At 47.2% G+C, this 60,948-nt stretch overlaps 2 protein-coding genes across 2 annotated transcripts in view; one reads left to right on the forward strand and one right to left on the reverse strand.

The window, feature by feature from the left end:
* Positions 1-12,772, reverse strand: part of LOC142255382 (embryonic protein UVS.2-like) — a 22,316-nt gene extending 9,544 nt beyond the window's left edge. Inside the window, exons 1-6 of the mRNA XM_075326963.1 lie at positions 12,694-12,772; positions 12,176-12,197; positions 9,726-9,803; positions 9,138-9,278; positions 7,197-7,314; positions 6,947-7,122 (exon numbers count right to left, since the gene is read on the reverse strand). Of these exons, the coding sequence (XP_075183078.1) occupies positions 6,947-7,122; positions 7,197-7,314; positions 9,138-9,278; positions 9,726-9,803; positions 12,176-12,197; positions 12,694-12,726 (568 nt within the window). The 5' untranslated portion in view covers positions 12,727-12,772. The remainder of the gene's footprint in view (positions 1-6,946; positions 7,123-7,196; positions 7,315-9,137; positions 9,279-9,725; positions 9,804-12,175; positions 12,198-12,693) is intronic.
* Positions 12,773-23,950: 11,178 nt separating this feature from the next.
* On the forward strand, positions 23,951-60,748 carry NADSYN1 (NAD synthetase 1). Its single transcript, XM_075325236.1, has 21 exons — positions 23,951-24,111; positions 28,653-28,713; positions 43,160-43,276; positions 43,687-43,740; positions 45,413-45,502; positions 45,896-45,947; positions 46,814-46,902; positions 48,317-48,434; positions 48,613-48,744; positions 52,709-52,783; positions 52,954-53,078; positions 53,157-53,205; positions 54,362-54,464; positions 54,550-54,718; positions 55,028-55,163; positions 55,246-55,352; positions 56,196-56,327; positions 56,408-56,477; positions 56,979-57,104; positions 58,661-58,837; positions 60,567-60,748. The coding sequence occupies exons 1-21, from the start codon at positions 24,027-24,029 to the stop codon at positions 60,618-60,620; spliced, it is 2,121 nt and encodes a 706-aa protein (XP_075181351.1). The 5' UTR covers positions 23,951-24,026; the 3' UTR covers positions 60,621-60,748.
* The last annotated feature ends 200 nt before the right edge of the window (positions 60,749-60,948 follow it).

The following is a 60,948-nucleotide window of genomic DNA, read 5'->3' on the forward strand; positions in this document are numbered from 1 at the left end:
CAAGTAACCAGCCAGTGAGCTGGGATCTGTTGCCCTCTGCAGGGATAAGCAGAGAGCAGGGTGCTGCAGGGGGAGGACCATTGTGTGGGGTGGGGGCTACCACAGCAAATGTGGGGTCCCCAGAGATTTCACAGCGGGGTTCTGTTGCTGCAGGAGGGGAACAGGCAGGTGAGATTGGGGCCGGTCCAGGAGCGGAAGTGCTCCCAGGTAAGATCTCGGTGCATGGTTCCCCCACAACCGGGGTGTCAGGAAGCCAGGTAGGTCTGCCTGAACCGGCGACTTGGTCAGGAACGGAGGAGGAGCAGGCACGACCCACGGTCGCAGCGGCTGTGGCCGCTGTCACCCGCAGTGGGAGTGCTGGAAGCCAAGGGGCCTCCCGGAGGTCCGATAGCTCTTCCCCTTCTGACCAAGTGGCAGCCGAGTCAGGTGGAGGCCAGGACACAGGTCCCGGGGTACTGACTGAAGATGTGACAGTCTCGTCGATTCTGGCCACATCTAGTCAGGGGTTTCAGGCAGCGTTAGAAGCTGACGACAGCCTGAAAGCTCTTAAGGAGCAGGCGGCACAGCCTCCCTCGGACTCGGACCCGGAGCGAGTGGTCTGGGACCAAGGACGGCTGTACCGGGCCACGGTCCAGCAGGGTTCACCGGAGGCGTGGCCCAGGGACCGACAGTTGGTGGTACCCTATCCGTTCCGGACGGAGTTGTTGCGGATCGCACATGAGATTCCGATGGCCGGACACCTAGGGATCGCTAAGACCAAGGCCAGGTTAAACCAGCATTTCTACTGGCCAAAAATGGGGGCTGATGTGGCTGCCTACTGCCGTTCGTGTGAAACCTGTCAGAGAGTGGGGAAGGCGGGGCCACACCCCAAAGCCCCACTGGTATCTCTGCCCATCATCGATGAGCCTTTCAGGAGGGTGGCTGTGGATCTGGTCGGCCCGCTGGCCATCCCCAGTAGCTCCGGGAAACGCTTCATACTGACGGTAGTGGACTATGCCACCCGGTACCCAGAAGCAGTGGCCTTGTCGTCCATTCGGGCTGACAAGGTGGCCACCGCATTGCTGGAGATTTTCTCCCGAGTGGGTTTTCCCCAGGAAATGCTCACTGACCGGGGGACCCAATTCATGTCCCAGCTGATGGAGGCCCTCTGTAAGCAAGTCCAGGTGCGACATCTGGTGGCCAGCCCGTACCATCCACAGACTAATGGCCTGTGCGAGCGGTTTAATGGCACCTTAAAGCAGATGCTTAAGATGTTGGTCGACTCCCATGGGCGTGACTGGGAGCGGTATCTCCCACACCTGTTATTTGCTTACCGGGAGGTTCCACAGGCCTCAACAGGATTCTCACCGTTTGAGCTCCTGTACGGGCGACGTGTGCGGGGCCCCCTGGCTCTGGTGAAAGAGGCTTGGGAAGGGGATTTGGCCACCCCTGGAGTGTCGGTTATCGAGTATGTCATGCGCTTCCGGGACAAAATGCAGGCCTTGACGCAACTGGTACACGACAATATGGCTCAAGCCCAGGCCGATCAGAAGCGTTGGTACGACCAGAACGCTTGTGAGAGGACCTACCAAGTGGGTCAAAAGGTGTGGGTACTGGTCCCCGTACCACAGGACAAGCTTCAGGCAGCCTGGGAAGGCCCATACCTCGTGTACCAGCAGCTCAACCCTGTGACGTACCTGGTCACCCTGGACCCTGCCCGTGGAAGGCAGAAGCCCTTCCATGTGAACATGATGAAGGCACATCATGAGCGGGAGGCATGTGCGCTCCCCGTGTGCAACCTGCCCGAGGAGGGAGAAGCGGAAACCCTCTTGGATATGCTAGCCCAGGTTAGGGCAGGCGGATCCATTGAGGATGTGGAGGTTGGCCACCAGCTCTTGGAGGACCAACGGTCCCAGCTGTGGGCCACCCTACACCCCTTCCGGGGGTTGTTTACCAACCAGCCCGGAAGGACTAACTTGGCTGTCCATCACGTGGACACTGGGGATCATCCCCCGATCCGGCGTTCAGCATATCGGGTCTCCCTGGAGGTGCAGCAACACATGCGCCAGGAGATTGACGAGATGCTGAAGCTGGGGGTGATCCAGGCATCCAACAGCGCTTGGGCCTCGCCTGTAGTCCTCGTCCCTAAGAAGGACCGAACCACTCGGTTCTGCGTGGACTACAGGGGGCTCAATGCTGTCACGGTCGCCGATGCGTACCCAATGCCACGCATCGATGACCTGCTCGATCAGTTGGCCGGGGCTCAGTACCTGACCATCATGGATCTGAGCCGGGGATATTGGCAGATCCCCCTGACTCGCAAGGCCAGGGAACGCTCTGCCTTTATTACCCCATTTGGACTGTACGAGTCCACGGTGATGCCATTCGGGATGAGGAATGCCCCTGCCACTTTCCAGCGGATGGTCAACACCCTGCTCAAGGGACTTGAAGGGTACGCGGCCGCGTACCTGGATGACATTGCCGTCTTCAGTCCCACCTGGGAGGACCACCTAGAGCATCTAGCACAGGTGCTCAGGCGGATCCACCAGGCAGGTTTGACCATCAAGCCGGGAAAGTGTCAGCTGGCCATGAGCGAGGTCCAGTACCTCGGTCACCGGGTAGGCGGGAGAACACTGAAGCCCGAGCCTGAGAAAGTGGAAGCCATCGCATCCTGGCCCACCCCCAGGACCAAGAAGCAGGTGATGTCCTTCTTGGGGACCGCTGGGTACTATAGGAGGTTTGTTCCATGCTATAGTAGCCTGGCAAAGCCCTTGACGGACCTCACCAAGAAGAAGCTGCCCTCTGCAGTCGATTGGACAATGGACTGCGAGACAGCCTTCCGGGCCCTAAAGGACGCCCTGTCCAGCCCGCCCGTGCTACAGGCAGCCGACTTCACGCGGCCGTTTGTAGTACAGACCGACGCCAGTGACTTCGGCCTCGGTGCGGTGCTCAGCCAGGTGGACTCTGCGAGCCAAGAGCACCCAGTCTTGTACCTGAGCAGGAAGCTGTTACCACGGGAAGTGGCCTATTCCACGATGGAAAAGGAGTGCCTGGCCATAGTGTGGGCCCTGCAGCATCTGCAACCCTATCTATACGGGCGCCACTTCATCGTGGAGACGGACCACAATCCCCTCAGCTGGTTACACACTGTCTCTGGGACGAATGGGCGATTGTTGCGATGGAGCCTTGCGCTCCAGCAATACAACTTCACCATTCGCCACAAAAGGGGCCGGGACCACGGTAACGCAGACGGGCTGTCCCGACAAGGAGAGGTCGCGGACGGGCGCACGGGGGAACACCGGAGTGTGCTGCCCCCTAGCGCCCTCAAAAGGGGGGAGGTGTGAGGCAAACCCTGGGATATGAAGATGAATTATGACTTCCAGTCATAATCGCTCTCATCACTCCATGGCAGTGCCCCCTCCCTTCTTGTTCTCAGATGTCCAGCATCTGTGAAGGTGTCACATCCCAGCAACACATCCCATGGCCATCTCCTGTGATATGGAGATTAGGTGATGTGGGAACAATGGACACAGGATGACTCCCTGCCGTGACCCTGTAGTAGGGGCTGCTATCTAGTTAGCAAGCTTGGAAGTATCCAGACAGGACGACTCCAGTAAAAAAATGGTTCATATCTCGCAAGCCATATTTCCGATAAATATGGCAACCATAAAAATGGTGTCTCCGCATGCGGACGATGCTGGCACACCCTTTTTATGGGAGCAGGACCTGGGGAAATACCCCAGGCGTGATATCAGCCAATGGGGATCTAGTAGACAAGTCATGAGTCCTCTCGTTCTGTAGCTAAATTCATAGCTGTCACAATGAGAGCGTCGGCGTCTGCCTACGACGCTCCCAGGCCAAGTTATGGCCATATTCCATGTTGTGGATTTTGTCCATAACTCCAGCCAGGGGTGGAGCAGTGCTCCCTCTGAGGTCACTAAGGTAGGAGGGGACCTGGATTTGCCCAGGTTGATAACCCTACTTCGGCCATTTTCCAGTGTTCTTTTGCTCGGGGGCCTGGTTGGGAAAGACCTGTGAGGGAGTTCCTGGAAATCTGGTCTACAGCGCCCCCCTGTGGCCAGACGCACAAGGTAACTGCTGGAACTGTGTATGCCTGTTTGTAACCCATGCTTTGATTGTAACTGTACTCTGACCTATGTATATATTCTGTAGATTCCATATTGTATATATTGTAGTTTCTAGTGTGCTTTAGGCTGATTAAATTATATAATTAATCTTGGGCTGTTCTGTTATCTCGATCTTGAATCCCACGTCTGTGTGTTCGGCTAATAGTTACCGTGAAGCGGTTGGTGGCAGCGAGTTGTGCCAAGGATTATTGTGGGGAGGCCAGTGAGATTCGGGGAGGTTTTATATATTCCGCCCGCGGAGGTCGGGGGAATATATACCCTACTCTCACCGGGGACCCTTCAATAATCGGCATAAGTAGTATAGCGGCCTCCTTGCTTATTGTCGGGCAATTCCATAATTGGCCTGACTATAAGAGGGGCGCTAGAGAGCGCGTCACGTGCTCTGTCTGTCGGTCGGGAGGTATAAAGGAGGGGTGACCCCCACTTGTTACCCCCCGATTGTGACGTACTGGTAGCCAGCGCGGGGGATTTCTGAGTGACCCCTCCCGGTGGTTCGTGACAACGACCATATATGGCATTACATGACCTAGTGATGTCACCAGATGACATCACAGCCCCTTCAGCATCACGAGTCACGACCATATACAGTTAGGTCCAGAAATATTTGGACAGTGACACAAGTTTTGTTATTTTAGCTGTTTACAAAAACATGTTCAGAAATTATATATTTAATATGGGCTGAAAGTGCACACTCCCAGCTGCAATATGAGAGTTTTCACATCCAAATTGGAGAAAGGGTTTAGGAATCATAGCTCTGTAATGCATAGCCTCCTCTTTTTCAAGGGACCAAAAGTAATTGGACAAGGGACTCTAAGGGCTGCAATTAACTCTGAAGGCGTCTCCCTCGTTAACCTGTAATCAATGAAGTAGTTAAAAGGTCTGGGGTTGATTACAGGTGTGTGGTTTTGCATTTGGAAGCTGTTGCTGTGACCAGACAACATGCGGTCTAAGGAACTCTCAATTGAGGTGAAGCAGAACATCCTGAGGCTGAAAAAAAAGAAAAAATCCATCAGAGAGATAGCAGACATGCTTGGAGTAGCAAAATCAACAGTCGGGTACATTCTGAGAAAAAAGGAATTGACTGGTGAGCTTGGGAACTCAAAAAGGCCTGGGCGTCCACGGATGACAACAGTGGTGGATGATCGCCGCATACTTTCTTTGGTGAAGAAGAACCCGTTCACAACATCAACTGAAGTCCAGAACACTCTCAGTGAAGTAGGTGTATCTGTCTCTAAGTCAACAGTAAAGAGAAGACTCCATGAAAGTAAATACAAAGGGTTCACATCTAGATGAAAACCATTCATCAATTCCAAAAATAGACAGGCCAGAGTTACATTTGCTGAAAAACACCTCATGAAGCCAGCTCAGTTCTGGAAAAGTATTCTATGGACAGATGAGACCAAGATCAACCTGTACCAGAATGATGGGAAGAAAAAAGTTTGGAGAAGAAAGGGAACGGCACATGATCCAAGGCACACCACATCCTCTGTAAAACATGGTGGAGGCAACGTGATGGCATGGGCATGCATGGCTTTCAATGGCACTGGGTCACTTGTGTTTATTGATAACATAACAGCAGACAAGAGTAGCCGGATGAATTCTGAAGTGTACCGGGATATACTTTCAGCCCAGATTCAGCCAAATGCCGCAAAGTTGATCGGACGGCGCTTCATAGTACAGATGGACAATGACCCCAAGCATATAGCCAAAGCTACCCAGGAGTTCATGAGTGCAAAAAAGTGGAACATTCTGCAATGGCCAAGTCAATCACCAGATCTTAACCCAATTGAGCATGCATTTCACTTGCTCAAATCCAGACTTAAGACGGAAAGACCCACAAACAAGCAAGACCTAAGGCTGCGGCTGTAAAGGCCTGGCAAAGCAGTAAGAAGGAGGAAACCCAGCGTTTGGTGATGTCCATGGGTTCCAGACTTAAGGCAGTGATTGCCTCCAAAGGATTCGCAACAAAATATTGAAAATAGAAATATTTTGTTTGGGTTTGGTTTATTTGTCCAATTACTTTTGACCTCCTAAAATGTGGAGTGTTTGTAAAGAAATGTGACAATTCCTACAATTTCTATCAGATATTTTTGTTCAAACCTTCAAATTAAACGTTACAATCTGCACTTGAATTCTGTTGTAGAGGTTTCATTTCAAATCCAATGTGGTGGCATGCAGAGCCCAACTCGCCAAAATTGTGTCACTGGCCAAAGATTTCTGGACCTAACTGTATGGCATTACATGACCTAGTGATGTCACCACATGACATCACAGCCCCTTCAGCATCACGAGTCACGACCCTATATGGCATTACATGACCTAGTGATGTCACCAGATGACATCACAGCCCCTTCAGCATCACGAGTCACAACCATATATGGCATTACATGACCTAGTGATGTCACCAGATGACATCACAGCCTCTTCAGCATCACGAGTCACGACCATATATGGCATTACATGACCTTGTGATGTCACCAGATGACATCACAGCCCCTTCAGCATCACGAGTCACAACCATATATGGCATTACATGACCTAGTGATGTCACCAGATGACATCACAGCCTCTTCAGCATCACGAGTCACGACCATATATGGCATTACATGACCTAGTGATGTCACCAGATGACATCACAGCCCCGACCATATATGGCATTACATGACCTAGTAATGTCACCAGATGACATCACAGCCCCTTCAGCATCACGAGTCACGACCCTATATGGCATTACATGACCTAGTGATGTCACCAGATGACATCACCGCCCCTTCAGCATGACTGTGCTCCATAGAAGCTATGGCCCTGCTGTCTGTTACCTGGAAAGGTGTTCTCCAGTAATATATCCACATAGTCGTCGCGGTCACTTCTGCTGTGCTCATGAACAAACCCAAGGACGTGGTTCAGCTCGTGCTGGATGGTCCCGTGTCCCATACAGTCAATATCCAAAGACACCGGCTGACCCCCTCCTCTCCTCCCCATGTAGGACCAACACCTAGGAGAAAGCTCCATTAGTCATTATCTGACCCAGAGGATGACACATGTACAGCACACACATTGTCTACGTACCCGCCACTTACTACTATCTGCAAATAATCAGATTCTGTTGTCCTATCCACGAATCGCACACAGGTGAGGGTCTCGAATTCCTGCATGGCCACTTTTATGAGCGACACTGACGAGGCACCTGAGCATAAATCAGCAAGAAATTGGAAAATACACATATGGCAGGTAATATGCAGCTGAATAAATTGTAAAGATCTGCATGCAGTACTACATATTACCACCAGGGGTTACTGCGAGCAGCACAAGAGTGGTAAGAAGTTATATATCGCCACCTTGTGGTGGAAATATTTATTGCAGTAATTTACTTTTCTTTTACACAAATATGTTCACACTTTATAGTAAAGTCCAATGTGTATTTCTGCGACAGAAAACTGAGGCTGCACTGTCTGATTTCACATTTATAGAGCTGAGAGGCAATACCAGCCACAGCCCATAGCCAGGTGAGGCCAAACTTTAGGAACAAAGCCACCCTGTTTTTCTAATTCTGGACAAAGCAGAAAATCTGCAAAAACCACTCCTTTTGATTGGAGAGGGTAAGTGCGCACGCTGAGTTATTAAGAGTTATTGGTGCAGAAATATTCTGAACCAAAATCTGCACCTTGTGCCAAAAAAAGCACCAAAAAACGCATGCACTTTTTGGTGTGGTTTTGCGCATGCATCTTTTATGTGGTTTTGGTGCATTTTTGGTGCGTTTTTGTGCATGTGTTTTTTGGTGCGTTTTCCTGCAAGTGTTTTTGGTGCGGTTTTGGTGCACTTTTTGGCGTTTTTGTGCATGCGGATTTTGGTGCATTTTTTTGGTGTGTATTTGTACGTGTGGATTTTGGTGCATTTTTTTGGTGTGTATTTGTACGTGTGGATTTTGGTGCATTTTTTGTGTGTTTTTGTGCATGCATGTTTGGTGCATTTTTTGGAGCGTTTTTGATGCATTTTTTGGTGCTTTTTTTCGTGCATTTTTGTACATGCGTTTTTTTGGTGCGTTTGTGGTGCACTTTTTGGTGTATTTTTGTGCCATGCATATTTTTAGTGAAATCATTGGCTGGAAGGGCTACAAAACACAGGAAAACTGCACTAACAATTCACACGCTGCTTCTTTTTTCTACACCCAAAACTGAAAGGACAAAAAAAGCAATGTGCGCACAATACTTCCGAATTCTCATAGACTTTGCTGGGCGAGACCTGCAGATTTGGGTCATATTCTGCACCAAAAAATGCAGTATGCGTACAAGGCTCAAAGCAGTTTCTGCTCCAAAAATTCAGGAAAAAAAAATCTCACCTTAAAAGAAAGTGAAGATGGAGTTTTTGGAGCGTGTGCACCACAAAAATGCCTTAAAAATTGTTTAAAAACTACTTAAAAAACACCTACTTCTATTACAAGTAAAATATATCTTTGTACCGTGTTAGCCGGTAGAGATAAAAAAATTGTTTAAAAGAACTGAGAGTCCTCAGTGGTTGATACCTTTTAATGGCTAACTGAAAAGATGGTAATAATTGCAAGCTTTCGAGACTACTCAGGTCTCTTCATCAGGCTCAGTATAACACAAAATCTGAAGAGTCACATATTTATACACAACAGGACTTAGAATAGTGCAGTAAAAAAAAACAAAAAAAAAACGAACAAGTTATAAAACTTCTATTAATAATCCACTTTGCTCTTTTCTTTATTTTGTTTAGGCTTTTTTTACGCTTCAAATTTTGAAAACCGTCTGGTGAGTATAAAGGAAAGTGCAAGTGTTTTTTTTGGCTCCAAACTAGTCCCTGTCCAATCAGAAGGCTGCAAAAAAAAAAATCAGAAAAAACTTTTCAAAAACTCTTCAAAAGCGCATCAGGAAACAAAAAAAAATCCTCCAAGACTCTCCAGAGACGGATTATGTCCTAAAGAGGTGTCCACCTGAAAACGCCTCGTTTTTGGCTGCCTACGACTATGGGCGCTACTATAATACTCACTGATATCGGGTGAGATGGTGTACGGCACATTGACGATTCCAGCGCTGTCCTTACTCCATCTACACGAATCATCATCACACTTTATGGCGCTGCGATGGCTATCCAGGACAATGTCCCCTTCATACAGGGGGATTTTGCTACCTGGAGACAGATATATTTCAATATGTATAAATTTTATATACACATACGGCACCCATATCCCAAAACATAGAACATTTTAAAGGATATGAACAACTTCGAGGACATTTAAAAAAAACAAAAACAAAAAAAAAAATACATGTATTTTGGGCTTAATTTTTTTTTTTGCTGTAGGCTTTCATTAAATATTTTGCACTGTTTGGCTGTTTTTTTCTCTGCACATTGCTGGCTGCAGAATGAGTTAACTGAGAATCCATCAGTGAGCTCGTTTTATAAAAGAAAAGAAAAAGAAACAGATAAAACCAAGTAAAGTTCTCCGCGAGCTCACTGACCACGAGAGCCTCCTTGTAAGTGGGGTCTTCATTCTCCATCATGACCCTTTTTGACTGGGGGGGGTATAGACAATTCTCCGTTTACCCCGGGGGTAACCTGTCACATTTACATCTCTACCTTTATTGGCAGCTGTGATAATGCTGAAAACATCTGGGGGCTCCACTGCTGGAACATCCTCCATATCCTCTGCTGAGACTGAAAAGAAATGAAAGACAATGAGTCCATGTCCAGTGTCCAACAGCCGCGATGATAGGAGGAGTCGTTATAATAGATGTCATTTACAAATGCAAAAAAAATAAGGTAAGAAAGGTCAACAATTCCTGATCTGAAGGCGGAGGGCGACGTCTGTACCGCGCGCTCATCATTCTGAGTCCTCCGGATGTTCCTTCTCCTTTCTCCAGAGAATCTGCCTCTGTACTCCTCTGTACTCCCCCGTCCTCCCCTGCACCTGCACACCCCACCCCTGTGCATGCTCCACAGATGATATGTGTTTTCTTTCTACAGCTACACACCCCATCCCTCCCCATCATCCCATGTCCTATATTAGGCGGCTTTCACACTACGTCTTTTTAACATGCGTCCTGAACGTTTTTTTAACGCAGAAACGGATCCAGTGCAAATGCGTTTTCATTTCAATGCATTTGCAATGGACTCGCGTTAACATGCGTTCACCTGCGTTTGCGTGCGTTATAGTGAGGATCCAGCGACTTGCAGTTTTTTAACATCTTTCAAAAACACTACTTGTAGCGTTTTTGAGCTGCGTCCAACTTCTGCAAATTGCTGGATCCTGACTAAACAGCAAACGCATGAGAACGCTGGCATGCTGATAGGCAGGATCCTGCTTGCTCTACTGAGCATGCTCAGAAACCAGCCTCGCGTGCTCAGTCTATCTCTCTCCTCCCTCTGTCTCTCTCCACCTCTCTCTCCTCCCTCCCTCTCCCCCACCTGAGAGCTGCGGACACTCGTAACCAAGGTAAATATCGGGTAACCACTTATCTTAGTTACCCGATGTTTACGTTGGTTACGTGTGCAGGCAGCCCGGCTCCTAGCAGCTGCAGACGCTCGTAACCAAAGTAAATATAAGGTATCCAAGCAAGTATACCCGATGTTTACCTTGGTTACGAGCGTCTGCAGCTGTCAGATGCCGGCTCCCAGTCTGACACGTTTAGTTCCCATCACTCCCGATCACATGACTCCAATGCCCGCCCCTATACATCCAGTGACAGGATCCTGCAAAATAAGACATGCGTTTGCATGCATTTTTTGCTGTAAAAGCAGGATCCGCTTTTGCAGCAAATAAACGTTCAGGACGCATGTTAAAAAGACGTAGTGTGAAAGCAGCCTTATTCCTCCCTGTATCTATATTTCCGCCTCCTCCTCTTACTTCCTTCCTGTCTCCAATTTACTTCTTCCCTGCAGCTGCACCCTCCCCACCTCCTCTGTCTCCCTGTCTAATTACTTCCTCCCTGCACACTCAACCACTCTCCTTCCATTATGTCAGCTATTTAATACTTCCTCCGTCTGCTATTTACTCTTTCCCTGCAGCTGCACCCTCCACTCCTCCTCTTCCTCCCTGTCTGCTATTTACTTCTTCCCTGCACTTGCACACCCCACATCACTCTTTCCATTCAGTCTGCTATTTACTTCTTCCCTGCAGCTGCACACTCCACACTTTCTCTTCCTCCCTGTCTATTTATTTCCTCCCTGCACATCCGAGCATTCTGTCTGCTATTTACTCTTTCCCTGCAGCTGCACACCCCAATTCTCCTCTTCCTCCCTGTCTGCTATTCACTCTTTCCCTGCAGCAGAACACCCAACTGTTCCTCTTCTTCCCTCTCTATTAATTTCCTACCTGCACACCCGACTTCTCTCTTTACATTCTGTGTTATACTTACTCTTTCCCTGCAGCTGCACACCCCACCCCTCCCTGCCTGCTATTTACTCTTTCCATGCACCTGCATAGCACATTCCTCCCTTTCCTTTCTATCTGCTATTTACTCTTTCCCTGCAGCTGCACAACCACCCCTCCTCTTCCTCCCTGTCTGCTATCTACTCTTTTTCTGCAGCTCCACACCCCACCCCTCCTCTTCCTCCGTCTGCTATTTACTCTTTCCCTGCAGCTGCACAACCACCCCTCCTCTTCCTCCCTGTCTGCTATTTACTCTTTCCTTGCAGCTCCACACCCCACCCCTCCTCTTCCTCCATCTGCTATTTACTCTTTCCCTGCAGCTCCACACTCCACCCATCCTCTTCCTCCGTCTGCTATTTACTCTTTCCCTGCAGCTGCACACCCCACCTCTTCCTCCGTCTGCTTCTTTCCCTGCAGCTGCACACCCCACCTCTTCCTCCGTCTGCTATTTACTCTTTCCCTGCAGCTGCACACCCCATCTCTTCCTCCGTCTGCTATTTACTCTTTCCCTGCAGCTGCACACCCCATTCCTCCTCTTCCTCCCTCTTCACTATTTTCACATTACAATTCACTTGAGATTGTGGGGGTTTTTTTACATTTGCAGGGAGGAACTACAATACATTGCACGATTTTATAAATTCACAAAATAAGTACTGACCTTCCTTCTCCATTGCATTGATCTGGAATGGAAATTTGAGCAGGAATTGATTAGATGTATATAATTCTGATTATTTACAGACAGTGGCAATGTATACAGTATATACATGGTGGAAACACTTTCGTAAAGGGTTATTCACAAAAAAACAAGTTGATAGGGGATTACTTACTCATTGATGTGAGTCCAATAACTGACATTCTTGAGATTGGGGCTCTGGATCCTTAGAATGGGACTTTGTAGCTTCATCCTGAATGTAACAGATGCACTTGCTCGTCCTCCGCCCCATTCATTGTCTATGGGACTGTCAGGAAAAGCCAAGTTAGCGGTCCAATAGACAATGAGTGGAGTGGAGGTCGAGCATGTGCATCTGTTACATTCAGGACTGGGAGCAAAGCCCCATTCTAAGGATCCAGAGCTCCACTCTTGGTTCTAGCAGCCGGCAAGTGTTTCCTTATCCATTGCTTGTCTATTTGGGAACAATCCTTTAATGCAGTCGTCCTATCTTGCAGTCTACTTACCTGCAGCGGCCATCCGGAGCACGCCTGGACCATGCAAGCCAGGAGAAGGATGGACACTCTTCTGTTGGATCTTCTGGGATCCATCCTGCGGAGAAGATGATGACTTCTTAGTACTTCAGTATTGCGGGATACAGGATCTACTTTCCTCCAGCCTCCAGCCATCACCTTTATAGACCCATCCTGAGATGTGACCAATCAATCAGTTCTCAGGATGAGGATCACCTGCTGCAACGTTTACTGACCCCTGGCCATCAATGAGCAGCCTCACCGGATAGAGATGCTGAGACGATGGCTGAGGTAGTAATTATGTCTGGGTCCATTCATTTCCAGACTGCAGAACAAATTGCAATTTTGCAAATTGTTGATAACCTTTAACCTGGAGGCGAGGACCATGCACGGGTTTTATTAAGGAATCTGCATTGTGCCGCAATACCCATGTAAAATCGTCTGCACAAAATGGGGATATATGGATCTACCCCACGGCCCTTATAAAAATCAGAGGCTGCTGAGTTATAGCTCAGAGGTTGTATGAATAATGAATTCATGAGCCTAAAGGTCAATGTCCCCATACTGCATCTTACTCCAAGAAAGGTCCATGTAGATATCATGGTGTGATGAGTGACCACTAAGGGTCACCAGAAGCAACGAGTTACGGGGAAGTAAACAAAATTGGAGGTCAGGAGCCAGGAGGTCATGTATGGAACACAGGGATGGACAAAGCTACTAAATACTCAAGGGCAGAGCACAAGCCGGAGGTCAGAAGCCAGGAAGCCACGTAAGGTACACAGGTAGAAAGTGGAGCCAAGGTCAGGGTACAAGCAGGAGGTCAGAAGCCAAGAAGTCACGTAAGGTACACTGAGGGGAATCGGAGCTAAGGTCAGAGTACAAGCCGGAAGTCAGAAGCCAGGAAGTCACGTAAGGTATACAGGGAGAAAGCGGAGCTGTAGTCAGGGTATAAGCTGGAGGTCAGAAGCCAAGAAGTCACGTAAGGTATATTGGGGGAAAAGCGGAGCCAAGATTAGGGTGAGGTTGCTCCCTAATGAAGCAGAGCAATCACCCGGAATGAGGCGCCTGGAGAGAGGCCCCTACCAACACCAGCGCAGGAACCGAGGACAGAAAACCACCCATCCACCGACGCAAAATACAAAACATAACACCCGCTCTGCTGGAGAGCAGAGCACCATGGTTCAGAACTATGACACATGGCTTTTTTGCACCAATTTTATTACTGTTATTTATCTGTCCAGGTGCCAGCACCAGATCCCAGTCCATTCACCCTTAACCATTTCCCTTTTGCTGTAGACCACGTCAGGTTTCTTAGATAATCCTCTGCCTCCATCACCCAAGGCATTTTATGGCCATCTTAGGCAGAGCTAAGATGTCATGGTTCGCCTCCCTGTCCACATGGCTAGGGGGCGGAGCCTTCTCTCGAGCCTCACTTCCAGACCCTGGATGCCTTAAAAGCTGGCATTTCCAGTGAACCAGTGCCGGCTATAAGCTTAGCACCGTGCCTGTGATTGCTGGTCCTGTGAGTGATATCCTGATCTGTCTGTTCCTGTGCCCCCGTGCCCTTGTCTGTGTTCCATCCCCTGGTCGTCCCTCCTGTCCTGTGTCCCCCCTCCTATTTCCCCACTTGGTTGCTTCCTCGGTACTGACCTTGGCCTGATTTTGACTCCGCTTTTGCTCGTCCCTCCGGTCCTGCTTCTGCCCGTACGGTGTTTGACCCAGCCTGCCTGACTATTCCTTGCATGCTCTGCAGCTCTGCTTCTCAGCTGTGCTTTGAGGTAATGCATGAGAACGCTGTGAATTCACTTCCTGGTTCTCATTGCTCTGTGTAGTATATTATGCTACAGAGCTCTGGCTCCCCCTGGTGGCAGCATTACATAAGGTGCTTGAGTATTTAGTAGCTTTGTCCTCTGTTGCCCTCTTTCACTTGGCTGAGCTCCTGCCAGGCACCTGTCATCACCTCATCTTCTCCAGACTTTCATGCTTCAACCAGCATTATATCCAAGCTCAGGACAACCTACTAGGTTTTATCCACAGTACGTCTACCTCTCAGCACAGAAGATACCAGGTCCTCGCAACTCTTCTCAGTCCTGTTCACACCTGGCCTCTCCAATCTGGGTAATATATCTCTTCAAAGTGTCTCTAATCTGCATTTACTATTCTGTTACATCACTGCTATTAAACATTGCCCTGCTGGACGATAACATTCTGAATTTGATTTTATGTCACTTTGCTGCTGTTCACCATTGCCCTTCTGGAAAATTTTAGACAGAAATTTTGTGATTAACAGCTTCACTGCCTGAAAATACCAGTTATCTGTATCCACACACCTAGCTCTGCTTAATCTGTGCTACCTACTTTGCTTGTTCGTCTACCGTCCTGCATACACTGCTATCCTGGCCCTCGCTAATCCACCTGCTGTCTGTCAAGACGGGATCCACTGCACCGATGCCTATGGTACGGGCTGTTCACCCAAACTTACAACTTAGAAAACTTACCTTACCAGGTGAGCCTATAACTGTTTATTAACTTTTTTTTATCACATGTTACATATTGTTGCATTTTATATTGGAAACAGTGTAGCTCCTTAGGTGTTTAGTTTTGTGTCTTTCACATTTTTAAAGGCAAACAAAAACAGCCGTATGAAAAAGTTTGTGCACCCCTATTAATGTTAACGTTTTTTCTTTATAACAATTTGGGTTTTTGCTATTTCAGGTTCATATATCTAATAACTGATGGACTCAGTAATATTTCTGGATTGAAATGAGGTTTATTGTACTAACAGAAAATGTGCAATCCGCATTTAAACAAAATTTGACCGGTGCATAAGTATGGGCACCTCAACATAAAAGTGACATTAATATTTTGTAGATCCTCCTTTTGCAGAAATCCCTGCCTCTAGTCGCTTCCTGTAGCTTTTAATGAGTTCCTGGATCCTGGATGAAGGTAGATTTGACCATTCCTGTTTACAAAACAATTCCAGTTCAGTTAAGTTTGATGGTCGCCGAGCATGGACAGCCGCTTCAAATCATCCCACAGATTTTCAATGATATTCAGGTCTGGGGACTGGGATGACCATTCCAGAACATTGTAATTGTTCCTCTGCATGAATGCCTGAGTAGATTTGGAGCAGTGTTTTGGATCATTGTCTTGCTGAAATATCCATCCCCTGCGTAACTTCAACTTTGTCACTGATTCTTGCACATTATTGTCAAGAATCTGCTGATACTGAGTTGAATCCATGCGACCCTCAACTTTAACAAGATTCCCGGTGCCGACATTGGCCACACAGCCCCAAAGCATGATGGAACCTCCACCAAATTTTACTGTGGGTAGCAAGTGCTTTTCTTGGAATGCCGTGTTTTTTTGCCTCCATGCATAACGCCTTTTTGTATGACCAAACAACTCAATCTTTGTTTCATCAGTCCACAGGACCTTCTTCCAAAATGTAACGGACTTGTCCAAATGTGCTTTTGCATACCTCAGGCGACTCTGTTTGTGGCGTGCTTGCAGAAACGGCTTCTTTCTCATCACTCTCCCATACAGCTTCTCCTTGTGCAACGTGCGCTGTATTGTTGACCGATGCACATTGACACCATCTGCAGCAAGATGATGCTGCAGGTCTTTGGAGGTGGTCTGTGGATTGTCCTTGACTGTTCTCACCATTCTTCTTCTCTGCCTTTCTGATATTTTTCTTGGCCTGCCATTTCTGGGCTTAACAAGAACTGTACCTGTGTTCTTCCATTTCCTTACTATGTTCCTCACATTGGAAACTGACAGGTTAAATCTCTGAGACAACTTTTTGTATCCTTCCCCTGAACAACTATGCTGAATAATCTTTGTTTTCAGATCATTTGAGAGTTGTTTGGAGGAGCCCATGATGCCACTCTTCATAGGAGATTCAAATAGGAGAACAACTTGCAAGTGGCCACCTTAAATACCTTTTCTCATGATTGGATACACCTGCCTATGAAGTTCAAAGCTCAATGAGGTTACAAAACCAATTTAGTGCTTTAGTAAGTCAGTAAAAAGTAGTTAGGAGGGTTCAAATCAAGAAATTGATAAGGGTGCCCATACTTTTGCACCGGACAAATTTTGTTTAAATGCGGATTGCACATTTTCTGTTAGTACAATAAACCTCATTTCAATCCAGAAATATTACTCAGTCCATCAGTTATTAGATATATGACACTGAAATAGCAAAACCCCAAATTGTTATGAAGAAAAAAGGTTAACATTAATAGGGGTGCCCAAACTTTTTCATATGACTGTAGATGGATAGATGGATAGATAATAGATAGAGGGATAGATAGAGGGATAGATAGATAGATAGATAGATAGATATATAGATAGAGGGATAGATATATAGATAGAGGGATAGATAGAGGGATAGATAGATAGAGGGATAGATAGATAGATAGATAGAGGGATAGATAGATAGAGGGATAGATAGATAGATAGATAGATAGAGGGATAGATAGAAAGATATAGATAGATAGATAGAGGGATAGATAGATAGATAGATAGATAGATAGATAGATAGATAGATAGAGGGATAGATAGATAGATAGATAGATAGATAGAGGGATAGATAGATAGATAGATAGATAGATAGATAGATAGAGGGATAGATAGATAGATAGATAGATAGATAGATAGAGGGATAGATAGATAGATCGATAGATAGAGGGATAGATAGATAGATAGATAGATAGAGGGATAGATAGATAGATAGATAGATAGATAGATAGAGGGATAGATAGATAGATAGATAGATAGATAGATAGATAGATAGAGGGATAGATAGATAGAGAGATAGATAGATAGATAGATATATGATAGATAGATAGATAGATAGATAGAGGGATAGATAGAGGGATAGATAGATAGATATAGATAGATAGAGGGATAGATAGATAGATAGATAGAGGGATAGATAGATAGATAGATAGAGGGATAGATAGATAGATAGATAGAGGGATAGATAGAGGGATAGATAGATAGATAGAGGGATAGATAGATAGAGGGATAGATAGATAGATAGATATAGATAGATAGAGGGATAGATAGAGGGATAGATAGATAGATAGATATAGATAGATAGAGGGATAGATAGATAGATAGATAGATAGAGGGATAGATAGATAGAGGGATAGATAGATAGATAGATAGATAGAGGGATAGATAGAGGGATAGATAGATAGATAGATATAGATAGATAGAGGGATAGATAGATAGATAGATAGATAGATAGAGGGATAGATAGATAGATAGATAGATAGAGGGATAGATAGATAGAGGGATAGATAGATAGATAGAGGGATAGATAGATAGATAGATAGATGGATAGATAGATAGATAGATAGATAGAGGGATAGATAGATAGATAGATAGATAGAGGGATAGATAGATAGATAGAGGGATAGATAGATAGATAGATAGATAGATAGAGGGATAGATAGATAGATAGATAGAGGGATAGATAGATAGATAGATAGATAGATAGATAGATAGATAGATAGGTAGATGGTAGAGAGAAGCGAATCAATATGAAGTGAACAGAATTCAGTTTGAATGTTTGGAAATTCTTGGGACTCAGTGAATTTGTTTCAATTTGTCATTTGATTCATGTGAATTGCCAAAAAAACTCAATGCTATTTTATACAATGCAGAAGAAGGCTCATGTGACCACAGGTGCAGCCGGACGGGCTACCTTGCAGTTTTCGCATCACATGGTATAGCACAGCCAATTAGGAGGGACTATCATAGCCTATATAAAAAGAGAGGCAGGGAATGCAGCAGCCATACTGCAGTGAGTCTGGACTGTATGATGATATCAGATCTCACAGCTCAGCAATAAGGATAAGAAGAGGAAGCCATAAAGTATAAAAGAAACAGTTCTGATAGTGTGTGACATCTCACCAGTGAAGAACAGTGACCTCCCGTGTACCCGCAGCCATGTATGTGGCCATCACTTTGACAATACTTAGGCTGTGTTTGCATTAAAGGATTATATCAGGTGGAACAGATCCCATTATGGGGTTACTTATTGCATTAGTCATGGAGCTGTGCAGGGAGGAGGCAATTACTGCGTCGCCAGCAGGTGCAGCACTCCTCGCATATAATGCTGGGCTGCACCTAGACTTGTTAGCTCCTTATACTATAAAAAAATATGTAAAAATTGCAAAAATACTCTTGTGGGTTTTTTTTTGGTTGGGATTTAAGTGCATTTTATTTGACACCACTCTATATATTTTGTTGAATGTTCAAAAATGTAAAAAAAAAAAAAATATAATAAAATGATGTTCAAATGGAAATGTGTGAATATGGAACTCTTAGTACACTACCTAATTTGATAACCGACCGTATTAGATCACATATTTATCCAGTGCTCTCGCGGTCCAGGTAACAACAATATGGACAGAATGGCGTATTCGATATTGGAATTGGAAGTTTATGATGTGGCTGACTCTCACTGTTCTTGATTCTTTCTACAACTGTATGTCAGCATGTGCCCCTGCTCAATTCATTCAACTATTACAAAATCTGGAGTGGTAGTCTAATCGGATCATGGCGACCATGGACACTTGTATCAATCCTGATCAAGGTATTGAAGAAGGATAAACAAATCTCCCAAAATATCGCAATTTCCTAGATGATTAAATTCAGTTTAGTTTTGAACCATAACATTTATTTTAAGTCACGATGCTTTTTATAACAATTTTTTTATTCAAAATGAAGGTACCGCGATGGGCTCCAGTTTTGCCCCAAATTACACTACCTGGGAAAATCATACAATTAAGTCAGTGATAGGCTTAGTGCTCTGGCGTGGATATATTAATATCATTATTATGATTTTGATAGACAATGAACAAAATATTAACTCAACACTTTTGTTTTTTTTTAGCAATGAAAAAGAACTCTCTGTATGAATGCTGTTTGCTATGTGGGATATATTACCCTGTCAAGGTTTTTTCTTAATGGATTATTGAATAAAGACTTTGAATTTTAAGGATTTCTTCCTGTGCTGGAATCTTCAAAATTACTTTTGTTTTTTTCTCCCATTTTTCATGAGCTGAACTCCAAGATCAGACTTTTTATTGTACACAAAAAGCATTTTTATTTAAATATTGCTCACACATTTGTGTAACTCTGTGTGTCATGGGGTCCTTGTCCCATATCACACAATTAACAGAGCAAGAGATGGGTGAACAATGCAAAGATCCTTTATTCCATGCAAACCAGAAGATCCATAAAATAACCCACCACACAGAGGGTAAAATAGTCCAGGAACACGGTTGTAGTCCAGTAAGTGAAAAATGTCCAGGTCTCTCTGGGGAGGGGGCCTGGAATCCACCCAACTTTTCTGTTAACCTGGGGGATTATTCAGTCTGTCTGAGAAGAAGAAGAGAGAAGCAGGAAGAGTTATAACTCTTCCTGCTTCTCTCTTCTCATTTTCAGACAGACTGAATAATCCCCCAGGTAAACAGAGAAGTTGGGTGGCTTCCAGGCTCCCCTCCCCCAGACTTAGGGGTACTTCTCACATAGCGAGATCGCTGCTGAGTCACAGTTTTTGTGACATACCAGTGACCTTATTAGCGATCTCACTGTGTGTGACACTGAGCAGCGACCTGGCCCCTGCTGTGAAATCGCTGTTCGTTACACACTGCTCTGGTTCATTTTTTGGACGTTGCTCTCCCGCTGTGAAGCACACATCGCTGTGTGTGACAGCGAGAGAGCGACGATCTGATTGTGCAGGAAGCAGGGAGCCGGCTTCTGGCAGCCTGCGGTAAGCTGTAACCAAGGTAAATATCGGGTAACCAAGCAAAGTGCTTTGCTTGGTTACCCGATATTTACCTTGGTTACTAGCGTCCGCCGCTCTGACGCTGCCAGTGCCGGCTCCCTGCTCCCCGCACACATAGCCAGAGTACACATCGGGTAAATAAGCAAAGCGCTTTGCTTATTAACCCGATGTGTACTCTGGCTACGAGTGCAGGGAGCCAGCGCTAAGCGGTGTGCGCTGGTAACCAAGGTAAATATCGGGTAACCAAGCGCTTGGTTACTCGATATTTACCTTAGTTACCAAGCGCAGTATTGCTTCCACGCGTCGCTGGGGGCTGGTCACTGGTGAGATCTGCCTGATTGACAGCTCACCAGCGACCATGTAACGACACAGCAGCGATCCTGACCAGGTCAGATCGCTGGTGGGATCGCTGGAGCGTCGCTAAAGTGTGACGGTACCCTTAGGAACAAAGCCCAGCAGAGGGTGATTAACCTGCAAACAGGATAATGTACATGCAAGGCAAGCAAATGGTAATTGAACTTAGCTCATTAACCTGCAGACAAGACAAGGAATACACAGAATGAATGGAGCAAGGCTCCTAAAATACGAACCTACACAAAATGATACACAACTTACAATATCATCTGTGTTAGTGATCACGTCTCCTTTTCGGATATATTCCATCCACCTCACAGGTGCGGCAGATGAAGATGATGATGATTAGTCAGCAGGATGATTGCACAGGTGCGCCTTAGGCTGGCCACAATAAAAGGCCATTCTACAATGTGCAGTTTTATATATTCCAAAATGATACTCACAAAAACGACTGCTTATCATGTGCTTTAGTAAATGTTATGGGGATTTAATTGAGAGCAAATCAAATGTTTTTAATTTTATAAGGTATTTTTATGCCACAAAGGTAGTAAAACATAAAAATTTACAAATGTAGCATTGCTATAATCCTGTTAACGTGCAAAAGAATGATCATGTTACTTTAAATGCTTGGATAAAAAAAAAAATATCAAAACTACTGTTTTTGTTCACTCTATCGCCCTCCCCAAAACAGACAAAATAAAAAGAGCTAAAAAAAGCCGCACGTACCATAAAATGACACCAAAAAATGTCAGCGCTCCCCACTAAAAACCATAAAAAATCCTCATAAAATGTTAAAAAAACATAATTCTCAAAAACTATTATTATTATTATTATTTATTAAAAAAAAAAGTAATTAAATGCAAAAAAACCTAATAAACACATACATTTGATATATCTGTAATTGTACTGATCAGCAAAATAAAGTCAACCAAGATGACGGCTGCAGATTGTATAATAGAAAACCAAGGGAAGAGTTGCTGTTTATTTTTCTCTCCCCCACAGAAATGTATAATTTTAGAGCTGAAAAAAAAAATAATTGGAACATTAATAGAAATTGAAAAAGTTTTTGCTCTTGAAAAGCCGCTTTGAAAAAAAAAAAAAAAAGAGCCTGGTCTTTATACAGGCCTGGTCAGCAAGGGGTTAAACGCCTGGTTCTGTAATGCTCCTGTGACCGGCCTAGGTTTAGCTTTAGGCAATGGTTAAACAGTGACGTTGGACGCACAGTATTAGGCTGGGGCGACACCGGCTGTGACGCAGGTGATGGGGCCATAGATGGTTTCTGTATGCAGCTGCTATGTCGCCACGTAGTGCAAATGAATGGGGGTCTTGACGTTAACCCACAAGATGCTGGAACTGCAATCAGCAAGTCATAAAACGTTGTAACCGGTTGATTTTTGTGGTCACGATTCCTTTACATGCATTACACTGTGATGTATCAGCGGCATAGAGCGACCTGCGTCATCATGTCGTCATGTATCTCTGGACTTAAGATCGCAAACTGGACTGTCACGGTTCCTCTGTGCAGAGCATCTTGCACATTTGGAGATGCCCTGCTGTGTTTTCCTGAGCTACAGAGCTGGCAGGTTGATTGACAACGCAGGCTTCCATGGTGATTCTGGGAAGTGTGTGCTCAGGTGTTCCATCCTCAGGGTAATTGCCCTATTTCTTTACTGAGCATGCTCCCCTTGAACCTCGCCAGTCGTACATTCTGGTTCTGGGAGGTGTGTGCTCAGGTGTTCCATCTTCCTGTAATTGCGCTGCTTCTTTAGTGTGCATGCTCTCCCAGACCCTTGCCAGTCGTACATTCTGGTTCTACTGTTGTGCTGTTGGCCTATGTTTCTGCATGTGTTCTGATCTTTGTTTCCTGACCCTGGACTGTTGTTGGACTCCTCTCTGCCCACTTACTGTTCCTGTTGTGACCTCCTGGCTTTTGACCTCTGACCATGTCTCAGTTTACTCTCTGAATCCATTATTACATGCCTTCCCATAATTCTGACCCTCGTATCGTGACCTGACTACGCCTCTGTGTACTCCCTGTGTCCTCCTGTTACCAGACCCCGGCTTTCCTGACTACTCTGCTGTCTGTACTATCTGTAAGTAGTGACTGGCATCACATGGAGTTGCAAAAGTGCAAATAAAGACAGTGATATTCCTGTGCGTGCCTGTTGGGCCGCACTCATGCAACATGTCATATTCAGTTGTGACATTGTGATATTAACCCCTTAGCCATGGTACATGTATGGCGGTTGTATGCCACCACTATATAGAGTGTTGCATTGAACTGGTTTGATCAGATGTAACCTATCTGCATCAGTTTAACCTTTTAAATGTCACTATCATGCAAGGCCTCCAACATTGTGACTGTCACTCCGGAGCCCATTGGTCCCGAACACAATTGCGATCTTGGGGTGCCGACGAGTTGCCATGACAGCTAGATGGAGGGATGAAAGGAGGAGTCCTGTGTCAGCCTGTGGCCGTAGACCAGTAAGTTTACAATACACGAAGAAAGAGTGTAAAAATAAAATGACAAAATGATTAAAAAAATAAATAAAAATTATATATATATATATATGTATATATACACACACGCACACATATATATATAATTTTTATTTCTTTTTTATTTTAATCATCATATATATGTCATTCCCCATTTCTGCAAACCTAAATAGTAAAATGCAAAAAGTGTAAGAAAAAGAATATTTGGTATCACAGAGTATATAATTGCACAAATAAAATATAGATATTTAGCTGATATGGTAAAAATATTAGAAACATCAGAATTGGATCTTTTTAATAAATTCCACCAAAAATCTGCAATAAAAAGCTATCAAATATTGTATGTAACCCAAAAATGGTAACAATAAAACTAGTTTGATGCACAAAGAACAAACCCCCCACACAGCTCCGACCATGGAGAAATGGAAAAAAGGACAGATCTCAGATCCTTGCAGCTCTGGACTCAGTCCCCCATGTGTGGTGATATAGCTCAGCACGCTGGGAGTTGTAGTCCCCCAGGAGCTGGAGACTGCAGGGTGCGATTCCTCTGCAGTGTGGGCAGGAAGTGATGTGCAGCTGCAGGGAGGTGTCAGCTCCGGAGGAAGTGCAGCTGCTGTCACTCTGGAGGACCTGTGCTGCCCACAGCCTGCCACTGCTGTCACTGCTGACCATGGGCAGGAAGGTCACACTGGCCACCTGCTCCCTCAACCAGTGGGCTCTGGACTTCGAGGGGAATCTCCATAGGATCTTACAGAGTGAGTGGCAGCAGCCTGCCTGCGTGATACACAATCTGCTGTATGCACTGTATGCACATTTGTTACATGTGCCTTCTATTATTATTACATAGTCAGAAATGACTTAGGCTACTTTCACACTTGCGTTCAGCGCATTCCGTCACTATGGAGAATAGCGCAGTCAGTTAACGCACTGCGCTATTCTCCATAGACTTATATGGACGACGCACTGTAACGCAAGTGTCTGCGTTGCATCCGCTGGACGGCGCAGCGTCGTTATTTTGATGCTGCGTCAGGCGGATGGAACGCTGCATGTAGCGTTTTTCTGCGCTTGGCGGAGTGTCAAAAAAACGCAACCTGCAGGAATTCGTTAGGCGTCCGTTGTTTTTATAATGGACGCCTATGGTGGCGGATTCCGTTAGAATGCGTCATTTGACGGATTCCGTTAACGCATCCGTCTTTACACAACTGCGCATGCTCAGATGTGTAAAGTCAAGGAAAAAAACCTATAACGGATTGCGTTATTTTGTACGATCCGTAGCATCCGTTGTGCCACTATATGCAACGCATCCGTCGCACAACGCAATGCTACGGATCCCGTCCAACGCAAGTGTGAAACTAGCCTTAGGAAGTCAAACAGTTTTTCCTTGTTGAGTGACAGCATTGCAAGTGGAGATTTTGGAAAAGCCTGATATAGAAAGTTTAACGTTTTAATTATATGAAAAAAAAATTATACAAATTTTTTTTTTTTTTTTTTTTATAGTGAGGGGTAGGTCCAGTTCTTATCCTCCTTTCTCCCCTCTACCAGGAATCTCACTATTGCCCCTGTTTCCACAGCAGAAATGCACTAAAAATGATGATGCGTTTACTTTTTTAACATTTGCATCTGCATCTAATGCACGTCTATGGAGGTAAATCTGTGCATAAAACGCAGTGTACCCGCAGGAGAAATGAACATGCTGCAGATCCAACACATGCACCGCAGGTCAGTTTATGCAGCGAGGGCAGGAGAATTCTATTAATCCCGTCCACTTTGCTAGAACTATAAGGCTAGGTTCACATTTCCGTTGTTTTAAATCCGTCAGGTCCGTCATTGCGACTGAGTGACGGATCCGTCGTTTTTAAGATGTCAACTAACGCAACGGATGTGTTATTTCACAGGATTCCGTTCACAGGAATCCTTTGAAAAAACTGATCCGTCGCGTCAGTTACATCCGCTGTGCGTCCGTTTTTTGACGGATCCGTCCTGATCCGTTTGTGTTTGGGACAGCCCAGTTGGTGTGCCAAACATGCTGGGCATGCTCAGTAGAGCATGACGGAATCCAGTGCTGGATTCCGTCGTAAGACGGATTACAACGGAATCCAGCACCATAGACAAACATTACAAGCGTGACGGATTCCTGCGCGGTGCGTTAATTTTGACGACCCAAAAAACGTTACATTCTGCGTTGTTTCCGCCCGGCGGTCAGTCCAAAAATGACTGATGCGCCACGCAGCGGATGCAACGCAAGGTCATCAGTCGCAATCCGCTACTCATACAAGTCTATGGGAAACAACAAAATCCGCCAAACGGATTCCGTTGTTTACCAGAGCCGCGGATTATGACTGATACAAATTGATGGAAATGTGAACCTAGCCTAAAGGGTGCTTTACACGCTGCGACATCGCTAGCGATCTCGTTAGCGATGTAACACGCCAGATCGCACATACGATTTGCCGAGATCGCACATGTGACCGGCGCTACAAAAATGACCTATGTGCGATCTCGGCAAATCTTATCTGCGATCTGGCGTGTTACATCGCTAACGAGATTACACGCTGCGACATCGCTAGCAAAGTACCCTTTAGACGCTATGTTATTGACGCAGAGAAAACACGCACCGTCAAAACCTCATCATGAGAAGGTAGCCTTCTAAAAAGCTGCAATTGATGAATCAGCCAAAACCATCCTAAGGCCCAGTGCCCACACTGCGTATTTTGATGCGGATTTTCAGAAATCTGCAGCAAAATCTGCATGTCCATTGTGAAGCCAGCAAAGTCTATGAGAATTCAGAAGTGCTGTGTCCACGTTGAGTATTTTTCCCTTGCGTATTTGGTGCAATTTTTTTTTTTTGTGCACCAAATACGCAAGGGAAAAATAAGCAATGTGGACACAGCACTTCTGAATTCTCATAGACTTTTCTGGCTTCACAATGGACATGCAGATTTTGCTGCAGGTTTCTGAAAATACGCGTCAGAACTACACAGCGTGGGAACTGGGCCTAGGGTATGTGCCCAAGATCAGGACTCGCTGCGTTCAGAACATAGCGAGTCCTGACCGGCGGGGCCACATGTCTCCTCCGCAGATGAATGCCTGTGCCCACGATCAGGGTTCGGTGGCTGCGGTCTTTCGCTTGTGTTCTCCTTACGGGGTACGCATGTGATTCCGCAGCAAACAATTGACGTGCTGTGGTCTGGAAAGCCACACTGCAGGTCACTGTTTGCTGCGGAAAAAAGCACAGTGGGCACGGGATTTCTAGAGATCCATCCACTGTGCTTGTACTGTACAATACAGCGTTTTGGACACAGCTGAAGCTTGCTATGTCCAAAACGCTGCAAATACTGATTGTGGGCGCGCAGCCTAAAACTCTGACCATACTGACAAACATAAAAAAATAAAAATAATCAGGCAAAGAGTAGACATATAATATAGACCTTAAAAAAGGCGCAACATAAAACAAATATAAGGTACAGATGAAAAACAGGGGAAAAATGTACAAAAAACTCCAAAAGCAACAAATGCAATAATGACTGTGCATAAAAGGAAAATGTAGACATTTGATTTCTGTTAGAGTGCATGCCCACGATCAGAACCCACTGTGTCCTAGACATGGCGGGTCCTGACCTGCGGGACTGCGAGTCTCCTCCTCCGCAGACTGCAGCTGCTCGTGCCCACGATCAGGGTTCTGTGCACTGCGGTCTCTCGCTTGTGTTCGCTCTACAGAGGACGCATGCGAATCCGCAGTAAAGAATTAACATGATTGCGGCTCGGGAAGCCGCGTCAGTTTTCGCTGCAGGCCGCACACGCACAGTGAGCATGGGATTTCTAGAAATCACGTCCATTGTGCTTTTACTGTACAATACACGCTGCATCCACTGATCGTGGGCACAGTCGTAATGTATTTAATGAGTTGGAGCTTGGAAATCATTATTTTTTTTATTTTTTTGTATTTGAGAAACATGGATGCCGCAGTGATGGTGAAAATTTGTATCCAAGTGCACTGAGGAAAACGCTGCTTTTTTAATTAAATTGAATCTCAATGCGTCCTTAGGCTATGTTCGCACGTTGCGTTTTTTCCGCGTTTCTGCAGCGTTTTTAGCAGCAGCGTTTTTGCGCTAAAACGCATGCTTTTTTGATTGCCAGCAAAGTCTATGGGAAAAGCAGAAATCCTGTCTGCACTTTGCTTTTTTTTCTGCAGCGTTTAATTTGCATATTTGTGGTCAAAAAACATGCTGAAAAAGAAGCAGCATGTCAGTTGTTTTTGCCATTTCTGCAGCGTTTCCTTAACATTGGAGTCAATGAGAAATGGCAAAACGCAACCAAAATCACAATTCCTGCGTTTTTCATGCTTTTTACCTGCTTTTCCACTGCATTTTTGGCTCCAAAAACGCATGCTTTTCTGGACAAAAATTAATGGGTTCTAATGTTCCTTTACACACACACAATAACCGAAAATTTAAATGTTAAAAAATTAGAAACTTCATCTATTTTTCTGATAAAATGTGCATAACCACTATTTTTTCATTAAAATTGATAATTACCCATATAGTTTTATTAAAAGTTAATTTTATACTTTTTTTCTCTTTTTTCATTCTTTTTGACTAATTCAACTTTATTTCTCAGTGTCTTGATCTCAAAAACGCATCTGCAGAAACGCAGGTGAAAATGCAGGTAAAAAGCGCTAAAAACGCACTAAAAACGCATGCGTTTTTAGCTCTAAAAAATGGACAAAAGCCATTTGGTCAAAAACCAAGGGAAGGAAAACGTGCAGAATAAACTGCAGGTACACCGACGCAACGTGCGTACATAGCCTTAGATTTATGGCACAAATTTAGGCCTCGATTCATGTGTCAATGAAAATACCCTGATAAAATCAATGTAGCGGAGGCATGAGCCACATGATCCCTGTCCCGCAAATAGGGGATCACAAGGGACTCAAGTCGAAAACCTTGTTTTGTCCCTCTGGAAACTTTCATAATTTTCTATGGGCGTTATCAATTTCTGCTGCGGATATCACCCTTTCTCCATACCACAGGTAATATGTGCGGAAACTCCGCAGCATTAACACAATGAACCTAAAACTTAATTCACACACTTGTTTAATGTTTTTTGGTTGCTGATGTACAATTACCAATCACAGCGCAGCTCTCATCTTACCAGAGCAGTTTTGAAAATGAAACCTTAAGTCTGATTGGTTGCTATGGGCAACAGAGACACTGAGGCCTAGTGTGTGAGAAGAAGCCTGCCCCAATGTGTGACCATTTCTATACTGATTCAGTCCCTTTACATTTCTATTTTTCAGGTATTAAAATCGCAAAAGAGAAGGGAGCGCGGTATCGCCTGGGTCCGGAGCTTGAAATTTGGTGAATTTTTAGTTATTTAAAGCGACTCTCGACACCCGACATTAAATGTGACTATACACAGCTAATATGAAGTTACTTTTACATAATGTCTTCAATTTTCCTGCTGCTACCTCCGTCTATTAGATTGGTGCAATTTTCTTTCTCCAATATGGCCGCAAGATAAAGGTTATGGAGAGTCTGAAGCAGCCTCCCCTGCCTGTCATCTGTCATGGAATGGACACAACACCGTCCTCAGCAATGGTTAAGGCTGTGTCTGCACTTTGCGTTTCACCTGCCTTTTTAGGTCCGTTTTGAACTGCAGCGTTTTCATGCCAAAACACATGCGTTTTGATTTTCCAGCAAAGTCTATGGAAAAAGTGGATTTCCTGTCCGCACTTTGCGTTTACAAACGCAGCGTTTAATTTGCATATTTTGTGGCAAAAACCATACGTTCAAAGAAGCAGCATGTAATTGTTTTTGCCATTTTGGGTGCGTTTTGCTAACATTAGAGTCAATGAGAAATGGCAAAAAGCAAGAAACATCAAAATTCCAGTGTTTTACCTGCTTTTTAGGTGCAGAAAACATGCGTTTTGGACTAAATAAACGCATGCTTTTTGGACATCAAAATAATGATTTAATATGTCCCTTTACACACACACATAGTCTGACAATTAAATTAATGAAAAATATTAGTTTATTGCTATTTTACCGCTAAATAATATAAAACCGCTATAATGATATGAAATTTAACTTTTTTCTTTATTTTTCCATAAATTATGTGTTCCTTTTTTTTTTTTATCCTTTTTCATTATGTTTGACTGTTTTTAAACTTTATTTAGCAGTGTCTTTATGTTCAAAACGCATCTGTCAAAACACAATTGAAAAAGCATGCAAAAAGCGCTAAAAACGCATCTAAAACGCGGTAAATACGCATGCGTTTTTAGCGCTATTTTGTGGTCAAAGGCAACTTTGGGCAAAATCAATTACTGCCAGAGGGTGCTTTTGGAACTGTCTCCGGGCCTCTGTGGCGGCCATCTTGTTGTCCACTTGACGGACAGAGGCAGCAGAATGGAGGATATTAGGTGTCATATGTAATGGGGGTGGAGGGACTCTGAAGGAGGTTTGTACTTTGAGCGTAAAATTCAGTCCCTTCAGCTAAAAACATCAACCTGTTTGCTTATAGGTCGAAGGTTCAGTATATGGACTTATAACATTTTGTTACCACAGTTACACCACATATGTTTTAAGGAATCATCATATGAAAAAAAAACCTCCTTAATAGAGGAGCACAGTCTGTTATGGACCTGGTAGTACTGGTAATGTTACACTAATCAGCCATAACATGAATAGCGCTCTTTTTGTTGTGTAGTTTTCTCTTGTGCTGATCCGTCTAAGGCTTTGTGCACACAGTGGAGATTCGCAATGGCAAATTCTGCTGCAAATCCTGATGTATTGGTCGCAAAAACGCCGCATAAAATACATGTGTTTTCTTTGTCGCTCCATTGGGAGACCCAGACAATTGGGGTGTATAGCTTCTGCCTCCGGAGGCCACACAAAGTATTACACTTAAAAAAGTGTAACCCCTCCCCTCTGCCTATACACCCTCCCGTGCATCACGGGCTCCTCAGTTTTATGCTTTGTGTGGAAGGAGGCACACATCCACTCATGCATTCTCATATTAGTTATGTCGGTTGGAAGAAAAGAGGGCCCCCACGGGGCCCCCGGCATGTTCCCTTCTCACCCCACTACGTCGGCGGTGTTGTTAAGGTTGAGGTACCTATTGTGGGTACAAAGGCCGGAGCCTCATGCCGTCTCCTTCACCATCCCTTAGCGGCTCTGGGAGAAGTGGGATCCTGAGCGGTCATCCATTTACTGGGACCGTGCTCCCTCCGCAGCCCCTGTGGGAATCTGCCGGACCGGAGTCTATTCAACCTCAGGGACCGGGCCCTGCAACTCTAAGGTACTCTGTGTCCCCATAGGGGACTGTGCAGGGAGCGCACCTCCTTCCCGGACGCTGCGGCAGCTGCTGAATTGAGAAGGCCGGCGGACTTCCGCGCCGACCGTGCCTGCTTGTCGGGCGCGGTCTCAAATTTAGTCCCCGGCTTCATCGCGGCCTAGTCGCAAAAATCCCGCCCCCGGGCCTGCCTGTCAGGGGTAAGGGCGGGACTGCCGACCTGACGTCGGATGTGAGGGCCGGACCATCCTGCATGTTTCCTCCCCCCTCACTGATCACTGTGGGGACCCCAGATTCCCGCACTTTCCTGGCGCCGCCCACGGCTCCACTCCTCCCCTGAGAGCTCCGGCAGCCATTTTTTGGCATTCTGCCGGTTCGAGGATTCTCAGTGAAGAGCTCTGCAGCTCCGGGGGACCTAAGGCAGGGAATCTGGAGGACACACACTCCGCTTTTTAGCGGTCGGTAAGCCACACCGGTCACCCGGTGCTGGTCCCCCTAGGGTGCCGGAATAGATACGTATTTATATATATATTTCTGTTCGGTCGGGCTGTATACCCTTTTTTGCCCATATACCCTCAGTGATCACTCTCCTAGGAGACAACAGCATGTCGTCCACAAGGAGCAAAGCTGTTAAGGCACAGGGTTTTTCTTCATCGTTCCTATGGGAGACCCAGACCATGGGTGTATAGCTACTGCCTCCGGAGGACACACAAAGTTACTACACTCAAACGTGTAGCTCCTCCCTCCTAGCATATACACCCCCTGCTAGGCAGTCCTAGCCAGTTTCATGCTTTGTGTCAGGAGGATCACACACACACATGCATCCTTTTTTGATTTTTCATTTTTTCTAAAGATTTGGAAGAAAAGCGGGTCCACTGGACCCCCGGCATGTCCCTTCACACCCCCCTGGCGGCGGTGCTGTTAAGGTTGATTCAGGGCAAGAGCCCTTCATGCCGCGCTCCTTCACCATCCCTTAGGGGCTCTGGCTTGAAGTTAGAGCCAACACGGTTCTCACTGCCTTGCAGGAGACCGGCCTCCATCCGCAGCCCTTTGGCAGGACCCTGCTGGACGGAGCACTGGACCCCCACCCCACCCAGGGACTGGGCCCTGCGTCTCAAAGCTAAGTATAGAGACGTTATTCAGAGGGTCCTTCTGCAATGTGGGGCACTTTATTGGGGGGACAGTGATTTACTTTTATAATGCTGCTTTTCACTGTGTTCCGGCCGGTTCCACGGTTTTTACTGTGTACCGCGCCGATGATGCCTGATTTTCGGCCGCATGTATAACTCTAGGCCCCGGCTTCAGCCGCGGCCTAGTTTCGTTTCGTTCCCCTGCATGTCAGACATGCAGGGGGACACTGCAGCGCCGTCCACCGGCCGCTCTGCACAGGGGAGGACACTCCTTTTTGAGGAGATGATTCCCTCCCCTGTACATCTCCTTAGCCCTCCGATTCCCGCTCCTGGGTTAACCCCCGCCCCCCCCCTCACTCGGGCGCCATTTTCTCAGCGTTCTTAGTACTCTGGTCGGCGCTGGCTGCTCTGCAGTGCAGAGGGAGTGAATATCTGGCTGGGGGTCCAGGCTTGGAACCCGGGGGGCACTCATAATAGCGGCCTGATAAGTCACAACCTCTGGTTGTGCACTTTTATACACTAGCAGGGCATTCTGAAGGAGTTAATTCTTTATTATAGAACCTCCTCCTCAGCAGCATGTCTCACTCTAGCAGCAAAGCTCCAAGGCTGTACACTACATGTTCTGCATGTAGGCATATTGTCTGAACTAGCACAGACCCACACTGTAATGGTTCTTATGTGGTGGTACCTCAGCCTGGAGTCTCCCCGGGCTGAACCCCTGTCTTGGGTATTCTAAACATTCTCGACAGAGCCCCCCACCTCTGCAGCATGTCTCACGGAGCGAGGCTGCAGGCTTGGTAGTCTCGTACGGCTCTACCGAGCTCATAACCACTGTGGCCCCTCAGCTTGGAGGCTCATTTATGGTCCCTCCAGCTCCTCCGGTTTCGGTGGCTGACCCCTGGGGGAATCTTTTTTTCCAGGGGTCGGCTGTCCCGGCATCTGCTGAGCATGCAGCCCCCTTCTCAGGGCGTTTTCTGCTCGCTCAGCAAAGCTCACAGACCCCGTCCTCCTCACAGGGAGACGTAGGGTCCCCTGTACTCCCCGTCCCGCAGCTCCGATTACGAGCTGACTCACTGGGCGAGGAGGATGTCTCTACCAGGGGCTTGGACGCTACTTTAGGTACTTTGTTCCGTCCGTAGGTGACGCGGATGCGAATGATTGCATTGCGTCCATTATACTTGTACTGGACCTCCATCCGCCTGTATCAGGGGAGTATTCCCCGCTGGCAGAAAGGCATCAGTATACCTTTAACAGGACGAGGAGCGTGTTCCTTAACCACTCCAGTTTTCAGCCCGCTGCGTCCGAGCCCACAGCCTGTCCTGTAGATCCCACAGCGGGGTTCTGCTGCCTGTCTCCCCCTCCCATCAGAGGTGGTCAAGGAGTGTACTCATTCGCCAGGGGTGGCCACTCCGGTGTCTAGACTTTCAGCCCGGATAGTTGTATCAGTGGCTGACGGCACCTCTATAAGGATCCCACGGTACATTAATTATTGTACTGGACCTCAATCCGCCGGAGTTACCTTATCTAGGGGAACACTATGTGTGTTCCTTAACCACTCCAGTTTTCAGGCCCTGTGACCAGCCCAGGGTCCGCTCTGACAGTCGCTTCCCATGAAGCGTGATTCTGAGGACTGTGTTTCCCCTGTCCACCAATGGTGGTCAAAAGGTGGGCTCATTCACCTCAGGTGGCTCGGCCCGGACCGTTACGTCAGTGGCTGATGGCTCCTCTGAGGAGATGCTTTCCCTCACAGGGACGCTATGCCCAAGACGGTTGCCTGAACTTCCAAACTTCAGTCTTCTCATCCTCTGCCAGGCCTGCCATGCTGGACACCGCACGGCGGTGGTCTTGGCTACTTCCTCACTATCCGCAGGCTCCTGTGGCTTCGGAAATGGAAGGCAGATGCCTCTATAGAGGTTCCTGGCTGGGCTCCCCTTTGGTGGGACCAGTCTCTTCGGGACCAACTGGATGAAATTTAGGAAGCTCTTGGCGAGGAGAGTTCTTCCTTGCCACAAACCTAAACCAGGGATCCTGTCCAGGGCAGGAATCAGTAGAGGTTTCGGTGGTTTCCGTTCCTCCATCTGATAGTCCTCTAGATCGGCCTAGGTTCATAGAACCAATTGGCTTGAAGCTGCGTCTTCAGAAGACCGCAGGAGATGCTGCCACTTAGTCAGCTTCCTCCGAGCTATCTAGCCACGCCAACCTCCTCCTGGTCGGTGGCAGGCTCCCTCCACTTGGCGTAACACGTCTCCGTTCAGTGGGGGCGGGATATATCTCCCATGGCTACAGGATGGAATTCTGTCCACCCGCCAAACAGATTTTTTCTGTCACCCCCTCCCGGCTCCAAGGCCGCCGCCTTCTCACAGGCCGTGGCATTTCTTGCAGGCCAATGGAGGAATTGTACCGGTTCCCGACTGGGAACGGTTCTGAGAGTTTTGTTTAAATCTATTTCTAGTACCCGAAGAGGGCGGTGCCTTCCGACCTGGATCTTTAGCTTTTCAAGCATGGTCAGGTGTGGCGTGTTCACATGGAGTCTCGGTCTTGTTCCGTGTGTTTTTTTCACCGGATCAATCAAGAACCCAAGGAGATTCCCTAGCGGCCATCGGCATCAGAGATGCCTTTCTGCAGGGGTCAATCGCAGTTTCACACCAGCGTTGACTATGTTTTGCCATCGGAGTGGTCCAATTCGTGGCTCTTCCCTTGGGGTTAGCCACGGCCCCTCGAGTATTCTCATTGGGGCTGCTGTGATTAGGGTCCTGCACCCCTAGGGATTGGCAGTGATCGTTTGCCCTGGACGGCCTTCTTCTCGGGGCTTCATCCAGTGCAGACTCTTAGCAGAGTACTTCGCTTACTCTCGCCACTCTAACCTATTCGGGTGGCTTGTCATTCTGTTCAAGTCCACTCTGACTTCGAACCAGAGGTTCTCAAGGACGCAATTCGAGACTCTGTCGGCTCTTGTAAAGCTGCTCTTAGTCGATCAGTAGTCCCTCCGCTGGCGGTCGACGTCGTTCTATCAGACACCAAATACAGGTGCTGGTCAGACGGTGGCGTCAATGGAAGTGATTCCTTGCCCAATTTCTCCTGCGTCCTCTGAGACTGGATGTTTTCCGCTGCACACGCGAACTCCCTCCTTCCACGGGGTGGTGGCTTTGCCACTGACCAGGGGCTCGTTTTCAGTGGTGGTTTCGGCCACTCTGTCTCAGGGACTTCCTGGCCCCGTACCGGGTGACCCTCACCAGGGTGCTGGTCTTTCCGCCTTGGGAGCAGTATATCTCCATCAATGGGCTGGAAATCAGAGCTGTATTCCTAGCTCTCTAAGCCTTCACCATCTGTTGGCGGCTAGGCACATTCGAGTCCAGTCGGACAACGTGACAGCGTTTTCCTACATCAACTTCCAGGGCGGGACACTCAGCCGCCTGGCAATTTAGCGCCTCAACATTCTTCAGTGGACAAGGGACTCCTAGTCCACCGTATCCGCAGCCCACATCCTAGATGTCCAAACTGCGAGGCAGACTATTTCAGCTGTCCAACCGTGGTCCACAATCCTCAGGTTTTGCGGTAGACACACTGGTTCATGTTTGATCCCAGCTTCGTCTCTACCTCTTGCCCAGAGTCCTGCGCAAGATCAGTAAAGGGGGCCGTCGGGTCATTCTCTTACTCCAGACTGACCCAGGCAGGCTTTGTACCCTGACCTGCTCCTTCTGTCCGTTGGGTTGCCATGGCATCTTCCGGACCGTCCAGACCTTTTCTCAAAAGGTCCGTTTTTTCCGTCAGAATTCTGGATTCTCAGATTGACGGCGTAGCTATTGAGTCCTGGATCTTGGCGACTTCTGGTATCCTTCCTGAAGTCATCTCCGCTATGACTCGAGCCCCAAAGTTCCTTGGACCTTTTTAGCCTTGCCGACCCTCCTGTCCCTTCCACAGTCCGGTCTACAGCTAGGACTATCCCTCATTAAGGGACAGGTCTCGGCTCTGTCAGTATGTGCCAGCGGCGTATCGTCCGGCTGGCTCCGGTGCGCTCCTTTAAGGGCGCATCTCACATCATTCCGCCTTTCCGGCGGCCTATGGAGCCCTGGGACCTTAATCCGGTCCTCCCGGTTCCCGGAAACCCCCCTTTGCGCCTCTTAGGCAGGTTTCCTTGTTTCATCTTTCACAGAAAGTAGTCTTTCTGGTGGCTAGAATTTCCCGCCAGGGAGTTCTGGCTGCACTCTCTCTGAGTCACCCCCTTTTTGGTCTTTTGCATCAAGACAAGGTGGTCTCCGTCCGACTCCGGACTTTTTTTCCTTAAGGTGGTTACTGCTTCCACCTTATCCGGGGCAATTTTCCTGCCTTCCTTTTGTCCGGCTCCTGTTCATCGCTTTGAGGAAGCGTTGCATATCCTGGATCTGGTGCGGGTGCCCCGGATCTATGTGTCTCGCACCGCCGTTATTAGGCGGTGCACCTCTCTCTGGTACTGACTGCTAGTCAACGTAGCGGTCTCTCGGCATCTAAGCCGACCCTGGTTCGTTGGCTTAGGTCGGCCATTTCCGAGGCCTGCCAGTGTACTCAAGTGCCTTCCCCGCTGGGGATCAGAGCACATTTGATCAGACCTGTCGGTGCCTTTTGGGCTTTCAGGCGCCAGGCTACGACTCAGTAGGTCTGTCAGACTGCAGCTCGAATTAGTCTGCATACTTTTTCGAAGCTCTATCCAAGGCATGCTCTTGCTTTGGCAGACGCGGGCTTGGGCAGACGCATCTTTCAGGCGTCTGTCGCCCATTTGTGAAGTTGGGTTTGCCTGCTTCTCAGTTGTCTGTTTATTCCCACCCATGGACTGCTTTAGGACGTCCCATGGTCTGGGTCTCCCATAGGAACGATGAAGAAAAAGAGAATTTTGTTACTTACCGTAAATTCTTTTTCTTATAGTTCCGTCATGGGAGACCCAGCACCCTCCCTATTGCCTGTTGGCAGGTTTTTTGTTCCGTATGTCTTCACCGGCTGTTATTGTTGTAGACAGACGTTCCGGTTCTTCCGGATTTTACTCTGTCTCTTCTTGTGGGTGGATGTCCTCCTTCAGCTTTTGCACTAAACTGGCTAGGACTGCCTAGCAGGGGGTGTATATGCTAGGAGGGAGGAGCTACACGTTTGAGTGTAGTAACTTTGTGTGTCCTCCGGAGGCAGTAGCTATACACCCATGGTCTGGGTCTCCCATGACGGAACTATAAGAAAAAGAATTTACGGTAAGTAACAAAATTCTCTTTTTTTGCGGCCTGTACCTTTTGTGGGGCTATGTTACCTGCGTTTTCCACCTACCCTCACTGTGAGCAATGCTCGACCCCTGTTTTGCTTGCTCAGCCGGAGCCTCGGTCACTAGTGGGCCCCTCGGCTCATGTAGACCCCCCTGCTCCCCCTGTCCAGGCGGCAGGGACAGAGTTCGCCTCTTTTGCTGAGAAACTCTGAGTCACTTTCACAATCCATGGCTCAGTCTATGGACAAATGGTCTGCCAAGCTGCTAGAAGCTTTGCAGTCCAGACCGGTCCTTACACAGGCCCCGGCCCCTGTTGGATCGTCGCCTCCAGGCCCCTCTCGGTCCGCGCTGCAGCGCGCTCCCAGGTTGGGCCCTAGGTCTCACGTGGAGGACTCCTGCCCGGACCACAGTCCTAGACAGGCTAAGCGGGCTCGCTGGGAATCTTCCCCGACTTCTTCACGCTGCTCGGGTTCCCAGCTTGAGGACTCTCTGGAGGATGAGGCGGACGTCGCAGCTCAGGGCTCTGACCCTGACGTCGCCCTTAACCTTGATACACCTGAAGGGGACGCCTTAGTGAATGATCTTATCTCGTCCATCAACCAGGTGTTGGATCTCTCTCCCCCGCCTCCTACTGTTGAGGAGTCGGCGTCTCAGCGGGAGAAACACCAGTTTAGGTTCCCCAAACGTACACGTAGTGCGTTTTTCGATCACTCTAACTTCAGAGATGCTGTCCAGAAGCCCAGAGCGGTCCCGGACAAGCGCTTTAGTAAGCGCCTCACTGACACGCGTTACCCCTTCCCCTCCGAGGTCGTTAAGGGTTGGGCTCAGTGTCCCAAGGTGGATCTTCCAGTCTCTAGATTGGCGGCTAGATCTGTGGTATCGGTTGCAGATGGCTCATCGCCAAAGGATGCCACTGACAGGCAGATAGAGCTTCTGGTGAAGTCCATCTATGAGGCCACGGGCGCGTCTTTTGCCCCGGCCTTTGCAGCCGTGTGGGCACTCCAAGCTATCTCAGCTTGTCTGGCTGAGATTAATGCTGTCACACGTAATTCTGCTCCGCAAGTTGCGTCTTTGACTTCTCAAGCGTCAGCTTTTTCTTCCTACGCCATGAACGCAGTCCTAGACTCTGCTAGCCGTACAGCTGTGGCATCCGCTAACTCTGTGGCAGTCCGCAGGGCCATGTGGCTGCGCGAATGGAAGGCAGACTCGGCCTCCAAGAGGTTCTTAACCGGTTTGCCGTTTTCTGGCGACCGCTTGTTTGGCGAACGATTGGATGAGATTATTAAGGAATCCAAGGGAAAGGACTCCTCCTTACCCCAATCCAAACCTAAGAGACCTCAGCAACGGAAAATACAATCGAGGTTTCGGTCCTTTCGTCCCTCCGCCAAGCCACAATCCTCTTCGTCCAGCAGGCCGGAGAAAGGCCAGAGGAACTCCTATGCGTGGCGGTCCAAGTCACGCCCCCAAAAGGCCGCAGGAGGCACTGCCTCCAAGGCGGCCTCCTCATGACTCTCGGCATCCCCCAGCCGCATCCTCGGTCGGTGGCAGGCTCTCCCGCTTTGGCGACGCCTGGTGGCAACATGTTCAAGACCGATGGGTGAGAGACATTCTGTCTCACGGTTACAGGATAGAGTTCAGCTCTCGTCCTGCGGCTCGTTTCTTCAGAACCTCTCCGCCCCCCGCTCAGGCCGACGCACTTTTTCAGGCAGTGGACGCTCTGAAGACAGAAGGAGTTGTGATCCCCGTTCCCCTTCAGGAACGTGGTCGCGGCTTTTACTCCAACTTGTTCGTGGTGCCAAAAAAGGACGGATCATTCCGTCCCGTTCTGGATCTCAAACTACTCAACAGACATGTGAGAACCAGACGGTTTCGGATGGAATCTCTCCGCTCGGTCATCGCCTCGATGTCACAAGGAGACTTCCTAGCATCGATCGACATCAAGGATGCTTATCTCCACGTGCCGATCGCACCCGAGCATCAACGCTTCTTGCGTTTCGCCATCGGGGACGAACACCTTCAGTTCGTGGCATTGCCTTTCGGCCTGGCGACAGTCCCACGGGTTTTCACCAAAGTCATGGCATCCGTTGTGGCGGTCCTACACTCTCAGGGCCACTCGGTGATTCCATACTTAGACGATCTCCTAGTCAGGGCCCCTTCTCGGGTGGCGTGTCAACACAGCCTTACCGTCGCTCTGGCGACTCTCCAGCAGTTCGGGTGGATCATCAACTTCCCGAAATCCAAGTTGACACCGACCCAATCACTGACTTACCTCGGGATGGAGTTTCATACACAGTCAGCGGTAGTCAAGCTACCGCGGGACAAACAGCTTTCTCTGCAGGCAGGGGTGCAATCTCTTCTTCGGGGTCAGTCACACCCCTTAAGGCGCCTCATGCACTTCCTGGGGAAGATGGTGGCAGCGATGGAGGCAGTGCCGTTCGCGCAGTTCCATCTGCGGCCACTCCAATGGGACATTCTCCGCAAATGGGACAGGAGTTCGGCTTCCCTCGACAGGCAAGTCTCTCTTTCCCTTGCAACCAAGACGTCTCTTCAGTGGTGGCTCCTTCCCAATTGTCTATCGCAGGGAAAATCCTTCCTACCCCCAACCTGGGCTGTGGTCACCACGGACGCGAGCCTGTCAGGGTGGGGAGCGGTTTTTCTCCACCACAGGGCTCAGGGAACCTGGACTCCGATAGAGTCTTCCCTTCAGATCAATGTTCTGGAGATAAGGGCAGTGTATCTAGCCCTATTGGCTTTCCATCGGTGGCTGCAGGGCAGGCAGATCCGTATCCAGTCGGACAACGCCACTGCCGTCGCATACATCAACCACCAAGGCGGCACTCGCAGTCGTCAAGCCTTCCAGGAAGTCCGGCAGATTCTGCAGTGGGTGGAAGCCACAGCCTCCACCATCTCCGCAGTTCACATCCCGGGCGTAGAAAACTGGGAAGCAGATTTTCTCAGTCGTCAGGGCATGGATGCGGGGGAATGGTCTCTACACCCAGAAGTGTTTTGCGAGATCTGTCGCCGCTGGGGAACGCCGGACGTCGATCTCATGGCGTCACGGCACAACAACAAAGTCCCGGCATTCATGGCTCGGTCTCAGGATCACAGAGCTCTGGCGGCGGACGCGTTAGTTCAGGATTGGTCGCAGTTTCGACTGCCTTATGTGTTTCCTCCTCTGGTGATGCTGCCCAGAGTGTTACGCAAGATCAGATCCGACTGCCGTCGCGCCATTCTCGTCGCTCCAGACTGGCCGAGGCAGTCGTGGTACCCGGATCTGTGGCATCTCACAGTGGGACAACCGTGGGCGCTTCCAGACCGCCCAGACTTGCTGTCACAAGGCCCGTTTTTCCATCTGAATTCTGTGGCCCTCAACCTGACTGTGTGGCCATTGAGTCCTGGCTCCTAGCGTCTTCAGGGTTATCTCAGGATGTCATTGCCACCATGAGACAGGCCAGGAAGCCAACGTCCGCCAAGATCTATTACAGGTCTTGGCAAATCTTCTTATCCTGGTGCTCTGATAACGGTTTTCCTCCATGGCCGTTTGCCTTACCCACTTTTCTTTCATTCCTTCAATCCGGAATGGACAAGGGTTTGTCACTCGGCTCTCTCAAGGGCCAAGTATCGGCGCTCTCCGTATTTTTTCAAAAGCCTAGCCAGGCTTCCGCAGGTCCGCACGTTCCTGCAGGGAGTTTGCCACATAGTCCCACCTTACAGACGTCCGCTGGAACCCTGGGATCTTAACAGGGTGCTAACGGCTCTTCAGAAACCACCTTTCGAGCCGCTGCGGGATGTCTCTTTATCACGTCTTTCGCAGAAGGTGGCCTTTCTAGTGGCAGTTACATCACTCCGGAGAGTGTCTGAGCTTTCAGCGCTGTCATGCAAAGCCCCCTTCCTGGTGTTTCACCAGGATAAGGTGGTTCTGCGTCCGGTCCCGGATTTTCTCCCTAAGGTGATATCTCCTTTTCATCTCAATCAGGATATCTCCTTGCCTTCATTTTGCCCTAATCCAATTCACCAATGTGAAAAGGATTTGCACTCTTTGGATCTAGTGAGAGCACTCCGGCTCTACGTGTCTCGCACGGCGCCCCTGCGTCGTTCAGATGCGCTCTTTGTCCTTGTCGCTGGCCAGCGTAAGGGTTCGCAGGCTTCCAAGTCAACCTTGGCTCGGTGGATCAAGCAACCGATTCTCGAAGCCTACCGTTCTTCTGGGCTTCCGCTTCCTTCAGGGCTGAAAGCCCATTCTACCAGAGCCGTGGGTGCGTCCTGGGCATTGCGGCACCGGGCTACGGCTCAGCAGGTGTGTCAGGCAGCTACGTGGTCTAGTCTGCACACTTTCACGAAACACTATCAAGTGCATACCTATGCTTCGGCAGACGCCAGTTTAGGTAGGCGAGTCCTTCAGGTGGCGGTTGCCCACCTGTAAGAGGGGGCCGTTGCGGCTCTTTTTATTGAGGTATTCTTTTACCCACCCAGGGATTGCTTTTGGACGTCCCAATTGTCTGGGTCTCCCAATGGAGCGACAAAGAAGAAGGGAATTTTGTTTACTTACCGTAAATTCCTTTTCTTCTAGCTCCTATTGGGAGACCCAGCACCCGCCCTGTGCCCTTCGGGCTGTTGTTCTTTTGTGTACACATGTTGTTCATGTTGAATTGTTCTTTTGGTTCATGGTCTTCAGTTCTCCGAACATCCTTCGGATTGAATTTACCTTAGACCAATTTATAAGTTTCCTCCTTCCTGCTTTTGCACCAAAACTGAGGAGCCCGTGATCCACGGGAGGGTGTATAGGCAGAGGGGAGGGGTTACACTTTTTTAAGTGTAATACTTTGTGTGGCCTCCGGAGGCAGAAGCTATACACCCAATTGTCTGGGTCTCCCAATAGGAGCTAGAAGAAAAGGAATTTACGGTAAGTAAACAAAATTCCCTTCTTTAAATGTTTTTGTTGCGGATTTTTCCCCACTTTTTTAATATGCGTGAAACCTGTAGAAAAACATTTGCAAGAATTGACATGTTGAAGATCTGAATCTGCTGCAAAATTAGAAACAATATGCAACGTGTGCATGAGAATCTGGAGCTGGAGCTAGGAAATGCTTCAGATTTTGAGACAAAACTATGCGGAAAAAAATGCTACAATAATGCAACGTGTGCACAAACCCTAAGACCCCAGAAGGCCTCTGCGTATTGCTTATAGCGGACGCCATGGATCAGATTTGTTTCTCCACCACATCCCAGAAAACCCGGCGTGTACTGGGGACACCTCGCAAGAACCCCCGTATACCTGTAACAACCCACAAGACCAATCAAATATTGAGAACACCCCACAAGACCCGGTGTATACTGGGAACACTCCACAAGACCTGCCGTATACTGGGAACACCCCACAAAAATTGCCTTATACTGAGAGCACCCCACAAGATCTGGCCTATACCAGGAACAGCCCAAAAGACCTGCCGTATACTGAGAGCACCCCACAAGATCTGGCCTATACCAGGAACAGCCCAAAAGACCTGCCGTATACTGAGAGCACCCCACAAGACCTGTTGCTTTGGACTTGACTAGTCGTCAAAATTTGGCTTTTGTTCACATCCTAACACTTGCCCATTTTTCCTTCTTTCAAAAAATCTACTTTAGAATCTGACTGTCCACTCACTGCCGAATGTCTCCCCCCTGACAGGAGCCATTGTAATGAGATTGATGTTATCACTCCACATTATGGCTGATCGGTGTATGCGATGTCTGGCATGTAATACTACATTTCCTCAGAGCTTCTATAAGGCTGGGTCTGCGGCAGGCACATGATCACTGGCCAAATTCAGTCTAAAAAGAGGTGGTCATGATGAGAAAAGTTGGATGTGGAAACTGATCATCGGTGCAGTGGCTGGCCCCTTTTATATTGGTGCAGTAGCTGACCCCTTTTATATTGGTGCAGTGGCTGGCCCCTTTTATATTGGTGCAGTAGCTGACCCCTTTTATATTGGTGCAGGGGCTGACCCCTTTTATATTGGTGCAGTAGCTGACCCCTTTTATATTGGTGCAGGGGTTGACCGCTTTTATATTGGTGCAGAGGCTGACCCCTTTTATATTGGTGCAGGGGCTGACCCCTTTTATATTGCGCTTTGGTTTCCTATTGATCATATATTTCGTATATTGTTTCTTTCCATACAGCGGATATGGCTGCTCGGATCATTTTTTCGAGTCTGACACCATATTGCATTCGTTTCAAGTTCTGGCCAAACTCCTGGAGTCTCCGGACACCGCTGACATCATCTGCGATGTGGGAATGTGAGTATGAAGGGTTTAATGGCGAAGTCAGAAAACTCCACCAGCCGGGGTCACGTGGCCAGATTACTGCTGATTATGAGAATAAGGGACCTTTGATGGGTTTGTCTCATGGACAACATTTATCCTTCTATGCATAAATGTATGATCCTTGGGGTCAAACATCCCCCAGAGAACTGACTCTCAAAGTTCTCGGAGTGAATGTAGCAGTAGTGAGCATGTGCGACCTCTGCTCTATTTACTGTCTATAGGAATGGTGGTCGCACATGCTCACTACCGCTCCATTCACACCAGAGATTGGGGGAACCCCACTTTCATGGGGAATCGTCAATCAGCCCCCCAGCAATAAGACGTTTATCATATATCTTGTGTATAAGCGCTATACTATAATGAATGTTTCCCGTTTATTACAGGCCTGTGATGCACAAAAACGTGCGTTATAACTGCAGAGTCATATTCCTCAACAGGTAAATATGTGTCACATTACATTTGTGGGTAATATCCAAATAATCAATGGAAAGGAGAAATCCCGTATTATATGGAAGTCACATGACTCTGTTGTCTGATACGAGTGTAAAGACAATTACATATGGCCGACACATTTCTTGGTGATGGAAAAAAATCCATCATGGAGGTAACAATGGTAAATTGCTACAATGTGGAAACCAAACTACCAAGGAGCTCAAACTTCAGTGGCCATATCTGCAATCCGTGACTGCGGGACGGGAGCCTGAGGAATCACCACCCACCTGCCGGGAGCCCGAGGAATCACCACCCACCTGCCGGGAGCCCGAGGAATCACCACCCACCTGCCGGGAGCCCGAGGAATCACCACCCACCTGCCGGGAGCCCGAGGAATCACCACCCACCTGCCGGGAGCCCGAGGAATCACCACCCACCTGCCGGGAGCCCGAGGAATCACCACCCACCTGCCGGGAGCCCGAGGAATCGCCACCCACCTGCCGGGAGCCCGAGGAATCACCACCCACCTGCCGGGAGCCCGAGGAATCACCACCCACCTGCCGAGAGCACGAGGAATCACCACCCACCTGCCGGAGCCCTGGCTGCTCTGCTCAATTATAGACCTGGTGCGATGTCATCCGGACTAATGAGAAGAGGCGGTGGGATGCTACATAGTTACCCGGCATGGCCACGGACCACAGATGTCTAGCACTCATGCTTTACGGTGTTGGTAGAAACGACTTTTGGTGCACAATTATTTTTCTTTGTTCTCTTTTTCTAGACTGCAACAGTCTGATATGTCCAGGAACAGTCCTGTTTTCATGTTATGTAACTTGGCTTCCACTCCTTTTCATTGAGTCATTACTCTTCATCAGCATTCTGCCAGTACTACAGGAGCTGGAACTTCTTTTCCCTTCATTCCCAGCATGCATTGCTCCTGCCATTGTCTCCTGACACCCCCCCTCTTCCTGCAGCTGGAAAAGACCTTCCCCCTCTTCCTGCAGCTGGAAAAGACCTTCCCCCTCTTCCTGCAGCTGGAAAAGACCTTCCCCCTCTTCCTGCAGCTGGAAAAGACCTTCCCCCAATTCCTGCAGCTGGAAAAGACCTTCCCCCTCTTCCTGCAGCTGGAAAAGACCTTCCCCCTCTTCCTGCAGCTGGAAAAGACCTTCCCCCTCGTCCTACAGCTGGAAAAGACCTGACCCCTCTTCCTGCAGCTTGAAAAGACCTGCCCCTCTTCCTGCAGCTGGAAAAGACCTTCCCCCTCTCCCTGCAGCTGGAAAAGACCTTCCCCCTCGTCCTACAGCTGGAAAAGACCTGACCCCTCTTCCTGCAGCTTGAAAAGACCTGCCCCTCTTCCTGCAGCTGGAAAAGACCTGCCCCCTCTCCCTGCAGCTGGAAAAGACCCGCCCCCTCTCCCTGCAGCTGGAAAAGACCCGCCCCCTCTCCCTGCAGCTGGAAAAGACCCGCCCCCTCTCCCTGCAGCTGGAAAAGACCCGCCCCCTCTCCCTTCAGCTGGAAAAGACCCGCCCCCTCTTCCTGCGGTTGGAAAAAGACCTGCCCCCTCTTGTTATACCTTAAAAAAGTGCACCCCAATTCTTTTAGATGACAGCAACCATTTAATATCCATTATGTATCTTCTCTGAGATTATTTTCCACTAAACTGATTATATTTTTCAGGAAAATACTTTTAATTCGACCAAAAATGGTGCTGGCCAATGCTGGTAATTATCGGGAGCTGCGCTGGTTCACGCCATGGAATAAGTCAAGGTAAAGCCCGACAGCCATGGGTATGTAATATGGTAATTCTGCATTGAGGCTTTCTTCACACTCTTTTGGCTTTGATGTACCATCACTTTGATTGTTGGGGGTGTAACCCATGGACCCCCTTCAGTCCTGACAATGCAGGTGTGACCGTGCTGGTGCACTCCCCTGTATAGCAGCGCTCTTGGCCACCTGGCTGTACAGGGGACTGCAGATCTGGTCTCGGGATCAGCGATGTCCTAGAAGACCAACCCCAGCAATGATAAAGTGATGGCATATCCTAGAGATAAGGTCTCACATTATAGGGTCGGGATATGTTTTCTATTACCCTGCATTGCTTGGTGGGATCGCAGGCTGCATGTCACCTCAGACTGATCACACCCGTTTCTTGCCTTTTAGAGAAATTGAGGATCACTTTCTTCCAAGAACTATCCAGAAGATCACAGGACAGGTCTGTCTTCTGTTTCCTTGCGGCCACTATTATTGCTTTCCTCAGGACAATCACACAACTTTTCCAAACCCCTGAATTCTTTTTAAACTTGAGAAGGGGTTAAAATAAGTAAAAAAAAAAAAAAAAAAATCAAACAAACTTTAAATGCACCTGCCCAAGGCTGTCACCTTGTGCTACCCGAGCCACAGCCCCCTGGTCCTCTACGAGGGTCTTTGCCTTTTCCACTGCTGAAGCCGATGATTTGTCTTCAATTTAATAATCTTATATTCTTACAAGTCCCTGCACAAGAAAAGGAAATATATATAAAACATATATGTGTATGTAGTAGTAGTGACATGACTGTATAGGCACATGTCCCCCATATATGTGTGTGTATATATATATAATATAATATAATATATATATATATATATATATATATATATATATATTAAAAAAAAAAAAAAATAATTGTAGCTATCCAATGTGACAGCTAGTCTAGAGGCCATATGCAAATCAGACTGGAAGTGCACTGGGGGTGTGTCAGTGCAATTAGGCAGCTTCTTTGAAGTGCATTGCCCCGCCCCCAGTGCACTTTCACCCTGATTTGCATCTGGCTCCTACACTAGATTCCTTATGACTGGTATATCCAATCTCCCATAGGAGACTTCATATTTATTGGGGTCTTTAGTTGCTACCTCTCCTTTTTACTTTGACGTGAAACTGCATGCTGTTTTTTTTTTTTAATTATTATTATTATTATTATTATTATTATTATTATATGTGCTAACCCAGCCCAAACTAAAAACACCACCATAAAATGAGAGGCGATAGAATAGAGATCAGATACAATGTCTAGCAAGGTAAGGGCTGTCATTATCTTGTAGGACACGGTGCCATTTGGTGATGCCGTCTTGGCGACCAAGGACACTTGCCTGGGGTCTGAGATCTGTGAAGAGCTGTGGGCACCTAACAGGTAAAGAGAATGATACTTTTTATGCATTGGCACCCAAAAAAAGAGACCACCCCTCTCCCCAGTATCAGAGTTTAACCCCCTTTTCAACCTTTGCCTACGTCTGGAGCAGGTATATGGAGCGGATTCAGGAGCCGAGCCTGCGCCATACATGGCAGGTGGCAGCTGTGTTATGCAGCCAGCACCAACCTCTGGCTTTGCTAGCTCTGGTCGCTTCTGTTTAACCATTTAAATATCAATATCAATCTTTACCAATTTAAGTCCCCCCTATAACATGATCACAGGGTACTGATGCCGTGGCAGGTGGGGAGGGGGGCGCCTGCTAAAGGCCGGAGCTCACAGCAGACCACCCGTTACACTATAATAGTGAATCATTAATGTATATTTCCAACTTATCAAGCTATTTTGAGGGTCATCAAATATCAGAAATTCCAAATAATTCAAATGACCCAAATTCTCATGAAACATTAAATTCTTTATTATTTTATTAGACAAACACACAAAAAAATATTAAAAAGATGGATAATGATATAAAAATGTTTTTTATATTATTTATTATTTTATAATTAAAATATAATATAATTATTATTTTATAATTATTTTTTTATCATTATCCATCTTTTTAATATTTTTCTTGTGTGTTTGTCTAATAAAATAATAAAGAATTTAATGTTTCATGAGAATTTGGGTCATTTGAATTATTTGGAATTTCATTAATGTATATTGTATGTGCAGCCAAACAATTGCTGGTTCAAGTCCGCTAAGAGGATGTAAAAAAATAAAGTAAAACACAATTAGATGGTGAAAAAAAAATATTGTGCGTAAACCCCAATTTTTTTTTTTTATTTTTATTTTTTACAAATTTCTGAATTATTTTTTAGCCAGTGAAATAATTTTAAAAAAGTATACAAGTTCTATAATAACATACAAGTATATAGTAAGCCACAAAAATTCCCCCCCCCAAATATGGGAATTAGAGTTGTTTATGACAATTGCTCTGCACTTAGATTGTTTATTTCCCGATTATCACTACATTATACGGTAAAATGAATGGTGTCCTTCAATACTACAACTCGTCCCACAAAAAACAAGCCCCCCGTGTGAGGATAAAACTAAAGCGCAAAAATGAAAAATCATGCAGTCACGACAAATAGGCCCCTCGTTCTGGTGCTGGCTGGGATTTCTTTTCCCCCTCTACATCATTTCCAGGACCCCCGCTTCAGTTTTGCTCCCCACTTTCACAGATACTACTTGTAGAGATAGAAGACCTGCAAAATTGGGAATGAGACCAGTCCCGGCTGCACCCCCTTCCTCCGAGGCCCCCCAGCTGCCCCAGGCCACCATGGTGGATAGACCATTGTTTTTGTGCCCATATTGCAATGAGAGGCATCCATCTTTCTTTTTTTTTTCCCCGCAGTCCTCACATCGACATGGGCCTGGACGGGGTGGAGATATTCACTAATGGTTCTGGGAGTCATCATGAATTGAGGAAAGCCCACCTGAGAGTAGATCTGGTGAAGTCTACCACCACAAAGGTAGGCCGGAGCCCCCCGATCAGCTGCTCAATGGAGCTGGAGCGCCGGCTGTCCCATGTGAAGCCACGATTCCTCAGATGGTGTTTTTTGCCTTAGTGTTGCATTAATCCTCACGCCTGCACAGTGCTGTACTACCATTGATATCTTCTGGAGTATGATACATTACCTTGTGTTACAGAATGGCGGCATTTACCTTCTCTCCAACCTGCGGGGCTGCGACAGCGACCGACTCTACTATGATGGCTGCTCCATGATCTCCATCAATGGAGACATCGTCGCTCAGGGATCACAGTTCTCTCTTGAAAATGTGGTAAGATCTATGGTGTTAATATAGGATGTTTTTTACTAGATTTAAAGGGTGACTCTAATTTGATGCCAGGCAATCAGAGGAGCCGGCGACAGGGCCAGCGGGGTGACACTGGAGGCCTTTTTGGCAGAGGAGATTTGCAGGAGCGTTTTTTTAGATGTCTAGGCATCGGGAACAGTCAGGGGTAATTCTGGGGGAAGACAAATGAACCTAAAACCGCCTTCCTTCCCCCATTTACTCTATTGGTGAATTGTGAGTTGATGGATGGACGGTGGGATCTTCTTTGAGACCCTCAAATATTAGTTACAGCAGAGAGGAACTGCTAGGAGGGTCTCTCACTGCAGAGGACCCAGCATGTCCATGCATTAGGCTATGTTCACATTTCCGTTGTTTTTGCATCAGTCCAATGCGCTGCTTGACGCTTGTGACTGATGCGTTGTACAACGGGTGACAAGAATTGGAATTGATTGTCATGAGAAAGCGGATTCCTTTGGTGAAATTATTTCAGTATAAAAAGAGAGAGAGAATGATCAGCTGATCACTCTGAAAAGCCAGCCGCCGGGAGATCAGCTGATCACTCTGAAAAGCCGGCTGCCGGGAGATCAGCTGATCACTCTGAAAAGCCGGCCGCCGGGAGATCAGCTGATCACTCTGAAAAGCCGCCCGCCGGAAGATCAGCTGATCGCTCTGAAAAGCCGGCTGCCGAGACATAAGCTGATCGCTCTGAAAAGCCGGCCGCCGGGAGATCAGCTGATTGCTCTGAAAAGCCGGCTGCCGGGAGATCAGCTGATCGCTCTGAAAAGCCGGCCGCCGGGAGATCAGCTGATCACTCTGAAAAGCTGGCTGCCGGGAGATCAGCTCATCGCTCTGAAAAGCCGGCCGCTGGGAGATCAGCTGATCACTCTGAAAAGCCGGCCGCCGGGAGATCAGCTGATCCCTATGAAAAGCCGGCTGCTGGGAGATCAGCTGATCACTCTGAAAAGCCGGGAGATCAGCTGATCACTCTGAAAAGCCAGCCGCCGGGAGATCAGCTGATCGCTCTGAAAAGCCGGCCGCCGGGAGAGCAGCTCATCGCTCTGAAAAGCCGGCCGCCGTGAGATCAGCTGATCACTCTGAAAAGCAGGCTGCCGGGAGATCAGCTGATCACTCTGAAAAGTCGGCCGCCAGGAGATCAGCTGATCACTCTGAAAAGCCAGCCGCCGGGAGATCAGCTGATCACTCTGAAAAGCCGGCCGCCGGGAGATCAGCTGATCACTCTGAAAAGCCGGCCGCTTGGAGAGCAGCTGATCGCTCTGAAAAGCCGGCCGCCGGGAGAGCAGCTGATCGCTCTGAAAAGCCGGCCGCCGGGAGAGCAGCTGATCGCTCTGAAAAGCCGGCCGCCGAGAGAGCAGCTGATCACTCTGAAAAGCCGGCCGCCGGGAGATCAGTTGCGGTTTTTTTTGCCGCAACAAAAAACGTTGCATGCTGCGTCCCTCCCGCCCGACAGTCAGTCAGTAAACAACTGATGCACTGCGCGGCGGATGCAACGCAGCATCATCAGTCACAATCCGCCGCTCATACAAGTCTATGGGAAACAACGGAATCCGCCAAACGTATTGCGTTGTTTATCAGAGCGGCGGATTGTGACTGATCCTAAACAACGGAAATATTAACATAGCCTTACATGGACGGCCTATTGGAAGTGTGTAATGCCTCATTCACCCTGCGGAGGCGCTGCAGGGGAGAAGATCAGGGGATTGCAGAGGAACCCTCTAACAGAACATGTTCCCAGAGTGTATAAATATGATATATATAATTTGCTGCTCTTCTATTTTATTTATTTATTTTATTTTTTTAAAGAAGACTCAAGGGTAGGAAAACCCCTCTAAATGCCTGCAAACATGTAGGCCTTGTAAACTGGGGTCTCCGTTCCTGTGTGGTGCACTTATATAGTGCTGGGCAGCCAGAATAATCTAATAGTATGGGCGTCATTAATAGGTTGTAAGCCAGACACTGTGCACCTACATGTGTGAACAGCGCCCTATACAAGGCTACTTATGTGCAATTTTAACACTAAGCAATCACCCCCCCATGGAGGGGCAGTGTGTGAGCGGCGGCTCCATCAGTGTTTTGCCCCTGCTGCCTCCATCTTTATTGAGGGCTTTTGCATCCTGTGAGTGCATTTGATTCGGGGCAGGTAAAGATTGTTGCCCTTTTTTTGCTGTGAATTAGTCAACAATCAAATGACCAGCACATTGCTGTTGAGGCTCTTGATTGGCTGCAGCGGTCACTTACCCATTGTGACTGCAGAAGACCACATAAATTACCGGGTGACCTGTTCAGCATTAGAGAAGATCGATAAAGTTTGTGTATGAGCTCGATTTAAAAAGTAAAAATAGGTGGAAAACGCCTTTAATATATATGGCCTAAACGTTGGATAGGGCATCAAGAGGCTGAGCAAATCTGCAGCAAAGCTCCTATGTGCTACGTGCGTATTGTGACGCTGATTTCAATGCGGTTCTCACCTGACTCATTGCAAAGGGTGAAATCTGCAGAATTGAAATGAAGTTCACAATCCGCATCTTTCCATGTGATTGATACTTGTTGATGTTTTCTAACACGCCAATCACATATAATCTGCATATAATCATATATTCTGCATATAATCCGCATATAATTTGCTTATAATCCGCATATATTCTGCATATAATCATATATTCTGCATATAATCAGCATAAAATCATATATTCTGCATATAATCCGCATATAATTTGCTTATAATCCGCATATATTCTGCATATAATCATATATTCTGCATATAATCAGCATATAATCATATATTCTGCATATAATCCGCATATAATTTGCATATAATACGCATATATTCTGCATATAATCATATATTCTGCATATAATCCACATAATTTGCATATAATCATAAATTCTGCATATAATACACATATAATTTGCATATAATCCGCATATCATATATTCTGCATATAATCCGCATATAATCATAAATTCTGCATATAATCCACATATATTCTGTGTATAATCATATATTCTGCATATAATCAGCATATAATTTGCATATACGCATATATTCTGCATATAATATAATCAGCATATAATTTGCTTATAATCCGCATATATTCTGCATATAATCATATATTCTGCATATAATCAGCATATATTCGGCATATAATCATATATTCTGCATATAATCCGCATATAATTTGCTTATAATCCGCATATATTCTGCATATAATCCGCATATATTCTGCATATAATCCGCATATAATCATATATTCTGCATATAATCCGCATATATTCTGCATATGATCCGCATATAATCATATATTCTGCATATAATCCGCATATATTCTGCATATAATCCGCATATAATCATAAATTCTGCATATAATTATATATTCTGCATATAATCCACATATAATCCGCATATAATCATATATTCTGCATATAATCCGCATATAATCATAAATTCTGCATATAATCCACATATAATTTGCATATAATCCGCATATCATATATTCTGCATATAATCCGCATATAATCATAAATTCTGCATATAATCCACATATAATTTGCATATAATCCGCATATCATATATTCTGCATATAATCATAAATTCTGCATATAATCCGCATATATTCTGCGTATAATCATATATTCTGCATATAATCAGCATATAATCATATATTCTGCATATAATCCACATATCATATATTCTGCATATAATCCACATAATTTGCATATAATCTGCATATAATCATATATTCTGCATATAATCATATATTCTGCATATAATCATATATTCTGCATATAATCATATATTCTGCATATAATCTGCATATAATCATATATTCTGCATCGGCAGCATTTCCTCCCCCTGTGATTTTACCATCGTTTTGGCATTATGATGCTTAATGTGATCTGTTCTTTATATATTTCTTTCTTGGTCCCGCAGGAGGTCCTCGCGGCCACTTTAGACTTGGAGGACGTCCGCAGTTACAGAGCGCACACGTCTTCTCGCTGCATTTCTGTAAGGGGCTTTCATCTTGTATCAAATCTCACATTAATCAAAATGTCCCTTATATTTGTCTAGGATTAGGAGTTAAATATTAATATATTTTTTTTTACGCTGATATATGCAGATTTCATTGCTTTTTCATATCCATACTTTAGCTGAGCCCATTGAGCTGTGTGTTGCAGGCGAGCAGAGTGCCCCCGTATCACAGGACACATGTGGACTTCTCTCTGTCCTCCTTTGATGACGTTTCTGTCCTCACTTCTGATCCGATCCAATGGAGGTACCACACCCCGGCCGAGGAAATAAGGTAACGGAAGCTGAGCCATCGGAGCAGAGGTGAAATGTTGTAATTTTTACTAATTCCCGATTATGCTTGTGATCACAGCCTGGGACCTGCGTGCTGGCTCTGGGACTATGTACGACGCAGTAAACAGGTGGAGTATGTATGGATGTGTGATCCGGATCCCCCCTATAACAGCAGTCTGGATGTTGTCCATAGCCCCCCATAACAGCAGTCTGGATGTGTACTCTGGTGCCCCCATATAACAGCAGTCTGGAAGTGTACTCTGGAGCCCCCCTATAACAGTCTGGATGTTGTCCATAGCCCCCCATAACAGCAGTCTGGATGTTGTCCATAGCCCCCCGTAACAGCAGTCTGGATGTGTCGTCCCCGGCCCCCCAGCAGTCTGGATGTGTCGTCCCCGGCCCCCCAGCATCTGGATGTGTCGTCCCCGGCCCCCCAGCATCTGGATGTGTCGTCCCCGGCCCCCAGTAGTCTGGATGTGTCGTCCCCGGCCCCCAGTAGTCTGGATGTGTCGTCCCCGGCCCCCAGTAGTCTGGATGTGTCGTCCCCGGCCCCCCAGCAGTCTGGATGTGTCGTCCCCAGCCCCCCAGTAGTCTGGATGTGTCGTCCCCGACCCCCAGTAGTCTGGATGTGTCGTCCCCGGCCCCCAGCAGTCTGGATGTGTCGTCCCCGGCCCCCAGCAGTCTGGATGTGTCGTCCCCGGCCCCCAGCAGTCTGGATGTGTCGTCCCCGGCCCCCCAGCAGTCTGGATGTGTCGTCCCCGGCCCCCAGCAGTCTGGATGTGTCGTCCCCGGCCCCCCAGCAGTCTGGATGTGTCGTCCCCGGCCCCCAGCAGTCTGGATGTGTCGTCCCCGGCCCCCCAGCAGTCTGGATGTGTCGTCCCCGGCCCCCCAGCAGTCTGGATGTGTCGTCCCCGGCCCCCCAGCAGTCTGGATGTGTCGTCCCCGGCCCCCAGCAGTCTGGATGTGTCGTCCCCAGCCCCCCAGCAGTCTGGATGTGTCGTCCCCGGCCCCCAGCAGTCTGGATGTGTCGTCCCCAGCCCCCCAGCAGTCTGGATGTGTCGTCCCCGGCCCCCCAGCAGTCTGGATGTGTCGTCCCCGGCCCCCCAGCAGTCTGGATGTGTCGTCCCTGGCCCCCAGCAGTCTGGATGTGTCGTCCCCGGCCCCCAGTAGTCTGGATGAGTTTGCTGCTGATTTATGACCTTTACTCTCCTCCGTTTAGTCCATATTCCGTCCTCTACATATGATGTATCTGGAGACCACCCTGTGACGTTTCTTGCTTTTCAGGGGGGCTTCCTGCTTCCCCTCAGCGGGGGGGTGGACAGCTCGGCCGTGGCCTGCATTGTGTTCTCCATGTGCCGTCTCGTCTGTCAGGCCGTGTCTTCGGGCAGTAAGTGTCGCTACGTATGGATATGTCCTAACACAACATTTCATGATTTCGGACCTTTTACCCATTCTCGATACTTTCTTGTAAGATGAAGAAGTCCTGAGCGACGTCCGTCAGGTGGTCGGTGACTTATTGTACGAGCCCCGGACCCCCCAGGACCTGTGCAGCCGCCTCCTCACCACCTGCTACATGGCCACCGAGAACTCCTCACGGGAAACGCGGGAGCAAGCCGCCATGTTATCCCAACAAATAGGCAGGTACTTTTTGTGCTTTCCGAGACTTTAAAGGGGTATTCCACTCTAGGAGATTCCTTTATGACCCCCCCTGATCCTGAGAATGAGGGGTGCCACCCCTTCTTCCCTGTGCACGAGATGTTTCCGCTAAATGGGGCCCAACTATCCAGGGTCCCATAATCACAAGATATTTAATGGTACTAAGTATCTACACAAATTGGGGTCTAGCCTAGCAGATTTGTATACCATGCGGGCGGGGGAGGGGTGTCGGGGGCAGCATTTGCCATCAAATGAGTTGCCCTTAAATTACTTCTCATACTTTTGTATCTTTAGCCACCATCTGACCCCGAACATTGATGCCGCTGTTAAAGCCGTGATCGGGGTATTCACTATAGTGACCGGTAAAGTTCCCCAATTCCGGGTCCACGGCGGAAGCGGCACGGAGAATCTGGCCCTGCAGAACGTTCAGGTAATCGGTAGAACAAGTAATAATGACCTTGTTACTTTCTTCCTCACTCGGTTACACCCTGTCCTGTCCCGTTTTTCTCCAGGCTCGGCTACGGATGGTGGTCGCCTACTTATTCGCCCAGCTCAGTCTTTGGACGCGAGGTTTGCCCGGCGGTCTGCTGGTTCTGGGGTCCGCCAATGTTGATGAAAGGTGACTTATATTTAGTGAATTACCCCCCTAAGAATTAAATTATTGACCCCTTTACCGCCGACACATCTGCTGCTTCTGAGATCACATAAATATTGTCGGTTTTTATCCAGAAACAGCGCCTCTCTTCTCTATGGGCTGTGTCTGGTACTGCAGCCCCCACACGTCACTTAGAGGGGGTCACTTTAGTGACAGACACTGCCCATATGGTAAATCCTTAAGCTTCTTTTACAAAGGACATTAATACGACCAAAATTCTACCATTATTATTTTACTACAGCAATTTAAAGGGTCTCTGTGTTTTAAAAAAAAATAGTAATTAAAAATACATATGAGGGATAATTAAATATTAAAATCTTTGTTTTATAGTTTTCTCTCTTCTGATCTATCTGAGGCCCCAATAGGAATGTTTTTCTTTTTTTCCTGGTGGCTGCCATGTTTACAGTCTCTTTTACTTGAACTTCCTGTCATGTGATCTCCACTTCCTGCTCAGTGAAAGTCTTTGCTGATGCTACATTGGCAACCCCAGAGGGAGCGAAATGTTTACATTATGACATCAGTTAACAAACAAAATGAGACAAGGTTGTGTTTGGAAATCTCTATTTATTATGAGGTACATCCTTTTAAGTGTAAGGAACTCCTTTAAATGTTGGACCCATTAAAGGGGTTCATATGAGCGGTACAAAACTTGACAGGTCTCTCCTCTAGGTGACAACTAGTCGGAATATCAGCCCTGTTAGGATAGGTGAGGGAATAGGGTGCATGTGTGCTGCCTGCCATGCTGGGGTCAGGAGCCTATTAGACCTTTGACTAATGTAATCCTCCCTCTGTTTCCACCTATCACAGCCTCCGGGGATACCTGACGAAATATGACTGCTCGAGCGCCGATCTGAACCCCATCGGTGGGATCAGTAAGACGGATCTGAGGGGCTTCATCCAGTATTGTATAGACACGTTCCAGCTATCCTCACTGTCGAGGTGGGTGGTCAGCCGCGTCTTGGCCTCTGACCATCTGTCATCATTGAATTCTTTTACTCGCTGCTCCCCTTCTCTTTCAGCATTTTAACTGCACCCCCCACTGCCGAACTGGAACCCCTTACTGGTGGACTGGTGTCCCAGACCGACGAGGTTAGTGTCCGAAATCCCACCGAGGGTGCCGCGCGTGGCTCAGACCTTTCTGCCATTGCTCATAGTACTCGTGGCTGGGGTTCAAATCCCTGCATCTACCATACTATTTGTCCATTTAAAGGGGTTTTCCATCCAAAAACACAATATACCTTATTTGTGCTTAGTCCACTTACACTGGGCGCTCTGATTCCATAATGGCCACTCCAGGTCCTGGCCGCTTCACCTCCGGCCCTCTGCACGATGCATGTCACCAGTGCTATGTATGAAAGGGGCCTGGCTTAGCCATTGTAATGCTGTAGACCCCAAGCCCCGGCCATACACAGTGGTCACTGGCGGACATGCTTTTCTGTATTGTGCTGCCTGGACCCCGACCGGAGCCGCCACCAGAACACCGGGGACCTGGCATAACTCAGATATGTTATTAAGTCATTATAGAAAGCAGATTTACTGTATATTGTTACTTATATATGTAAATAATGTTCTGTATTGCGCCCCCTGCAGGCTGATATGGGAATGACATACGATGAGCTGTCTGTATATGGGAAGCTGCGGAAAGTGGTGAAGACCGGACCCTACAGCATGTTCTGCAAACTGCTGCTCATGTGGAGGGAAATGTCTCAGAGAAAAGTAAGAAACGCCCAGTGTCGTCCTGTGCACACCGCCCGGCAGACGCAGGGACAAAGCACAGCTTATCAAAAACGCCCCGACGGGCAATATTTCTTATGGACTTAGTGAACTTGTGCAAGAAAATTGCTAAAATAAAGCCCCCCCCCCCCACTTATGGGATACAAGGGCCTATGGGATGCCCCCCCGGCCTATGGGATGCAAGGGTCTATGGGATGCCCCCCTGGCCTATGGGATGCAAGGGTCTATGGGATGCCCCCCTGGCCTATGGAATGCAAGGGTCTATGGGATGCCCCCCTGGCCTATGGAATGCAAGGGCCTATGGGATGCCCCCCCGGCTTATGGGATGCAAGGGTCTACGGGATGCCCCCCCGGCCTATGGAATGCAAGGGCCTATGGGATGCCCCCCCGGCCTATGGGATGCAAGGGTCTATGGGATGCCCCCCTGGCCTATGGGATGCAAGGGTCTATGGGATGCCCCCCTGGCCTATGGGATGCAAGGGTCTATGGGATGCCCCCCTGGCCTATGGGATGCAAGGGTCTATGGGATGCCCCCCTGGCCTATGGGATGCAAGGGTCTATGGGATGCCCTCCTGGCCTATGGGATGCAAGGGTCTATGGGATGCCCCCCTGGCCTATGGAATGCAAGGGTCTATGGGATGCCCCCCTGGCCTATGGAATGCAAGGGCCTATGGGATGCCCCCCCGGCTTATGGGATGCAAGGGTCTACGGGATGCCCCCCTGGCCTATGGAATGCAAGGGCCTATGGGATGCCCCCCCGGCCTATGGGATGCAAGGGTCTATGGGATGCCCCCCTGGCCTATGGGATGCAAGGGTCTATGGGATGCCCCCCTGGCCTATGGGATGCAAGGGTCTATGGGATGCCCCCCTGGCCTATGGGATGCAAGGGCCTATGGGATGCCCCCCCGGCCTATGGGATGCAAGGGTCTATGGGATGCCCCCCTGGCCTATGGAATGCAAGGGCCTATGGGATGCCCCCCCGGCCTATGGGATGCAAGGGTCTACGGGATGCCCCCCTGGCCTATGGAATGCAAGGGCCTATGGGATGCCCCCCCGGCCTATGGGATGCAAGGGTCTATGGGATGCCCCCCTGGCCTATGGGATGCAAGGGTCTATGGGATGCCCCCCTGGCCTATGGGATGCAAGGGTCTATGGGATGCCCCCCTGGCCTATGGGATGCAAGGGTCTATGGGATGCCCCCCTGGCCTATGGAATGCAAGGGCCTATGGGATGCCCCACCGACCTATGGGATGCCTCCCTGGCCTATGGGATGCAAGGGCCTATGGGATGTGGCTCAGCTTATTATCTTGTCATAGTCTCCTGAGTTTTCAGGAATTTCACTGGAATCATTTTTATTTTTGATACAAATAATAAAATGAAGCAACTTTGCCAATGACCCTCCTGTTTTGTGCATGCAGCTCTGATGCCGAGATCTGTGCACCCAGGCTGCTGCTGCTGCTCCATGGAAATCATTGACTTTCCGATATTCTGGATGGTGCGGATTGGACTGAACACCCGCACTGTGTGTGTCTCCTCAGGTCGCTGAGAAGGTGAAGCATTTCTTTCGCATGTACTCCATTAATAGACACAAGATGACCACGCTGACCCCGGCCTACCACGCCGAGAGCTACAGCCCCGACGACAACCGCTTCGACCTGCGGCCGTTCCTGTACAACACCGCCTGGAGCTGGCAGTACCGCTGCATCGATGAGCAGGTATCTCTCTATTTTCTCTCTCTCTTTCTCTCTTTCTTTTTCTCTTTTTCTCTTTTTCTTTCTCTCTCTCTCTCTTTCTCTCTCTCTTTTTCTCTCTTTCTCTCTTTCTCTTTTTCTCTCTATCTCTTTGTCTCTTTCTCTCTCTTTCTTTCTCTCTTTGTCTCTTTCTCTCTTTCTTTTTCTCTTTTTCTTTCTCTCTCTCTCTCTTTCTCTTTTTTTTTTCTTTTTCTTTTTCTCTCTTTCTCTCTTTTTCTCTCTTTCTTTTTCTCTTTCTCTCTTTCTCTCTTTTTCTCTTTCTCTTTCTTTTTCTCTTTCTTTCTCTTTTTCTTTCTCTTTCTCTCTTTTTCTCTTTCTCTCTTTCGCTCTTTCTCTCTCTTTTTCTCTCTCTCTTTCTCTTTCTCTCTTTTTCTCTTTGTCTCTTTCTCTCTCTTTCTTTTTCTCTTTCTCTTTCTCTTTTTCTCTCTTTGTCTCTTTCTTTCTTTTTCTCTTTTTCTTTCTCTTTTTTTCTTTTTCTCTCTTTCCCTCTTTCTCTCTTTCTCTTTCTGTCTTTCTCTCTTTCTCTTTCTGTCTTTCTCTCTCTCTTTTTCTCTCTCTCTTTTTCTCTTTCTCTCTCTCTTTTTCTTTCTTTCTCTTTTTCTCTCTTTCTCTTTCTTTTTCTCTCTCTTTCTCTTTCTCTTTTTCTCTCTTTCTCTCTTTCGCTCTCTTTCTCTTCTCTCTTTCTCTCTTGCACTCTTTTTCTCTCTTTCTCTCTCTTTCCCTCTTTCTCTCTTTCTCTCTCTTTTTCTCTCTTTCTCTTTTTCTCTCTTTCTCTCTTTCTCTCTCTCTTTTTCTCTCTTTCTCTCTCTCGCTTTCTCTTTCTCTCTTTTTCTCTTTTTCTCTTTCTCTCTTTCTCTCTTTCTCTCTTTTTCTCTCTCTTTTTCTTTTTCTCTCTTTTTCTCTTTTTCTCTTTTTCTCTCTTCCTCTCTTTCTCTTTCCCTCTTTCCGTCTTTCTTTCTCTTTTCTCTTTCTCCTTTTTTCTTTCTTTGTTCCCTCTATTTTTCTAATTTTTTTTCTTTTTTCACTCTTGTTTTTCTTATTTTTTCTTTTTATCTCTTTCGCTCTTTGTTTTCCTTTTTTCCTCTTTATCTCCTTTTTTCTTTCCCTCTCTTTTTGCTTTCATTTTCTTACTTTTCGCCTCTTCCCTCTTTCTTGTTTCTCTCACTTTCTCTTTTCCTTTGTCTTTTCTCTTTTTTTCTTTTTCTTTCCTCCTTTGTTTCTCTTTTTTACTCTTTTTTTTCTCTTTTTCCCCTCTTTATTCTCTTTTTCTCTCCCTTGTTTTTTTCCTCTTCCTCTGTCTCTCTTTGTCATTCTTTGTTTCCTTGTCTTCTTTCTTTAACTTTCTCTCTCTCTTTCTCCCTCATTCTGTCCCTCTCGTTCATTATCTCTATATTTCTGTCTCCCTCCTCTTCCCTTTCTCTCTTGTTCTTTCTCTTGTTCTTTCTCTTGTTCTTTCTTTCTTTCGTTCTTTTGTTCTTTCTTTCTCTATTTTCTCCCTTTCTTTTCTTCTTTTATTGTCTTCCTCCTCTTCCCTCTCTTATTCTTTCTTTCTCTCCCCATCTCTTCTTTTGTCGCTGTCCTCTTACCTCTCTTTCTCTCTTATTCTTTCTTCCTCTCCCTTTCTCTTTTCCACTTTATTTCTTTGTAACACTTCAATCTCTCTTTTTTTTTTTTTTTTTTTCTTCCGCTCCAGGTTTCCCATCTAGAGGACTGTAAGAAGGCGGCGCTGTGTGAAGAGGTGAATTGACAGTCGCCTTCTTGTGACATTTCTACATCTTCTGCCTCTTTTAATTGTTAGTTTTTTTAATTTAATATAATAAAGATAAATCGGATTATTACCAAGATTGTAATCACCGACATTAAATGATTTGTTTTTTTCATATAAGTTGTGCTTTGTGTCCGTAACAATCGTATGTTGGGAATGTGTGACGTTTGGACATTTTCCCGTGGCTCTCCTGCTCCCCCTGGTGGTGGCTGCACGAAACAAAGATTATTCTATTTATTATACTCGTCTAAAAAAAAGTTCCTGCAGCCCCGAAGTAATAAATAATGGTGTGACTTGTGTTTTAAGCTTA

Source organism: Anomaloglossus baeobatrachus, chromosome 10 (assembly GCF_048569485.1).
Source record: "Anomaloglossus baeobatrachus isolate aAnoBae1 chromosome 10, aAnoBae1.hap1, whole genome shotgun sequence".
Taxonomy (NCBI): domain Eukaryota; kingdom Metazoa; phylum Chordata; class Amphibia; order Anura; family Aromobatidae; genus Anomaloglossus; species Anomaloglossus baeobatrachus.

What these genes read in the sequence shown, in the direction of transcription:
- NADSYN1 (XM_075325236.1), top strand. Translation starts at nt 24,027, where the DNA reads ATGGGCAGGAAGGTCACACTGGCCACCTGCTCCCTCAACCAGTGGGCT. An exon ending in GAGCTGTGGGCACCTAACAG is followed by an intron (nt 46,903 to 48,316) that starts GTAAAGAGAATG and finishes TTTTCCCCGCAG; the next exon opens with TCCTCACATCGACATGGGCC. An exon ending in AGTTCTCTCTTGAAAATGTG is followed by an intron (nt 48,745 to 52,708) that starts GTAAGATCTATG and finishes TTGGTCCCGCAG; the next exon opens with GAGGTCCTCGCGGCCACTTT.